Source organism: Cynocephalus volans, chromosome 7 (assembly GCF_027409185.1).
Source record: "Cynocephalus volans isolate mCynVol1 chromosome 7, mCynVol1.pri, whole genome shotgun sequence".
NCBI classification, from domain to species: domain Eukaryota; kingdom Metazoa; phylum Chordata; class Mammalia; order Dermoptera; family Cynocephalidae; genus Cynocephalus; species Cynocephalus volans.
In genome coordinates, this window is record NC_084466.1 from 63836722 (window position 1) to 63888594 (window position 51873).

The 51873-nt window shown below is 39.5% G+C and overlaps 1 protein-coding gene across 1 annotated transcript; it reads right to left on the minus strand.

Moving 5' to 3' along the window:
* Positions 1–14186: 14186 nt before the first annotated feature.
* On the minus strand, positions 14187–42491 carry LCP1 (lymphocyte cytosolic protein 1). Its single transcript, XM_063102903.1, has 15 exons — positions 42428–42491; positions 41658–41821; positions 41354–41483; positions 39881–40013; positions 37810–37891; positions 36098–36263; positions 34311–34453; positions 31751–31846; positions 30307–30502; positions 28087–28165; positions 27392–27506; positions 26339–26472; positions 19541–19664; positions 16717–16841; positions 14187–14319 (listed from the first exon to the last, which is right to left on the minus strand). Exons 1-15 carry the CDS (start codon positions 42489–42491, stop codon positions 14187–14189), a joined length of 1884 nt encoding a protein of 627 aa, XP_062958973.1.
* Positions 42492–51873: the final 9382 nt, after the last annotated feature.

A 51873-nucleotide genomic window follows, 5' to 3' on the forward strand; every position in this document is an offset into this window, starting at 1 on the left:
TTACTGATCCTTCAGGGACAATGTTAGGAGAATAAAAATCCTGACCTCACTTTTTTCCCTTCTTTTGTTCTCTTGCTGTAGCTTCCCATGAATGAACCCAAAGAACTCAGGAAGCAAAGGAGCCCATTGATACTGTCCATATAGATCAGCTCTGTGGGGTTGTGGGGCGCAGAGCAGGCTAGAGGAGGGTGGCATAGATCTGGGGGCGTGGGGGCGAAGGGAAGATGCCCAGCACAGAGAAACTGAATGACATTATTAACAAATTTAAATTAATAAACATTCATTGAACTTTATTTCTCTAAAAAAAGCAAATATAAGTTTTTTTTTTCAATTATCTGTGAGATGATTGCAAAATTTGATCACAAACTATAAGGCCCTAATTTGAAAAGATAATCAATTCTTAACTGTAGAAATTTTATAGGTTAATTTTTTTTTTTTTTATCACAAAGCAAGGAAGAAATGATTGATGTATGAAATGAAGATACTGGTTCTATGAATGAGAAGACATAGATGAATGTGAGAGTAATTAAGGAGGAGTTAGCAGTGATGGGACTTGGTGATTGGATGATTGTAAGTGATAAAGAACTTGAGGAGGAAAAATGAGTCCCAGATTTCCGGCAAGGATAGCTGGGTAGATGAACCATGCCATGAACCAACAAAGGAGAGGATAAGAAGAGGTGGCCCAGGGAGAGTGTGGAGTTTGGGATGAGAAGAGGGCAAAAATGGAAATGGAGGAACATAGAAAATGAAGGCACAAGTGGAGAAAGATGAGCCTGCAGGGAAGACTGAGTCATGGCCAGTGGTGCAGGAGACAATCCAGGTTTTCTGTTTTGCTGAAATAAGAGAGAAGGATATATGGAAACACATAGAGGCAGGTAAATGTATAGAGGAGGAAGTCAGAAAACTGAGTAAGTTAGTGCCAATGCCTTCTAGTTTCTCTGTCGAGGAAGATATGAGGTCACCTATATAGAGCAAGGAGTAAGTGGTGTTGTTGTGGGGTTGTATCTATTGTTTTTGCTGCATAATACATTAACTTAAAACTTAGTGGCTTAAAATAACAATTATCATCTTTATTTTCTCACAGTTTCTCAAAGCCAGGATTTTTTTTTTTTTTTTTTTTTTTGGTGACTGGTCGGTATGGGGATCTGAATGGGCCAGGAAATATGAGGACAAGTTGATGAATGATTCCGGCTCAGGGTCTCTCATGGGGTTGTTATCAGTGATTGGAGCTGATCCATCTGGGGACTGGTCAGACATGTCTTTTCTTTTTATACGGCCTGGAGACCTCTCCATGTAAGCTAATTTGGGCTTCCTGATAGCATGGTAACTTCAAGACAGGTGAATTGCTTACATAGGATTTGAAGCTTTTCAAGAAAAAGTATTCCAGCAAGCAAGGCAGAACTGCTTCATCTTTTATGCCCTAGGCATGGAAATTACATACAGTCACTTGCACCCAAATGAGTAAGGGTATAGCACATTTGAACAACACCGTCAGCCAACATCACCCGGTTGGCATTTATAGAACGTCTCATCCAACAACAGTAGAATACAAATTTTTTCAATGCACATGAAACATTCACCAAGACAGATCATATTCTGTGCCATTAAAAAGAACTCAGAAATTAAGAAGCATTGAATTCATAGAGAGCATGCTTTCCAACCACAATGGAATTAAGCTAGAAATAGAAAACAAAAAATTATATAGAAAAGCTCCAAATATTTGTAAAGTAGATAATCCACTTTTTAAAAGATTATGAGGGGCTGGCCAGTTAGTGCAGTTGGTAAGAGCATGGTGCTGATAACAACACGGTCCAGGGTTCAATTCCTGTACCGACAAGATGCCAAAAAAAAAAAAAAAAAAAAAAAAAAGTCCATGGGACAAAAAAGAAATCATAAAAAAATTAGAATACCCTTTAAATTGAATGAAAATGAAAATACAATGTATCTAAATTAGTGAGATGCAGCTAAAGCAGTGTTTTCTGGGAAACTTATAACATTAAATACTTTAAAAATTAAAAGGGTATAAAACTAGTGTCCTGAGCGTCCACTTCAAGAAGCAGAGCAAGAAAAAAAAAAAAAAAAAGTAAGCAAGCAAAATAAATTCAAAGTAAGCACAAGAAAGGGAATAATAAAAATAAGATTAGAAATCAATGAAATAGAAAATAGAGAACTATAGATAAAAACAAAAGCTGGTTCTTTGAAAATAATACTCACAGGCCTCTAGCCAGACTGATCAAGAACAAAAGAAAGAATACACAAATTACCAATATCAGCAATGAAAAAGGAACATTCCTATAAATCCTACAGACATTAAAATAGAGTAAGGGAATATTATGAATAATTTATGCTCATAAATTTGATTACCTAGACAAATTGAACAAATTCTTTGAAAGACACAAACTGTCAAAATTTACTTGAGATGAAATAGGTAACCGGATTAGTCCTGTATCTATTCAAGTAATTTAATTCATAGTTAAAAATCTCTTCTCAAATAAATTCCAAGACTAGATGACTTCACTGGTAAATTTTACCAGACATTTAAGAAAGAAACAATACCAATTCTACTCAATCTCTTCTCAAAAAATAAAAGGAGAGAGAACATTTTTTAACTCACTTGATGAGGCCTACATTACCCTTATCAAAGCTTGATAAAGACATATTAAGAAGAAAACTACAAACCAATGTCCCTCATGTGCATAGATGCAAAAATCCTTAACAAAATTTTAGCAAATGTCATCTAACAATATATGAAAAGAATAATACATTATGGCCAAATAGGGTTTATTGAAAGAAGACGATGTTTGTTCAACATTCAAAAACCAATTATGGTATTCAGCATGTCAACAGACTAAATTAAGAAACCCATATGAAGAAAAAACATTTGACAAAATTCAGCAGTCATTTATGATATGATCTCTCAGCAAACCAGGAATAGTAGAGAAAGTCCTCGACCTAAAAGGGAGCCTCTATGAAAAACCTACAACTAACATCAAATTAAACGCTGGGATACCGAGTGCTTTTTCTTTGAGATTGCTAACAAATCAAGAATTCCCACTCTTGCCACTTTTATTTAACATTAAATTGGAGATCTTAGCCAGTGCACAACAGTAAGAAAAGAAATAAAAGGCATACAGACAGGAAATAAAGAAGTAAACTTGTCTTTTATTCACAAATGACATTATCACTTACACAGAGCATCCCAAGGAATGTACAAAATCATAACTAGGACTAAACAGGACACAAGGTCAGTATGCAAAAATTAGTTCTATTTCTATATTCTAACAATGATCAATTGAAAATAAAGATTTTAAATATCATCAAATATGTCAAATTTTTAGAAGTAAACTAAAAATTTGTGCAAGATAATAAACTTGCTGAGAGAAATTAAGAAGACCTACATTAAAGTAGAAATATACCATTTTCATGGATCAGAAGACTCAATTTTGTTAACTCTCCCCAGATTGATCTGTAGATTCAATAGAATCCCAATCAAAATTCCAGTAAGTTTATTTTAAATTTTTGCTGGGAAACATTCCTCCACGGTCTCTTGCACTCCTCTACATCTTTCTCGGAAGGCCAAAAGCAAGGCCCTAACCACCCCTCACTGAGGCCATTTCTCAGGCTTGTGTTTGCAGGGAGCAACCTTGACAAATGAGTGACTGTTTCACTCTGAGACAAAGAGCAGGCTTGCTTACAGCTTGGTATATCCAAAGTGTTCCTCTCCTGTAATGCAGCCAATTATATGTGTGGACATCCCTCTGGACCCAGGTTGCCTCACCCATGGGATGTGGTGCTGGGGGCAAGGGAAACTGAGGCAGATGATGGTGCTCATCATGCTGGCTGTGCAGTGAGTAATAACATCCTTTGTCACAACGTTAGGTGTTTTGAGTTTTCTGCCAGCATCCATGAAATAGTGATAAGCTAACTTGTTAGCTTCAAAGTAAGGTGAAATCAAATCCCTGACACAACAGTTTACATGAAGGTGCAAAGTTCCTAGAATAGCCAAAACGATTTTGGAAAAAAAAAAAAAAGAAGTTGGATCACTTAAATTTCCTGGTTCTAAAGCTATCATAATTATGACAGTATGGTATTGGCTTGAGAATAGAGAGTTCAGAAATAGAAATTAATGGAACAGAACAGAGAGTCTAGAAATAGATTCATACATAGAAGATTAACTCACTTCCAACAAAATTACCAAGATAATTCAATGGGGAAAAAGTCTTTTTAGCAAATGGTGCTAAAAAAATATGATATCTATATGCAAAAGAATTCTTCTAGAGCCATATTTTGCACCTTGCAAATAATTCAAGATGGAATTGAGACATAAACATAAGAGCTAAAAGTATAAAACTTCTAGAAGAAAACAAGGGAAAATTTTGTGACCCTAAGTTAGGCAAAGATTTTTTTAGGTAGGACACAAAAAACACAAATCACAAATGAAAACATTAAAAAAGTGGATGTCTTTACAACTTAAAGCATTTGGTCTTTGGAAGACATTGTTAAGAAAATGAAAATGTGAGCCATGGACTAGCAGAAAGTATTTGCAAAACACACATCAGGTGAGGGACTTGTACCCAAAACACAAGTGTACTTCCAAAAGTTTATGGAAAAAAAAAAAGAATTAAAAGATAATACGAATCTTTCCATGAACTTCTGGAAGTACCCTCATCTAAAAAATATATATATAAATCAAGAATAAGAAGACAAATAACCCAATTTAAAGTGGGAAGAAGATTATACAGACAAATAGACCAATGGTTAAATATAGCAGTGGCCTGTAAGCACATATACAACATCATTAGTTATTAGGGAAATGCAAATTAAAACCACAATTTGTCACTACACACCTCTGGAAGGTCTAAAATGAAAACGGTCGACAATACGAAGTAATCGTGAGGATTTGGAGCAACTTGAACTCTCCTGCATTGCTCGTGGAGATGCAAAATGGTATAGCCACTTTGAAAACAGTTTGGCAATTTCTTTTAATGTTAAACATATACTCACCATGTGTCCCAGAAATTCTATTCCTAGATGTTTACCCAAGTGAAATAAGAACATTCGTCTACAGAAAGACCTGAATGTCGTAGTAGCTGAATGTTTAAGAAGCTGAATGTTTAGAGCAGTTTTATTCATAATCATAAAAAATAATTTTTGGGGCCGAGCCCGTGGCGCACTCGGGAGAGTGCGGCGCTGGGAGCGCAGCGATGCTCCCGCCGCGGGTTCGGATCCTATATAGGAATGGCCAGTGCACTCACTGGCTGAGTGCCAGTCACGAAAAAGACAAAAAAAAAAAAATAATAATAATAATAATTTTTGAAAAAACACGGATGTGCATCAGCTGCGAGTGGATAAACAAGTCGTGGTGCCTCTGTACAATGAAATGCTACTCAACAGTGAGAAGAAACAGACCAGTGATAGATCAACAAGATGGATGAACTTCAAAAGCATTAATGCCAAGTAAAACTCGCCAGATAATGAAAGATTATATTGTGTGATTCCATCTGTAGGGCACGCTATAAAAAGCAAAACCAGAGAGACAGTAAACAGGTTGGTTGTTGCCAGGAGCTGGAGCTGAGGGAAAAGATTAACCTACAAAAAGGTACAGAAGAATTTTTTGGAGTGGTGGAAATAGTCTATTTTTGGTCGTGTTGTGGTGGTGGTTACACAATTGTACCCTGCCCAAATTCCTCAAACTTGACACTTAAAAGTTGAATTTTATTGCATGTAAAGAGAAAGAAAAGAAAGGCAGGCAGGCAGGCAGACAAGTCTCTTCCCTCGTTCCTCAGTCTCCTGAGCTGCCTCTCTGTTGATGCTGGCACGGGTGCTGGGGAGTGAGAACAGAGGAGGTGGATCCGAGGACTCCCCCTCTGGCTGGGCGATCACGGGCAAATCTCTCAGCCTCTCGGAAGTGCAGCTTCCTCTTCTGAAAAATGAGGCTGATATTAACCTACCTCAGAGGGCTATTGTGAGGATTAACTGGGTAACATTTGAAAGCAACTGGTAAATCAGGTACTCAATATGTCTCATTCATATTATAAAGATAAACCAGGAAGGGAGTTAGCTGGTGCTAGTGTGCTCTGCCTGGAGCCTTATCTGGCTCAGATGACCTTGGGAGTAGCTGGTCTTCTTCCTCGGCTCCTTTCTACTTAGATAAGTCAGCACCCCAAGAGGCAGTCTCATTCTGGCAGAGCTATCTGATTGAATCATGCCCCCGGGACCCAGTTAATTTGTACATTTGTTCTCTAGCCAATTTGGATCATTAGGTGGCAAAAATAACATGGCAAGTACATCTTGAAGAGCCCTGGCATTCTGTCTTTGTTAAGATGGTCCCTATGAAGATAACCTCCCCTGGGATGAGTGGTCTGCCTCGACTTTCTCTCAAATTGGAGCAGCCTGAGAATAAGGGCAAATGCTACTGTGACCTTGGCTAGCCTCAACTTGGATACGCAGTGCCAGCTTATGGTTAAGTAAGCGCTGAGAGAGTCAATTAATTTAATGCCTTTTTATTATGAGTTCAGGAGCAGCTCAATTTACAAGTTTTCCTTTCAGAAACATTCAGCCATTAAAGCTGCATAATGTTGGGAGGTTTTGAAGACCCATAATTGATGAATGTTTTTTCCCTTCACACAATATCTCTCATGTTTATTCATGGAAAGTGAACCAGTCTCATAATTTACACAAAGGCTTGGGGTATCTGCTGTGTTTCTAAGGCGGAGGAAAGATGATGCCATCTCAGAAGTCACGTAAAAGGGGGTTGTGAGGACTGAAGGCACAAAACTCGACCCCAAGTTCTGATGTCCTTGCTTTGGCTGGCGAGACTGAGCCTGAGTCCCGTCCTACCAAGAGGGTGACCTGCCATCCAGACAGGCAAATGCTTGTTGACTGGATGGTTAAATTATGCAGAAAGCAAGGCCTTCTGTTTTTGGAACATTTTTCCATCCCTCCATTCCCCCTTTCTGAATCCTCTTCCTTTTATTGTTCTGCCCACCCATTAAGGGACCCCACTCAAGCCTGCCCTTTGGAGAAGTGCCCCAGATTATTTGCCAGCAGTTCTCAAACTTGACTGCGTGTTAGAGTCATTTGGAAAACTTTTAAATATCCAGCTGCTCTGGCTGCACATCAGATCACTTATATCAGAATCCTGGGGAAAGGAGTGTAGACATCAGCATTTCTTAAAGCTCTTTGATGATTCCAGTGTGCAGCCAGGGTTGAGAAGAGCTGGTCTGGACCTGTCCTTCTCCAAGTGTGGTCTGTGAGTCCAGGCTGCAGAATCTCTCAAGGTGTTTGTGGAAAATGCAGACTTCTGGGCCCACCACCCCTGGAGGCACCTAGTCTCAAGGTGGGACCCAAGAAATTTGCTTTGACAAGCTCCGCAGGTGATTCTTAAGCATGCTAAAGTCTGGGAATCACTCCCAAGCCTGTTGCTAGTCCACGTTTCTCATAACATGGCAGTTATTCTCCCGCAGCCATCCTGGTCTAGTTCCTCAGGATATCAAGCTTCCTCCATCCTCAGGACCTTTGCGCATTATAGTCACACCACATGGAAGACACTGTCCTCTCTCTCTTTGCCATTAGGGATTTGGCAGAGATAACAAGGATGAAGTTATAACCCCAGAAAGTCATTGCAACATGCATGTTTGAGGGAGAAAAGAGTAGACACTGGAAGCCCTTGGGACATTTGGTGTATTAAGTTTTCTAGCTGTAACTGGAAGTCACAGAGAAATTGCTCCAGAAATGGTGGGAGAAAAGCTAGTGGGTTTGATGTTGGTGGTGAAGGGAAAGCAGGAAAGACCTGAGTGACATGGCACCGATTAGGTGAGGTCCATTAGAGGGACAGCTCTGGGCAGCCAGCAAGAGAAAGTTGCACCAAGAGACACTTTAAATATACTCGGCAGGACCAGAAGATGCATCTCTTCAGACCTGTGCCAAGGAGCAGGTACCACAAGGAAGAGAGAGATGTCGAGGGAGAGGGACACCAAAGGACAAAGCTGGGGGGAGGGGATGCACCCAGATGGAGGGAAGAGTCCCCTTCCTCAGTGAATACTCCCTCACGTGAAAACCAATGATGGGACAACGTTAGTGGGAAGTTATTTTAATCTCTCTAGTCCAGAGTAATTTAAATTAAAGCTGGCTAATTCAGACTTCTATTCTAGGACAGTGTTTCTCGAACTTTAATGTGCATGTGAATCAACTGGGGATCTTATTAAAATGCGGATTCTGATTCAGCAGGTCTGGGTTTGGGGCTGAGATTCTGCATTTCTAACCAGCTTCCAGGTGCCCCTGGTCACACTTAAAGCAAGGAGGTTTGAATATTTGGGACTTATATGGTGGGCCTGTGGTGTAGCCGAGTTCAGAAATGCCTACCAGGTCATTAATTTTAATGTTAGATTCCACCTAGCATTAGAATTAAATATTTGCTTCCATTCAAATTTTCTAAGTTTTCTATTCTAAAAATGATATAGGATAGCTCCGTATTAACCAAAATACTTATTTAAGTGGGATTCCCCAATTTTGACGTGCCAGATAACATAAAAATTACTGCCATTTTGCCAACCTGTCTCTGAGTTGTTAATGGGGAGATAGTGGGTATTGACTAGACTATTCATGGTTTTGTGCCTGGTATAAATATATGTAGACTTGAGACATGAGAGCACATTTACACGAATTTTTTTGTCATTCATCAGCAGACTCAGTTGGTAAACTATGTCTTTCAGAAATATGTAGGAAGGCCACTGAGTTAAGTGCCTCTTTGGTAGCTGAAGGTTTAATTACAGGAATTTTATTAGGAAACTGTCAAAGTGACGAGATTTCACAAGAGGATCAGTTAATGCTGCTAAGTTGTTCTGAGCATCAGCTCTGCTTTCTGTATCGTGATGCTGGCAGGGACCTGCTGGGCAAAACAATGTCCAGTTCACCAAGACAGCACTGCTGGCATTTACTCTGAGCCTACTGGTACACTGGGTTGGATGAAGAACCATGGCCAGTGACATCAGGTACAGTAACTGTAAGGAAAGTGGGCGCAGGAACCATCCCAGGGGCACTGGGAACACACGGAAATGTCTCTCATACATTAGGCATCAGCCTAAGGCGGTCTAAGAGTTTACACTCTTTACAATCAAGACCATAATTGTGCTCCCAGGGACAGACTAGGGTGTGTGTGTGTGTGTGTGTGTGTGTGTGTGTGTGAGAGAGAGAGTGCATGTCTGGGGTATGTGTGTGTGTGTGTGTGAGAGTGCATGTCTAGGGTGTGTGTGTGTGTGTGTGTGTGTGTGTGTGTGTGTGTGTGTGTGTGTGTGTGTGTGTGTGTGTGTGTGTGAGTGCATGTCTGGGGTGTGTGTGTGTGTGTGTGTCTGGGGTATGTGTGTGTGTATGTGTGTGTATGTGTGAGTGAGTGCATGTCTGGGGATAAAATTGCTAGGCTGGTTACAACTTTAAAAGGTCATCTAATCCAATGCATTGCATCAGACAGGCTCTAATGTCATAATTTCCAGACAGACAGGAAACCATTCTATTCTTAAAACTCTTAAGGTAAGTCTATTTCACAACTTTTCTCACAATTATTTCTCTCTGTTCAGCATCCCTCACAGTCAGGAAACATTTGTTTATGATCAATATAAATCAATTTTTTAAAAGTTACTGAGCTCTTATTAAAAATCTGGAATGTGCTGGGCTCTGTATGGGTTATCAATACGGCAAAGACATGGTTCCTGTCCGTGTCTACTAGTCAGAGCTGAGCTCTTCTGTGAACTTTTGTTGATCCTACACTCAGAATTAATTTCCCCCCGTTTTTTGGTGTGACTGGTAAGGGGATCGTAACCCTTGGCTTGGTGTCGGCCGCACCGCACTCAGCCTGTGAGTGCACCGGCCATCCCTATATAGGATCTGAACCCGTGGCCTCGGCGCTCCCAGCACCGCTGCGCTCCCAGCGCCGCACTCTCCCGAATGAGCCATGGGGTCGGCGGCCCTAATTTTCCCTTTGATCTCTCATAATAGTCCATTTACAAATTTGTTATAGCGTTTACCACATTCTGCTTTTTGTTACTGTTGTGTGTGTGTGCATGCATATACATTATCATCATGCTGGAAGACATAAAATGGAGAAGTTGAGATCGGCGCAAGCATCTGTCCCAGCTCAGGATTCTTTGTAAAAGAATTTAAGGAAACAAGAGGATCCATGCTTTCCTAGCCAATGTTCAATAAGCTTGCTAGAGCAGAAACTTGGTAAGTACCTGTTGAATTAAAATTTAACATTCTGTGCTCAAGAAATGGGTATAATATTATTCATTGTGGCTTTATTTGCTATGGCAAAAAATTGAAACAACCTAAATATCTATTTATAGCCCATTGGTTAAATACAGTTTGGCACACCTATTCAATGGAATACCACGTACCTGTTGAAAAGATTGAAGCAGATCTACATGTACCAAAATGGAACAATCTCCAAGACATGATGTTAAGTGAAAAAAGTCAGATACAGAATGAAGTGTATGGTATGCCAATATTTGTAATAAAAAAAGTGTGTGCGTGATATGTGCATGGAATATTTCTAGAAGGATACAGAAGAAATTGGTAGTGGTTGCTGACTAGGAGGGGAACTGGAGAATTGAGACCGAGGTAGTGGTAAGTTGATAAACTAGCTCTTTTGGGATAAAAAGCCCTATTTGTAGAGTTGTATAATTTCTGTGGTATAAATACCCACATTATAGTCAATTTCAACCTAACTGTAAATTTTGTACACAATAGGTGTACAAAAGTCGGTGCCTTTGAGCTGACATGAGCTAGTTTTGAAGCACGCCACAAGGCACAGGGTAGGAGGGTGGCCTCCTCTCTGCTGTAGGCCCTTTGGTGCCATTTTACTTCTTATGCCATATTTGGATTGATAATTTAAGGTGTAACAACACAATCTGAAATTTAGAGAAATTTCACACTTAGACTGGTGTATTCCTTCTGTCTTCTCTTCTCCAAGATAGTCTGTTTCCTTCCTTGATAATACTTACTCTGCTTTCCAGTACCTGCTCTGTCTTTCCATTCAAGAGACCTATCAGTGCAGTCTGGTACAAAAACACAATGTTTAATATTTGTAGCCTCTTGATTACATGTAGGGAAGACAGCAACCTCCTAAGTATAGAAGTTGCAGGCATGTTCAGGCCAGGAAAGAGCCACCTCCAAAAAGAAGCTGCTGGTGAAGCCAGGACACACAGCTTATGCACAAAAGCCCAACTTCCTAGCTACTGTGGGGGCATGCGGCTCCTCTGCGGGTCAGGGAGTGACCATGCCAAATTGATGGCTGGCTTGCTTCTCTGTCACAGCAGCCCTACCCAGAGGGAGGTGGCTGCAGCAGAATCCCTCGGCATTTCCCCTTACACATGCCCCCACTCCTGCCAATGTAAGACCCAGCGAAGCTGGAGAGACCCCAGACACTGCCAATCTCAAAGATTCCTTCTCAGCTCACTCTAGAAGTCATTTTGCACCAATTCCCATGTCTAACTTTTGCTTATGATTGGGTTTGTTGGGTTCAGAAAACGATACCCCAAAGTATGGTGCTTTGGCAAGCTGAGTACTTTGAACTAAAGGAGATTGGAAGGCCTCAGAAGCAAAGTCTCTCTGTGACTTTCTTCTGTCCTCCTGTCTCCCACCCGTCTTTCTCCCCAGAAGCAAGTCATAGAAACTAGAATTCCTCTTCCCCAAGGTGGGTCATAGAAACTAGAACCCCCTTTCCCAAAGCCAGCCATAAAAGCTAGAATGTCACTCTAACTTTCCTCCTGCCTTTCTGTGTAAGAGCTGGCCATAAAATTCTCCAATTTACCTTGTCTGATTGTAGGTCATAAGATCCTTGTTCTTGCCCCAGACCCAGGAGAAAGAAATGCTACACAGAGAGGCCAGGAAGAATCTGGACAGGCCTTGCTGGGTTTTCCCCTCGGCCTATTCCCAGTACTTTTGCCCAGTCACATTTCTGCATGGCTGTCTAGTCTTTATCCAACATAATCATAAACATAGACAATTTTCCCTGGGTCTTTGGGTCTTCATTTCTGAAGGTTCCAGTGTCAGGTAAAACCTTCATTAAGTACGTTTCCCTAGTTAACCTGTCTTCTGTTATAGGAGTGTTGGCTGTGGCCTTTACGCTGGGTGAGCAAAGCTATCACACCCTTCTCCCCCTGCAAGTTTAATGTGCTTCTCAAAGTTTGTGTCTCAACTTTAATTTTATTCCCCCTTGCCTAACTTGTAACTTTAGTTTTTAGCTAAAAGATGTCTCCTCAGACGGTTAGTTTCCTGTAATTAGCTCCCGTCTCACCGTGCCCTTCGTTGTCACTTATCACACCTGTCATTTCAATTGTTTAACATCTGTCTTCCCTGATCAGCTGAGCACAACACCTATCTCATTTACAGGTGTATTTTTAACACTCTGCACACATATTAGGCACTCAATGCATGTTGGATGAATGAATGAATTAATGAGTTATAGTACACTGTATTAAACTTCCAAAAGGAAATATCCAGAGACACACAATATAGGGAACATTTTATTTGGAAAGATCTTAAGCATTATTTTATCTTCATTTTTCATTAAGGCAGTAACATCCTTCCTGGAGGCAGATGGGGGAGGCTACATTAAGTTCAGATTAAAGGCAAAGCCAACCACTTTACATTCAGAAGCAGTGGAAACACTGGATGGGCTGGAAGAAGCCACATTTTGGCTTTCTGGTCCCACTGCCAAGAAACAGATCCAGGGTGATGCATTTCAATTGATTTGAAAAATGGCTATGTTCCATTACATACCACCCCTAAAGAATAAATCCTACTGATGAGCCCTTTCACCAAGATAGGGAGTCTAGTGTTGGTTCACATGCTTCGTTGCTTTTTAGCCTTTGGTTGATTTTCATGGAAAATTGCTTCATCTATTAGAGCTGCTCAAACTCATACTGTTCTTCTGGTTGTGTTTTGGAATTCTTTAAATATCTGGTAAATCAGCTCTTCATAAAGCAACTCAGCCAGTTCTTATCCAGCATGTATTTATTCTGCCCTTGACATCTGGTTAGGAATGGGTGTATGTGGAGTGGGGGCATTATTCCTTGGCACACGTTGCCCCCCTTGGGGTTTAGGGGTGGCAAAAAGCTTTTAAAGTACCAAAAAAGTAAACATTGATAATGCGGCTTGACAGTAATCAGGTATGCTAAGAGCTAAGAGCAAATGAAAGCAAAGCAGAATTGCTTCCAAATGTCACCAGATATTTAGCTTTACCACAATAACAAGATCTAACTGCAGGGGCTAAATACATGGAGAGGCAGCACCCTAGAGGAGAGATGCCCAGTTGTAGCTCTACGCTGCCCCCTAGTGGTTGGCTTCTCCATTACACCCTCTTTGGATCAAACCTCCTGCCAAGAGTTAAAGAATCCCAGACAGGGCACAGTATTCAGGATGTTAGATCTGGTCTGAGCTCAAATTCTAGAGTTAATAACAGAGGGATTTTTTTTTTTTTTTTTTTTTTTTTTTACTGGCTGAAAAAAAAAATCCAAAATATGATGACTAAGGCTCTGATAAGTCTTACTTCTGCAGGCTACCAGTGACTCTTGTGACCTCAACAGCCTGACTGATTTGTCAGATGCTCCAAGTGGCCCAGAGATAGAGATGGCCAGAGAGGTAGGCTTACCGAGAAAGCATGATGCTGAGAAGGTATGGAGCAAAGTCACAGGGAGACAGAGCAGGAGAACAGGGACAGAAACACAGGATTGTAACAGACCAAGTCAGCATCTAGTCACAGGCTTTAGGACAGGTGATGACTCCCCCTCCTGGTCCTCACCTTGAGAAAGAATAAGGCAGCTACACTAAACTGGTTTGAAAAATTATGTCAAAATTAATAACAGTGCAGCTTCTATCGTTGACTAATAGCAAAAGCAGGAAGGGTACTTGGAAAATAAATTCTTTTTTTCTGTAGATTTTCAAAGAAGCAATTAAATCAAGAATAAAAAATAATTGTAGGAGATTGGGTCTTCTGCAAAGAGTGAAGCCCTTTTTGTTAAATACAGGAGAGGCTACTTGGCTGAACAAATAAGTGCTCTTTGGAATCTTGTACAGTGTCACCAAGTTGAAACTTTGGAATGGCTGGAATCGTCCCGTGCTTCCTGGGAGCTTCCTGTGCAGGGCAGTCAGGACTCAGGGTGCTGCCTCCTACCCCGCCCCGCTGGGCCTCACACCCTCTTCATTCCTTTCCCCATCAGGCAAGCAAACACTGTCATGACCATTTTGGGGTTCACCTCCACCAGGTCTTCTGGAAGGGCATAAACTCTTGCTCCAATTTTTCGGGCCATAGAGATGGCATACCTAAAAGGGAGAAAAGGGGAAAAATGAGGAAAGCCTGAGCAACAAAGTATGAAGGGGACCCTCAGGATGGAACTCACTCCTGGAATAGCTGGAACCAGTCACCAGCATCCTCCCACTTTTGTGGACACATCTTGGCTTGATGAAGCTCAGACGTGCTGTCTAGCCTCACGATAATCATCAAATGTATTATTTGTCCTTGGAGATCTCCCCAGCTCCTGCCACTTTCGATACCCGCATCAGAAGTATTTTCAGTGTGGCAGTAAAAGTCATAGAACTGAACAAAAAATTGTGCTAGGAAAAGTTTGCAGACTATATTTCAACCACAGAAACATTTTTCTCAAGGAAGAAAAGAGGAAAAACTGCATCTCTAATATTCAGCCTTATACACCAATTCTTTTATCCCTTTTCCATTCCAATTCTTGCCCACGTATACGTGTATTTGCTTATGGTACCATAATATTAGAACAGCCAGAGTTTTACATTCCATATTTTTCACATAAAATGATCACTGCTACATCAGAACATTTTTGCTTGATCTGTAGTTATATGAAGATAATTTTTATTAGTTGTAATCTATTTTCAAATGAGCCCACACGACCACCTGGCACTTCTTTCATTGACCTCATTTATTAATCAGTGACCTCTTACTCCATCCAAGGTCCCACTACTGTCCTGCTCTCCTAAAGTAACTTTACTCTTACTTTATTGATCAAATTAAGAGCATCAGGCAGGAGTAGTCAAATTTTTCCTTGTCCATTCTTCAATAACTTCCTCTATATTAATTATAATGAAGTAAAATTTATTTTTCCATTATAAAATGTAGAGGGAAAATTGTTTAAAAAATCACACACAATCTTGCCACAATAAAATAACACTTCTTAGCCTTTTGTCTAATTCCTTTCACCCGCTGTTTTTTTTTTTTTTTTTTTAAGTCATTTTGTATCTTGCCCTTACAAGAGAGTGCTTAGCAGCCTGGGCTCTGAAGTCAGACTTCGAATCTCAGCTGCCTAACTTAAAATTGTACGACTGTGGCAAGTTCCTTGATTCTAACCACAACTCCCTTGAACATCTGCGCTGAAGGCCTTTTTTTTTTTTTTTTAAATCTGTAGGTCTTCATATGCGTTCTTCCTTCTGCCTGGAACATCATTCCTATCTCCTTCACCTGTCTACCTCCTTCTTTTAATTTAGCTGAGCTTAGATGTTATTTGCTTGAAAGAGCTTCAGTTCCTTTCCTGTCCCTCTGTAGCACTGTACTCTCCCTTCTACACAACTCATCACACTCCATTGTAATTGTAGCTTAATTACTTACCTTCTCTTGATGAGACTGTGCTAAACACCAGCATATGGGGAGCACATGTCCCCACCTTCCCAAATTGGGAACACAGAGAAGGGCACTATTGCGATTATAAAGCAGGGATGCTGGCCACTAGACATGCTAATTCTAGACCTGTATTATGAATTGAACTTTGTCCCTCCCAAATTCATATGTTGAAGTCCTAACCCCCACTACAACGGATTACAGGCTGTCACCCAAGGCTAGGAAAGAAGGCATGGGACAGATTCTCCTTCAGAGCCCTCAGAAGGAACCAACCCTGTCAACATCTTGATTTTGAACTTCTAGCTTCCACAACTGTGAGAGAATAAACATTTGTCGTTTTAAGCCGCTCAGTTCTGGTGGTACTTTGTTACGGCGGTCCTTGGAAACTAATACAACCAGCTCTGAGAAAGGCACTCTCTAGAGCAGGGTTTGGTAAACCTTTTCAGTCAAGGACCAGATACTAAATATCATAAGCTTTGCAGGCTTTGTTATACCTACTCAACCCTGCAGTTGTAGCAGGGAAGCGTTTATAGAAAATATGTAAATCAATGGGCTGTGTTCCAGTAAAACTTTATTTATAAAAGCAGACAACAAGCCAGATTTGGCTCAGAGACTGGAGTGTGCTAACCCTTGCTCAAGAGGAACCATCCGACCTGAATGGTAAAGCACACAGCAGCTGCTCTCAAGCCGGTTTCGACTCTGGTGGTGTTGAAATCACCCCTACACACTTCACATCCATGAATGTTCATGAGTGGGTGTTTGCATTTACAAACTTAATTTTGGAAGTCTCCTATAGATGATAATTAGAAATTTGTTTTATGAAACCATAGGCTTGCTTATTAATTGCAAGAAAATTCTTACTGTTTTTTTGTCTTGCTCCCATTCTAATAATAGTAGGAGCCTTAAAATGCTCTTGCACCATAACTATAATAATGAGGATGAGACTACAAGAAGTCATGAGAAATAAAAGCATGAATGATGAAAATAAAGTGTTTGCACTAAGGCATGAGCATTAGACTGTGCAACTGTCTAGTTGCCGGTTGGGTCCCTCCCACCTGATCTCAGGTCTCTTTACATACTTTGCATTGTTGAGTTTCTCTTCATCGTCCAGGTTTTCTGTCTTCAGAAGGTCGTAGTTAATAGAACCTGGTTGAATGGCATCAATGAGATCCAGAACGGGCAGACTTGTGCTAATCCTTGGGTCCTGCACACAGAAACAGAGGGTTTTCCAACACGGCTCAAAGTTACTTCCATTAAGCTCAAGGGAAGTGGGTGATTCTTTCCTCTTAAACAAGAAATATGTACAGCCTGGTCTGGGAAATGCCACAGTATTCCACACAGTGTCTCAAATCAGCTGTAGTTTCTGTAGGGGCACCAATAACTTCCTAGAAAGCCCACTGTCTGTCAACAGCAGGGAGTCATTCTCAAACAATGAATGGAAGGAAGTTAGCACAACTAGAGAAAAACATGAAGGTCAAGATATAATATGTCTTTTAGCTACCAGTAATACAGTATAGTAGAGGGTGGAATAATTTTAAAAAGAAACCATTAGAAAGGAGAGACTAAAGATATTAGGAGAAACCCTGCTTCCTGTATAGGGGACATCCTAGAAGTGAATGACAGGAATAGTGAAGAGGGCACAGTAGGACAAAAGCTTCAGTAGCTGCCCCTTTCTTGGAGATTGAAGGGGAAGAGAACCGTCATTGCCCAGGGAAACCATAACATCAATCATGTGACTCAAAGCAATGATGATAACTAATATTTGTTAGTGCCTCACGTTTGACCAGCATTGTCCCAGGTAGTCTCACTTAATTGTTACCATAAGCCTTAGGTGTAGGATCTAATTTTAATTTACAGATGAGTGCAGGGAGTTCCTGATGGTAACTGACTTGCTGGAAAGCGGTGGAGCTGAGACTGAAATTTCAAATTCCAACTTAAAATCCTGGGCTCCTTCTTTGATGTTTGTAAACATTTTGATGTTCACACCTAGAGCCATGAATGTTCCTAAGGTGTGAACGTGCAAAAGTCTGTTCTCCTAGCTCCTGCCCCACTAGGAGATCTCAGTCCTGGGGACCTGTGAGCACAACTGTGTGTCACAATCCAAGCACAGTGATGTCCAAGCACCTCAAACTTTTTGGATCCAAATCAGAATAAATTCTAAGCAAGGAACAGGACACAGGACCCCTGCCAGGTACTGGTTTCTCTAGCACTGGTCTTCCTGAACAGGTAGAATAGTATTTTTCAAAAATATAATGGGTTCATTTTTATTTACTTCTGGGTAATAAAAGAACTACCCCCAAATTAATATAGAATCACAACCTAATTTCTACCAATAGCCTTGGCCTCTATCTCCACGGAACTTTTTGGTGAAGAAGCACAAGGAAACAAGATGGAAAGATATGCATGTCACCTTCGTTCCTGCATCCTGCCCACAGTCCTGTGGAGGTGCCGACAGGCATGGACATGACCAGCAAATGGTGGCAGATGGAGATGAGGAAGGGACTGTGGTTATTTCCAAAATGGTTAATCAGGAATGTGGAGCTCATCTGATATTTCCTTTTGGTTCACTGTGTGGCTCTATTCACTTAATTTGGTAATGACTTAGTGAGAAGACAGGAGGAGACAGGAGCCCAGAGTGTCAGAAGGAGCAAAAGAATTGTCAAACATTCCTAAGAGTGAGCTCCACCATGGCTTGCCAAACCTGGCCCCCATAAGAACACCCCAGAAGATGCAGCAGAATCTCACAGGCTGCAGTGGCAGCTGTTTTACAAAGAGAAGCACACCTGGCCTGTGTGTAACTGGTCAGCTCATCTACTGGCTAAGTGACCTATAGATATATTCTGTTCTGCAACCTCACCCCACAAGTAAAAGGCACCCCCTCACTTATGCGCCATCCCCTGCAGTTAGAGCCGTGATCTCAGGAAGTTACCTGAGCTTTGATGTCTTCACCTATAGCATGAGGAAGCAGTAAAGCTGGCTCCACAGTGTCCCAGAGTGTGAACTGAGCCATTATGATCAAGAAGCCCCTGGTGCTCAGAGCTCCTTTTGACTTTGCTTTTCCTCACTGCCTTTCCAAATCTCTTTCTCAAGGAATCTGCTCAATTTAGTTACCAGCGTCCACTCCTAACTCTGCTCGGCTCTCCAGACTGCACGGTAAGCTGGAGGTGGGCAGAGGTGACCGCCACCTGTGATGAGCTCACGGCGGGTGAGCACGCCTGGCACAGCCCTACCCACCCTTATCTCCTGCTCTTCCTGCTGGGAGGAGATTTTAATTCTCTCTTGATTTTGGAGCAGAGGATTGATATTATGACAAATGGCCTCATTGACCCTGAAGGGGTCTTCCCCCCCAGTTCTGACCTTTATACTAGAAAAATATAGTTAAGACAGCACAGACATTATGGTAATATGATCAAATGCACAGGTCCCTTGAGGAAGAATCCAGCTAATATGAAACACGAGTTAAGAAATTTAATAAAGTATACTGTGGTTATTAATAAAAATGGGATTTGGATACAAGTATACAACTGTTTTTTTTTTTTTTGGAAAAACATGGGAGATCTTTTAGAATTTTATATCTCACCATTACAATGTTAAAAATCTGAACCATGGATGTGTGCACATTTAAAAAATATTATTATACTTTGTTACTTTGAAAGAATAATGCCTAAAATGATGTGTAAAAAATGATGTTTTTAAAATGAACTATTATGGAAGAAAGTGATAAGAAATTTGTCAGTAAAATGGCCAATGAACATCAATGTAATAATAGGTCATTTACTTAAAATCAAAATGGAAGGAGAAGCATTAAATACCTAACATCAAAGGTCTCTTTAAAACATAATGAAAACAATAAAGATAAGCATACAGCTCAGGTGGCCTCCAGCAGGAGAGGAGGAAGCTTACCTTGAAACTAGAGATGGATGAACTTTTCCCTGCTTCCTTCAATGTTTCATTCACCCAGTTGACAATAATGTCATCATTGACCTTCTGCCCACCACCAATTTCTTCGAGGATATTTAGTGTGTACCTGAACAAAATCAAGAATGAATTCTGGAAAAAAGTGGCTAAAGAATTCAACTGAACAAAAAGTAGCCAAAGGTAGGAATTTTCTTTTCTTTCTAGATATATCACACAAGATAGTCTGGACATCATTACATTGGAGGGAAAAAAAGAACATATAATAACACTAGTTCCTTGTAGAATAACTTAAAATGTAACTTTATGGTTGTTGAAATGAGTGCAAAGCAAATCCTTCCTTCTAAGCACTGTCTTTCTCTGGGCAGGAAGAGAAAGCAGGAGAGAAGAAACACAAGGAAAAGAGAATGAAGCACAGGATTCCAACCAGTGACATTTCTCTTACAGGAACCATCAAAATCAAGGAAGAACTTCATATTAGAAAAGTCCGAGTAGCCAACATGCAAAAGAAAGACAGAAAAGAGTTTCTTTCTTATGTCATATGAGTAGAAACGTTAGGACTATTCCAACAAAGGTAATCTAGTCTGAGGGTTAGAACTACCTTGGATACATACTGTTATGAGAATTGGCTTTTTGGAAGAAAATATTTATTAAGAAGATGCTTCAAACTCTTACAGTGCCATGGAGCAGAGAAGAATCACCATGCCCTAAAGCTACCGGGAGGAAGGGAAAGCAGCTGAGCAACAGGCAAGTTTGGTGACCTCATGGCTCAGGTTTGCAGGAGTGGGTCAGATGACACATGAAAGACCTCCAGGGCTAGGATTCCAGTGTGGCTTCTCAGACCGAAACTCAAGACTCCTGCCACTGGATCTCTTCCGGAAGGGCTGACCTCAATGAGGTCACCCTCCATCTGGGTGCCCCAGAATCTTGCTCACGTCATCCACTAGGAAAGTTTCTTCAGTTAGTGCTTCTACAGAAAGCACAATTCTCCCACGATTTTCCTCATGGTTTTCAAGTTTAATGCCTGAAACAAGAGCCATGTCCTGCCTCTTCTAGGTAAAAACACCTTCCCATCATTATAGATGGGGAGGAAAACTGTTCTGTAACTTTTCTTTACCAAAAAAATCACATTTACCAAACTGGTAGTGACATCCTCTCAATGACACCTCCCAAATCTCCCTCAGATCAACTGGTGCCTCTTCATTCTGTTTTTCCTCCTCACAAAATTTCCTTTTCAAAGTACAGTTCTGGTGATGTCATTTAAAGTGACTCTCTATGGCCTGAAGAATACAGGCTATAAACTCTTAAGTGTGGCACGTGAGGCTCTTCACGATTTGGCTCTAGTGTGCTTTGTCAATGCATCTCCAATTTCCTCCATCCCTTCTGTCTTCCTTGTCCATCTCCAGCACACATCCACACGTGCACACGTGCACACACACACACACACACACACACACACACTCTTCAACTGCACAGAACCATCAGCAGCTCCCTATCCATACCATGCATCATCCTGCATCCTTCTCCCAGGACTCAGTCGTGCTCTGCCTGGGATGCCCTTCCTTCAAGTGAACTTCCAATCCTTTCAACAATTCTCAGCTCAAGCATCACTTTTTGGACCCATGAAGTGTATTCACCATTACTGCTACACTTGCTTCAAACCTGTTACCCAGAACTTTTGATGGAGTTGATGTCCACCATGTCCCTTTGGGCAGGGTCTGTGCACCCTGCTCATCAGGGTATTTTCAGAGGTTAGCACAGTGCCTGGTACTGCTGGGAAACTAGTAAATGAAACTGTAGAGTTGGGGGTGAAATCAACAGAGTGATTTTCTCCCAGGGAAAGCAAGAAGACAGTAAAGATGAGAAATGTTTAGTTTGAGCCCAGAAATGAAGCCAAAATGCTAACGAATAATGAGTACACATGGGATAAGTCCCAGGTAGATTTTCAAAATATTCCTAGTTTGTAAAAGATCCTACTTTTGATCTATTCATAAAGATTAAATTTTATGGCATAACTGGCTTCTTGTTTCCTGGTAGTTAGCATGTATATAAAGTTATTAGCATTTACCATAACATTTAAGAATTTCCACCTAATGAATTTCTTCATAAGAAATGGTGAGTTAGAACTGGCTTCATTAGGTCCTGTCTGTACATAAAGTGATGGAACAAACTAAATATAATCTTCCAGCAGCTTGCCTTGTCTCAGGACTCAATCTCCCTTCCCTTCGTCAAGAGTTCCAGCCCAGCTTTGTTGACATGCTCCAGTAAACAGAAGTAGTGTTTTCCACCTACCTCTTGAGCTAGAGAACTAAATGGCACAGATGGGAAGCCCACCTTTATATAAGAGTCTGTCTGCAAACGTAAGAAAAGCCACCAAGGAGCAGGAAAACTTATAAAGGGGTAGAAAATTGTGGAGGCAGCTTATTGCATCCTGGGATTTAAGAACAGCCTCTCATGGTGGCACAGAGTTCTGGTGAACACAAAGCAGTCTTTCTGCCACTTCAAGCGAGATGTACAGGTCTGAAATGGAATCAAATACCCACTTCTAAACACAAAAAAAACAAAGGGAAGAAAGGATAGAATTAGGTGGAGCCTCAACTCTAGAGAGTCCACTAAGCAATTACTCATCTATTTGCAGATTCAAAATTTAAAACAAGGGCCGAGCCCGTGGTGCACTCGGGAGAGTGCGGCGCTGGGAGCGCAGCGACGCTCCCGCCGCGGGTTCGGATCCTATATAGGAATGACCGGTGCACTCACTGGCTGAGTGCCGGTCACGAAAAAGACAAAAAACAAACAAACAAACTAACAAAAAAAAGCAAAATTTAAAACAACAGCTCATCTGGCTTGTCTACCTAGATTTTCCCTTGTGAGATAATCACTCTGTATCATCAGCGTGTTTAATGGAACACTCAGACAAGATCTTGATACTAACGGTGTTTGCAGAATGTGCTGCGCTGAAAAGCTCTTTGTCTAAATGAAACAGCAGATAAGCCCAGCTTTAGCCAGTTCCTCACCCAACAAAGGAGGACTGATGAGGGCACTGGAGGGGGTGTGATTATTACTTGCTTGATTTCTGGTCTTCTGACACCTTATTTATTTAACATTTGGCACAGAGGGACAAATCTCAGTGTTTTGTTTTTCAAGGACCCATCCAAACTTCACCCTCTATAGCCTGTTTGATTTGAGGGGAGATTGCTCATTCACCTGCTTCTGACTCTTTGTTCATTTGCTTGAATGTAACTATCATTGCCAGGCGGCCTGCCTGTTTCAGGCTTTTGTACTGAAATTTATACACACTCTGGTTGCCAGCTTTCCAATCTGAGACTGACTTCCAGGCTACGAAGGGGAAAGAAGATTTTAACACATACCTCTCATTTGTTCTTAGGGGGAAAAATGACACGCCATTTATTGTCCAGATAAATGACCAAATTAGCACATTTGTGCAATCCAATGAAATAAATTCCAGCTAGAACTGGCTGTAAATTTAATAGATCTGTTATGTGTGGCTCTCAGAGCAAAAAAATAAAAAAAATCCCTTCTGGTACCATTTACATAATCATCAGTCATTTCTTCTCCTTCAACAGTAATGTATTTCTCTGTCCACTTTCTTGTATGTACAATGCTTGGGTGGTAAACACTCATTAGAAGTATGGCTGATTGACCGGGTGGAGGCAGCAGCAGCACAGGAGACCTTATCATATATTTTACCAGCCAAAAAGTAGGGCTTTTGGTCACATTTTTACAAAACTTCCAGAGCAAAGACCATATAACAAGGTGATTTTAAGATATTACAAAATTCAACACAGAACAGAGTTGGCCTGAGTTTTTTTATTATTAACTTAGAATATATCAAAGATTGTTTCATATTGAAACCCATGAGTCAATTTAACTGTTGCAGCTAAGGTGATTTTTGCTTTGGTTTTTAAAGCAATCAGTACTAAAAGCCAATCTTTTAAGAATTAAAAACACATGTGAAAGACAATGAAGATAGTTTAGAAATAGTTTCTGGAAATATACTGGTGAGACTGGCCCTTGGGAACTTTCAGTGATGTTCTAGATACATGCAATAAAATAAAAGATGGAGTTAAAGATTCTTTAGCTCTGGAGTTTTCTGTGCCAGGGGAGCCTTTTGACATCTGCCTTCCATCATTAAAGAGACTCCAGTTTAGAAATGGGTAGTGGAGTTCTAAGTAAAGCAAATGTGAGTCAAGTAGTAAAATCTATTATGGTCACTTCCGATTATCCTACCTCAACTGTAAACACTGACATAATTACATTGCGAACCAGTCATGAATATTAGGATCTGCAGACAGTGGCTTGGGACTAAAGCTGAAGTGTCTAGGGACACTACAAACCTTGTCTTCGCCATTACCTTGTTAAATGTAGTGTAATGTGACATGTGGCTTCTGGGGCTTCCTTCCAGGTAGAAAATGAATGAAGTCACACTAACATAGATTCTAATTGAGGAGTGTAAGATTTCTGCCTGGTCAAGCAATCGGTATAGGAGACAAGAGTGGAGCACTTAAAAGTAAACTATTTTGTACTTATAGATTTGTTATCTAAAATTCTTCTCAGATTTGTGCTATTGTACTAAAAGTTGTCTATTTTTTTTACAATGTATTTTCTATTTGTATGTCATTATATTCTATTATTGTTTAACTAATATCACCCTGGAGTTCTCACACTAATCAAGTTTATATTAAGCTCCAAAAAGTATCTGAAGTTCTCTTTTTAAGTTTTCTATTAAAATGTCTTCTGCTCCTAGCCATGATGGAGTAACAGGGACCAGATTTAAACACCTAAAACACAATGAAAAACATTAAGACAATGTTGTTCAGACACTGTCAACAGAAAGCATGGGACAGTGATCCCTGATGAAAGTAAAACAAACAAGGTGAGCCCTGAGATTGTCCCAGCATGGAGAGAAAACCCAAACAGAGCATGGTCATAGCCCTGAGTTGAAGGGACAGGGTTGAAAACTCAAGAAAGCCAAGGTGCCTAGAATACTCAGAAGAGTATTATCTCAGTAGTAAGAGGCAAAATGAGATCCAGACTAAGCTTAAAAGGAAGCCTCAAGGCTGACTGGTTAGCTTGGCTGATTATAAAGCACAGCTTTATAACCCCAAGGTCGCTGGCTTCGATCCCATACCAGCCAGCTGCCAAAAAAAAAAAAAAAAAAAATCTATTCAACAAACCAACAGAGAAACAGTTAATATATCAGATGGAGAGAACAAATCTATGGTTATTAAAGGGGGGAGGGGTGGGGAAGGGTGCAGTGGAGAGATTTGATAAGGGGCATAAAGAATAAGTATGATTTGTAACAATGCAAATGCTAATAAAAATTAATTTAAAAAAATTAAAAATTAAAAAATTAAAAATTAAAAAAAGTAAGCCTTAAACAGATCAAATTGTATTTAAGTAACTTAACTCCATCCCAGGACAAAATTCAAGAATATTTAAAGGAATCCAGAAATACCAGTACCCAGCAAAATAAAATTCACAACATCTGGCATACAATAAAAAATTAGCAGCATGCAAAAAAGCCAGAAAATATGACTCGTAATGAAGATATAAATAAATTAGTAAAAACAGACCTAGAAATAACAGTTATTATAATTACATTCTACATGTTCAAGAAGGTAGAGGAAAGGAGAGATACGGGAGATGCAAAAGACTCAAAATTTCTAGTCATGGAGACTATAACGATGAGATAAAAAATAATATAGACCGTATGGGGCTAATGGAACATTAGACATCATGAAAAAAGAGAGATTAGTGAACTTGAAGACAAGGCAATATATTGCCTTATCTAAAATGATAATTATCTAAACAATAATTATCTAAAATAAAACATAGAGAGAAAAAAATGAAACTTAAAGAAAATAAGTGAATAGAGGATCAGTGAGCTCAGGGACAACTTGAAATGACCAAATATACATGCACTTACAGTCCCCCCAAAATAGGGCTGGGGGAGTACAGAAGACATATTTGAAGAAACAAAAGCTAAAAGTTTTCCAAATTTGATGGAAAGTATAAACGCACAGGTCCAAGAAGTTCAACAAAACTTAAGCACACTAAACAATGTACATCATAATCAAATTGCTTAAAACCAGTGATAAAGAGAATCTTAAAAGCAGCAAGAGAAAAAAAGAGATATTAGATACAGAGGATAAAAGATAAGAAAGACAACAGATTTATTGTTGGGAACAATAACAGGCGAGAAAACAGTGAAAGTTATATATAAGGTGCTGAAAGAAAAACTGTCAACCCAGAATTCTACACTAAGAAAAAATATCTTTCAAAAATGAAAATACAACAGATTTGTTCAGACATGCAGTAGCTGGAGTAATTTATCACCAGCAGACATGCACAATTAGAAATATTTCAGATAGAAGGAAAGTGATACCAGATGGAAATCTGTATACAATGGAAGGAAGAGCACCAGAAATGGTAAAAATGTTGGTAAATATAGCATTATTTCCCCCATATTTTAAAAATCTTTTAAAAAGGTAATTGACTGTTATTTACACAAATCAGTTAAAAGTAAAAGCATAAAAAAAGACATGCCGTGCTAACCACTAATCAAGAGGAAGATGTAGTAGTTACATTAATGTCAGAAAAGTAGATTTCCGAGAAAGGAACGTTACTTTGGAAGTGCTTCTTTGGTTATGAAGTTTAGCTTAAAACACATTTTTACTGGATTAAATCACACTGTTAAAAATTTGCTAATTTTATTCTTGGTAAATAATCCATTCAATAAAAAGTCATTCCCATGAGTCATACTACCTTCTCATTAGCTGCCAAATCAAGGCCAATGTCAGAGTTCGGTTTCCTTCATTGAGATCTTGTCCACCAATGCCAACCAGGGAAAACTTAGCTTGATTCTTCCCCAATTCCACTGCATAGTTACAATTCTCAAGCTATTAATGAGCAGGATGAAAAACAATTTAATGTCATCATCTTGATTATAAAAAAAACACCAGGTAAGAAAAATAAAGATACAAAATGAAATAAACAAGGTCAGATTGAATTGAATGATCTCTCAAGTCTCAACTGGTTCTGCAATTGTAGGATTCTAAACTAGTTCAAGCATTTTCTATCTTTTCTTAAATAGAACCCTCACTTTTATCAAAAATATTCATAGTGTACTCAGTGCAAAACCAAAATGAATTTATTATTTAATGAATTTATTATATAATGAATTTATTATTATAAATATTTTCATGGCTGTATCACATTACATAAATAGAGCGCCATCCTTAGTTAGCTCTCCATTATATTTCTAAAATAGCTGAATTCGTGGAGATTGACATGGAAAATTTAGATTCTCCATTCTATGCACACATAGTGGATGGACATGTGGGACAAATATTCCTGTGGCTGTGCATGGGTCATTAAGAGTCACAGAGACAAGAAATGGTGAGAGATAGCTGTGCCAACCCTGTTGTTACAAAACAATGTTCCCCCTGTGTTGACAGTAGACAAACTATTTGTACAAGTCAAACTGTCAGTACAAAGCTCCAATTCTTTAGAAAATTAGAATAAGGATCCTGCTGGGGAAAAAATCCCTGTGGCTCTGCTTGCTCTAATTATCTTAATTAGAATTTTTACATGATAATGTTTAAAGACATCCAACATGGAATTATAAATAAGTAATCAACTGAAATAATGAACTCACTTTAATAAAACTATTCAGGTTTCTGATTGCTGTGCTATAATTTAATCCCTGGATCAACATTACTTATCTAAGTCTGGCTGCCTGTCAGAGTGTTCACAGCGTGCTCTTGCAGGCTTATGACTTCACCTGCCTATTGGAACATCAGAATAGTCACTGTTTACCTTCTTCATATTGCCTCCCAGTTTGGGGTACGGTGGTTTGTTTACTCTGTTCCAGTCAACAGGGACTTTAATCTTTTCATAGAGCTGGAAGATGACCAGGGCATCTGATAAGTCACTAAACAAAACAAACACAAAAGATTTCTCAGATAGCTGACATTTATTCGGGGCCTATGGTGAGCCAGGCTCTTCTGTACATATTAGTTCATGGAAGATTCACAACCACCCTGTAAAATTGGTAGTAGTAGCTCCATTTCCAGAGGTAAAGAAACTGCAACTCAGAGAAACTGGGAACTTACTCTCTCCAGGTGTAACTAGCTAGAGCCCTTCAGCTAACAAATGCTGCCTCCAGGAAAGGAAATATGGCTTTAACAAATGATATAGGAGATGCTTAATCACAAACTTAACATTCAGTCTTTCGCCTTCTTGTGAACGGATCATAGGCTTACGACATACAGTAAATTTGTCATTTTGCTGAGGTATGACTTTTGTATTAAACACACAGCGAGGCTGGTGTATGGAGGTGGGTGTCTCAGCTGAACATACAACATGTGAAGCTCAACTTGGCATTTTTTTTCCTTCTCATGAAGGTAAACACATTTTGTGAAAAAAATGCACACCAGAGCGATATTTGAAATCCCATGACTCCTTTGAGGTTGCTATGTCTCACATGAAGGATGAGTTCCCAATATTCTTACCTGTACAAATGATTGACTCGAGGGTTTACACCCAAGGAGTTCATCCAGTTTCTAAATGTCCGCTCTTCCCTGGTCTCACCTAGATTAATAAAGACCAATCATCTTTTAGGTCCTAGAAAACATGCCTTTTTAAAGATCTAACTTAACTAACGAGGCTGCAATAAAAACTGAAAGTAGAATGAGAAAAGAAACAAATAAAATAATCCCTATTGAATTTGGATGAGGGCTGCTATTCTGTGTTAATTTTTTTCCCATTTCAATTCAACAAGTTTTTCTTTCTGTAGCATCTATTAGTAGTGTGCAAGATCCTATATGGGGTAATTGTTCAAAGTTGTCCCTCAAGAACTTACATTCTTGCTGGAAAAAAATGAGACTTTTAGGCATCAAACAGAGATCATGCAAGCTGGAGGATGCACACATGAGGCAGGTATATTTGCTATTTGAACTGAAATGTGGAAAGAATAATGTGAGCTAAGTTTGGAGGGGGTAGACTTTGAGCTTCACCTCGTAGGGTTAGTAAAATCTGGGTAGTAAAGAAGAAAGAATAGAGGATTTAAGGAGATGGTAAGGAAGGGAATAGGAGATGATATAAATACCCTATGAACGCAAAGAGAGTATAGGCAAGGTCTCTATAAAGAACAGCAGGAACTGGTTTGTCAGGAATCTGTGTTGTACAGTAACAGAGATAAGGCTGTCTAGAGGCTGGAGCCAGAATCAGGGATCTCTGAATGCTAGGTAGCAGATTTTGGTTGATATATTAGACAATGGCAGTCAGTATTGGGTCTTTATATATATATATATATAGAGAGAGAGAGAGAGTCTTTTTATACATAGATATATATGTATTACTATAATTAATTCTTGAGCAAGGCTGAGATCTAATGAAAGCAGTACTGGGATATGCCTGGCAGCAGTGTTCAGAATTACTAAAAGGCGATATGCATTTAAATTAAACACTCAGAAGGGATAGTGTTGGTGCTAGTATGTGGGGCACAATCAAGTGTTTAATGAGTGGAGGAATAGGCCCCTAAGACCTATTAAAATAATTGGTGTATGAGATAACAAAAGTCCAGGAGAGCAGAAAGGAAAAATAACAATGTAGGACACATTCCAAGGGAAGAATTATTATCATTTACTGATTTAATAGATTTAGGGGTGAAGAAGAGGAAGCTGTAGTAGAAGTCAAGGTATTCAGTTTTGGTGACTAAAGAACAAGTGGTATAATTAATGGAAATGGAGAATTTCTAAAGGAGAGCAAATGGGATGGGAGGTGGATGGACAGGCAATGGAGAGGGGAGGAGAAATGATCAATTCTGTTTTGTATATGCTGCATTTCAAATGACAGTAAAGGACCCAAACAGGGATGTTCTAGAGGCAGCTGTAAATGGGTGATTAGTGGGCTTGATATATAGATTTGGGAACAAAATAGATTTTGAACAAAATATACACATCCTTGACCATGATTTATCAAATGATACAAATGCAGCAGTTTTAGAACATGAATTGATAATTGCATTTTCAGCTACAGTAAAGCATTGTGGAAAAGCATCAAACAATACTTTCAATCTGGATTTCCCAGCTTTGGTGACACATATTAATTTTGACTTTATTTTTTGTCTCAATATTGGGACTAGTTTATGATGAAAAAAATGAAAGAAAAGACAAGTAAAGTAAACATCTCTGGCACTTTTACCTAGTAAAACCTGACTAAAGCCACATACTTTTTGCCCAATCTTAGGGCACCAACCTGCAAAATACAACTATCTGGGATTCCACCTTAAAATACTTTTCTGTGCTCCTTATAATGCAAACCAAAGAAACAATAAAAAACTCAGCAAGCACATCGTATTATAAGTTAAATATCATTTTCAGATGGTATGGTGGCAATTTCTTGCCTCTAGGAATTAACACAGTCCATTAACTACATAAATTATCTTTTTAGAACTCAGGATTTATTTCATCCAATAATTAAATGCACTGTCTTCTCTAAAAGATTTAATTCGGATAATGGATGAAGTCTACATCTAATGGACGTGATATAATGGTATTTGATTATTCCTCCTTGGCTGTAATTGGCTTGATTAATGTATTTATTCTCTTTGTTGTACACCAAAGAATTGATAGCCTGTTTACATATGTATTTGCTTAGGAGGTGATTTTGAATTGCCATTGAATTTTGAGTATTTTTCCAAATACCTTAAGCAACTGGTTTACAGTTACCTTCAAGTGCTCCCCAGTCAATGTCCTGGTTCTCTGGTTTGTGCAGGGCAGGGTATCTGTTAAAGAGGTTGGCAATGAAAGCCAAGTTCAACTTGGGATTCCCTCGGACAACATCTGTGGCTGTGACAAATTGCCGGCAGCCCAGCCTCTCTGCCTGCTGCAACATGCATTCTGCCCTCTGGATGTCATCCTTCTCCTGCAATGAAAGAGGATTTTTCAAGGCTGTGTTAAGGCTTTTTATGCACAAACTAGATATGTACAACGTGAAAAAGAAATGGGAATCTCAGTGAAACCCTTTGTGTTTATCTGAGTAGACAACAACAGCACATATTTCTTATATGCACCTGCACCAAAATCAGAAAGTCCAGGTAAAAGGAATCTCAGAAGTTAAGTAACTGAGATCTCTCATCTGTATATAGAACTATTTCAGATAAGTGATTTGTTGCCCTGTTTTTAAAGAGATTCAGTAGATTTCATAGTCTTATCATTTAAATTGATCTTAATTATTTTCAACTATTAAGCTTCCTTTTTATTATTTTCTTGCATAGACTTTATGGGATTTTGTCTATCAAAAATACTTATTTATTAAGTAATAATTTATATTTCCAACTCATAGAAGATATTTACACCTGCCAAGAAAAACATCTGGTTAGTATAAACACTTTTCCCAGACTGAGTTGGCCTACTTGCAGCCCAAACAAAGTTAATTTTATCAGTTAGTTAACCTTGTATGGTCATTGATAAATACATAATACCAATTTGGCTTTTAGAGACTTCAAACTGAAAACCACTCATTTCATATACTCAATAACTTTAGAGAATCTCCAGTCATTTGTAAACAAACTCTTATAACAAGACCAAGGTTTTCTTGAAATATGTCCACTGTCCTTAGAATCTATGAAACCACCAATTTTCAGAAAACAGAATTTCAGACTAGAATTATTTCTTAATGTGATGCTTTATCAGATAACGTTATAATAATACATTTCATACGCTTTACTTCTCATTTATTTCTACTTTGCTTCTCATTCAGGAATAAGCTGACTTCAGTATTAACTTACTGTATTTAACTCCAGTGATATTAAATGAGGCACAAAAACGGGCAAGGCAACACTCAAGGTCAGTATAAATGTGGTGGAGAAATTGAAGTTTCAGAATTCAGACCCATGTTGGTGTTTAGAGCCTATTAAGTGATGGACATCCACAGAGATGCCTAGCATGGTACATGGCATTTAATTAGCACTAGTTTCTTTCTTTCTTTAATATTTTACCTCCAAGTTCAGTTTTCCACAATTATTATCTAAAACTACATAACAGTTTTAACAGGGCTTTAAGTAGAAATGCCCAGTCATGGGATTCCAAAGTGAGGGTCACACTGAGCAATGGAATTGCCAACGTGAAGGTAGCATCGTGTTCTCTGAACAAACTGCGGACATGGCCTTACCCTCAGTCCTGACATGTCAATAACAACAGCAGGAATGCCTTCTTCATCTCCTTTTGGAGCCACCTGCTCAAGCAGGTGGTAATAAGCTTTTGAGTCCTGTGAGAAATTAAGAAATTACAATTTCAAAACAGCATATCTAATTACATACTTAGCCTGACATTAATTTCCCAAAAGCAAACATTTTCTTTCTTATTCAACTATCATTCAAGAATGTAACTTAATTAACAAAGCTAGATACATTTACTAATTTGTTCTATTTGTTTGCATATTATATTTGCTTTTCTTTTTAAAGGAATTATAACAATTAAAAATACAGGACATACATAAAAGGCAACCCAAAAAAGCAGATACTATTCTGTTGTTTTTAGGAGAGAAAAACAATTCACTTACATGTATTAGATTGTATACAGGAAAATATATATACCTTTATATTGCTGTAGAAGTCAGTCAGCTAAGGTTTAATTTAAAAAAAAGTGACAGAAAAAGGAAGCAGAAGTTTAAAGCAGAGTTTAAAAATACATTTAAATGGACAATAGCAAAAGAAAAAGATTTCAAAAACAGAAGGTTGAAGCACTAACAAGCAGTCTTTATGTAAAAGGAGAAATATTAAGATGACAAGTGCACTTAATGTTTATCTAGAAGCCGAAAAAATGGTTAAATTTAGTTATACAAGACTGGATATAGGCACTGAATTCTCAAGTTTTCTTAGATTCTGGAAGTAAGCTTACTGACAAAAAGAATTCTCAGAATCATAGTCTTAAAAATATAAATTTATTCCCAGTCAATGAAAGTATACAAATTTTCAGATAATTTATTGAAATCATTTAAAAGCATCTTAATTTTTCTTAAAGACTGAAATCAGCTATTACTTTGTTTTAAAACTGGGTAGGGTCTGGGCAAAGCAGAGATATGCTCACACTTTTGACTTTAGAAAGACGAGAACGGGAGAAATGTGAGCCATTGATGTCACAGCTGGGGAAACCAATTGTCGTCTCCTTTCTTTCTCCCCTCCCTCCTCTTTTCACTGTAGCTATTTTGAAGTCAGTGGAAGTTTCATGCAGGTGTTAGGCACCAATAAAATCTGCCTACCATGTGTTAACATCTTAGCTTTGCTACGAGTCATCTAATTTCACCTGATCCTAATAAACCTTTTAGTCTAGTACAGGTGTTTTCCCCACCTTTGCTGACTTAAGGGGATTTAATGGCATCTCCCAAAGTTGCTGGCTACTTAGACATACCCATTGCGGGACCGACCTCAGTCTGAATGCAGCTGCTCCCTGAGAACAGGCACAACCACTGTATAAGTGCTCAGCTTGCCAGTTTCTATCTCATACAGGTACTTCCCAGAGTCCAAAATGGTTATCATTCTAAAATACACAGCCTTTCAGTGATCAGGTCAATTTATGGCTGAAATCAAGCAGCCACATTTTGGCTGAAAAGTTTTGCAACAATCACAGAGCTTAACTGTTGAGCAGAAAGGGAGATAATGACATCCAGCTCCTGTTAAACCCCAGTTTGGTGGGTGCTGCTAGAAGAATGTTAATTACCAATAAATGTTGTGTAGTTATAAAAATGGATTTGGCATGATTATCTTAGGTCCTAAGGAAGGAGGAATTTTCCCCCTAGAAGCTTTACTCCACTTGGCATGTGTCTGGCAGAACCTGAGTTCCAAATATCATTGAGTCCACACTGTGCCACAGCAGGAAGCTGTTACTCAAAGAATTATAAGCCTGGTGGACTCTTGGGAAGTCATGTGACCTTTCCTCTGACTCTGCTTCCTGGAGGAAATTTCTTTAACTTTTGAGAAAGTGGAGACAAGTGTTTTCTTTGTGTTGCGTCCCAGCACCTCACCCCATTCTCTACTAGGAACTGTGTTCTGATGTCCTTACTGCTCTGAAAGCTCTTTCTATCTTGGTCCATCTGTCAGCAATGCCACAGCTGCTTCCCTTCACCTTGACATGGGATTTTTCATAAACTTGAAAACCACAGTGTATGGCTCCCATAGACTTTACCCTTGTAGATCTTTGTCTCAGTTTCCTTATTTGTAAAATGAGAGAATAATCCTTACTCATGGGGTTGTTATAAGGATTACATGAGTCAATGTATATATAAAGCAGTGAGAACAGTGTCTGACATGCAGCAGACATCATGTTTGCTATTATTAATTAGAAGACTCATCCTCATTTAAATTTTTTAATTTAAAAAGTTAAATTAAATTTAATGCTCTCGTTTACAAAACCAGAGATGTTATACTCCGCATGACTCTCTTTACTGGAAAAGCAGTCTTATCTCTTGCCCTTCCTCTATCTCACCCTTGTCCCTCTGCTTCCTAATACTGAAACTCCGAGTGAGACCCATCTCCCTTTGATTCTGCACTAGAACTGTGGACAGATCTATGTGTGTTCCAGTACTAGAGCTGCAGATGGACTCCGAAACAGCACTCAACTAGACCCTAGAGCTTCCGAAGAGCTGAGGCCCAGTATCTTTGTCTTTTCTCCATTAATACCCAAATTCACCTTCACTGCTGCAGTTAGTCATGTTGAAATGGCATTTCTCCTACCTTGATGTCAGTGCTGAAGTTGCTGATTTTGTTGCAGCCTGCATTTTCCAGGTGGTAATTAGCCCACCTCAGCAGGAGCTCCTCAGGGGAGAGTTTCATCAAATCCTCCAGGCTCTCCCCTTCTCTCAAAAGAGCAATCAGGGCTGAAGAAGCACAAAAACCGAAGAAAAGTAAATACAGGGGATGTTTGTGGGGATTAGTTATAACTTTCACTGAGCTCTGCTGGAAAAGCTAAACATAGCTCTCTGGATAGAGATACCTCTCTGGAGTAAAGGTACTTGTAGCCTCTCCTGTGGAATAAACAGTTTATTATTATTCCCTAAAAAGAGGGTAAGCTATTGTGAGCTTATGTCATCCCCATTTTTCAGATGGAGAAGACAAGGCACCAACGAATCTTGGTGCTAAGCTGAACACTGGGCAGAGACATGAAAGTAAACAAGACTGTTGGCTCAGAATGCTCTGCTGGGTCTGTCAGGTCACATTTTATGATATGACAACACTTTTGCTTTTAAGAAATCAATTTTGTAATAATGACAATGTTCTTTAGTCTATTCCCTTGGGCGTTTTATATTTCAAATGCTTACCTGCATAATTACAGCAACTCAACAAAGTAATCAACTCTCTTGCATGTTTCACCAGATGAATTTTTTGTTCGGTTAGAAGGTTTAAATTTAGCAGAGGTCATTATGTACAAATCAATACTCTTTCTTGTGAGTTCTAAGATCCCTATCTGCCTTTTTTCCCCTTCTTTATATTATGTTTAATACATTGGTTGAAAAATACTTCTGAATTCTTCATTGGTTATTGTGATTTGGACATACACAAAAAAAGTATGTATAACTAAAGATTAGAATTTGGCCGGGTTTCATATTTGTAGGATTTGTACCTGAAAACTAACAGGTAACATTGTACTCTGTATGATACTTATCGAGGTCTACTACCTGTGTGGAAGCAACTGGGTGGTCACCATTTAAATGCACATGGGATGGTAAGAGAAGACAGAATAAGATTGGCAGCCACATATTTAGTTGAGAACTTTGAAACCATAAATGTAATTTTCTACAGTCTTTTTAAAATTTTTATTTTTTATTATATATATTTAAGGTGGTATACAACATGATGTTTGGATATACTTTCCTTGCTATACATATGCATAATGAGGTAATTACTATGGCCAAGCAAATTAATATATTCATCTCATATAGCTACCCTTCTTTTTTTCTTTGGTGGTAAGAGTATCTAAAAATCTATTCTCTTGGCAAATGAGCAGTATACAACAGTATCAACTACAGTCCTCATGCTGTACATTACATCTCTAGACTTACTTATGCCACATAACAGCAACTTTGAACACTCTGACCTACACATTCCTCTATAGCCTTCATAAGAAATAGAACAAGTGTCTCCTAATCTGGTTGCTATCACTGCAGTAGATGAATGTGAATCTCTTCACAAAATACAAGTTAAAAGTAGTCTTATTTGTTATGAGGTATCTAAAGGCAAAGTGAGCTCTGAAAAAAGCTCTTGAGGATGGAGTCCCAGACAAACTGGGCTATATGCTTTAGAGAAGCATTATTGTTAGTCTGTGGTCTTAACAAGTTTTGTTCTGTCATTTAAAATAGTCTGGTCAGTATTGATAGAATCTGTTACCTTAATACCGTGGATTCAATATAACTGTATATCATTTTCAAAACTTGAGTAATTCCTGACATCTTCCTCCTACAGTCCCCAACACACGCATTAATAGAAAGCCGTGCCATTGATAACACTTGAGACTTGGCTCTTACCTTCATTTCTGCTGAGCTCAATGTCGGCAAACAACCCAATCTTGATGACTTGCCACAAAAGTCCCAGGACCAGATAAGGCTTCCCCTCCTTTAAGTCCTCAGCTCCTATGTTAACCACATGGCAGCCAATGGCTGAGGCAGAGTTCAGAGCCAAGTTCAAGTTTTCCTGAGGGAGAAAAAGGATGCAAGTTGTGTTTCTTTGACTTTGCAGATGCCAAATGATGGTTTCTGGTTGGCAATAGCAATGATGTCCTCCTTCTGGAAAGTTCACAGGTCTAGAGGCATGGTCTTCACCGGTTTTTACATTTAGAAAAGCAGTGAACAACAACCAGAAGAGAAAATCCAGTGACCCAGACACTGAGCTTATATAGTTGGTCTACTCACTCACACCTGGCCACCCTGAGTTGAAGGCCATCCTGGTCAGCTTGAAATGAATGTGTCTTGTATTTTTCCATCTTTCTCTCTGAGGAAGCCTACACACTCAACATCTCCATAGCCAAAATCAAGGGGCACTTTTGAGGGAAGTCATTGTCCTGTCACTGGCTATCACCAATAAGACAACTGTTGATGTAAATCAAGGTCATAAAACAGAGTAACAGAATAGCTTTCTGACTTGCAGATTGAGTATTAAGGGTATTAAAAAGACACAAATCAAATTTCTCGAAAAGATGGAGCGGCTTTTACTACAACAATTTATTGAGTATCCATAATAACTACGGAACACACACTCACACATGGATTCGATGTTCTTATGACTAACAACAGTTCATGTAATGTAACTCACATGCAGGTGGAATAAAGTCAATGAAGTTCTCAGTCTACAGTCCATGTACTATTCTTGAGTCCATAAAGGAGGAGATATCAGTGTCAGAGATGTAGAGAAGTTGTTTTTATGACAAACTCAAAACAAAACAAAGGCCCCCAGAGAACTGGGAACGGAACTATCTGAAGAAAAGTGGTTTCTTGCCCAAGCACTCAAATGAGGAGTAAAAAATATTGTTTTACTTATGGCCATGATTACTAGTGAGTGTAACATTAAGTGCATTCATGTATGTTTACTCATTGCTCCCAATGTGGTTACCACTTCCATTTTAACAGTACACAATGTTGTTTAAATTTAAACAGGGGATAATATATTATTGATGATTTAAGAAGTGAGACATGGTTTCTGAGCAAGAGAATTACAATAACGTTAACACATTGGAATGTAACATAGAAATACATCTTACTGCTGGTTACCATTCCAGTTAATCGACACACTAAAGGAATAAAAGCAAATCACATTTATTACATTAATGGCTATGGCCAATACCACTGTGAAGCCTGCCAGAGTTCTCATTTTTCACCTCCTCACTTATTACTAAGGCATATCTTTTCAGCTAAAATGCTATGCATTTGGCATCAGCTCAAAGACAAATTGCTAGAGTAAGGTGAAGTTAAAACTTTAGCTTAGATGAATTTTATTTTTAAGGAGCCAAAACAAATACACAACCCAACTACTAACACCCTACACCAATCTCCTCTCTCCTCTGCTGTATTAATAAACGACCCAACAGCAATGTGTCCCTCTATCCACTACTCATGACAAATCACCAGCCCAAAGCCTGGGTTTTGGCAATTTTATCGGAGTCCCTTCAAAAGTCTGACTCAGCAGTTACGTGCTCATTCATTCCAAGCAAATGCTACATTACAGTGATGGTGGGAAGACATACCTGAATGGTGAAAGGGGTAAGTTTCTTTTTGTTGATTGTTCTTTCATCAATTGTGTCTGGCACTGACAGGTTGATCATTTTACTGAAAGAGAAAAAATTAAATTAAAGAAACAGGCTTCTCAGTAACAGAGCCCAGTAACATTGAATTTAAATTCTAGCAATACCGTACTGGAACAAGACAGCAACATAATCTGTGCTACTGAGTGTTTAGATACAAAATCGGTTATGTCATTCTGACTATTCAAACTGTCTATGGGAAAGGTTAATGTTCCTGAAGTTATCCTAATATATTAAGGCAGGAAGTAAGGACCCCATTTCATTCACCACCTAAAAAGCTGCAAAATTATCTTGGTTTCCTTAGCACAAATTAGGAAATTCTGGGTAGATAACCACAGAAAATCCCCATAAGTACTTCATTTTCTTAACCATGAAAACTGTCCTCACTATGTGAAAGACAATCTACATACTCATTCTTCTGAGCTTACATAATGTCTACAAACTTTATACCTTTAACTAATCATATGATAACTTTTTTATATCCTTCTGTAGTCTTATTTAATCAGTAGTTTATAAATTTCCCCCACTTACAATTTAATTTTACCCAGTTTAGTATTGGTTTAACCTTCAATGGGACATAAAAATAAATTTCCTTTGGTCACCTCTAACTTATTTACAGAAACGAAGTTGGAAAAAAAATCCAAAAGAAATAACAACAAAATCAAAGAATGGTAAACGTGACTGATTATTTCCTTTTTAATAAGATTTAGGCAAAACAAACTACTAAATCATCATTTGAAAAATATAAAACTAGTAGTAATCTAGCGAAGTCCTGGGATGGTGAAGGGGAAGGAGTGACAAAAAAGCATAAGATATCCCTGCCCTTGAACAGCGTAATAGTTCAACTACAGAGACAAAATATATGGATATGAAAAGTTACATAGCCATCCAAAGCAGAGCATTATAATGGTTCCCAAAGTATTACAAGTAACATGTCCTCGACAAATTCAGTGGGGGCTGGGATGGGCCAGAAAACGTCATGGGATATAGATTTGCACAGAAGGAGCAGATGGGGAAGAGCATTCTTAAAAAGGAAAATAAAAGGCAAAGCCCCAGTCACAGGTTACAGGCAGGTGTGCACGGGGGAGTGAGTATGTCTGCTGGTGCCCTCAGTCATTCATGCAGTTGTCCACTCAGTACCCTGGGCTGGGGACCAATGAGTCATGGGGGTCTCAGGAGGTAAAACTAGAAGGAGATCGAGGGAAGACCACAGCACCAGGTGCCTTGGGTGCCAACCTAAGGAGTCAAGCCTTGATACTGTAGGCCAAGATCTTGATTTTTTTTTTTTAAGCAGTGAAACCTTTTAAAAATAAAATCTCAGGATAAATTCTAATAAATAAAAGGTCAAAAGCAGAGTTTTGCTAGTCGAAGCAGAGGAGGGAAGCTCAAAGTCTTGCCCACCAATCCTTCCCTTCAACTCCTTGGCCCACTGCATACTGAGCATCTCAAGCTACCTCACTAACACAATGACCTGCGTGAACCTGCTAAAGAGAACCTGCTGAAACTAGACTGCAGAGGTAGTTTCAAAGACATCATCTTGAATTGACCAGCACTGTGCTGGAGGCCTCCCCTGGAGAGAATACATTCTCCTTTTCCAGGTGCCCTTATTATTTGAGTTGTGTATTTATGTGCCCACCCAAAAGTTCCTTTGCTTAAGGACTACAGCTTAAGGACAAGTCTATCTGATCTCATGGTAGGTCATACTCAGATGAAGTAAAGTGGCATATATTCCAAAAATAATTGCCTTTGGCCTTGTATTACTATATCTCCATGTTTATGTTAATCTCCATACTCTGCATCCTCCTCTCCATCCAAGCAATAGCAGTTTTATATTTCTCATTATAAGTTGCTTTTGAGATTCCTTTGCTCTTTTGGACCTGCCGAGAGAAAAGTCCAGAAAAGCATTCCACATGCAACTGAGCACCAAAGGAAAGGTCTAGAATAAACACAATTAGTTGCTGATACTCCAGAAAAGGGGCAATTCGTTGGAAACCGAGAAGGAAGCGTTATTTACCAAAGGACGATGCCATCTCCAACAGCATTAAAGAGATCATTTGTGTTTGGATTCATGGGGATGACATGCCGACAGTCGGGATCATTTTCCAGGGCTTTGTTTATCCAGTTGACAAAGGCATACTTTTCTTCCTCTGCAAGTAAATGATTAAAATAACTGATTTGCAAAGTGAAAATACGATGTAAACAAAATTACCCACATGGATCTCGGATTCTCATGCCCAGGAGAGACATTAGAAAGTTATCTGGTTCATTATCTTATCATCTCATATTTACAGGCATTTAAAAATCTCAGATCACTTGGGAAATATGCAGAGAAACTATGTTCACTCCAAGTCATAAAACATACAGCAAGCAGATTTAGACAAAACAAAACAATGAAAATATATATGTAGATATATTTAGAAGCAAGTATATATATTTATATTTATAAATGTAAATATAGAAATAATGAAAATATTTTATCTAGATATGAAACATTAATGTGGTCTAATTCTTACAGCATAAAAACTCAGGGTTCTGCCTGTAGCCCTGATGATTTAAATGTTGAATGACCATGGACCATCCTTGCAGCATCTCTGAGCTTCTTTATACAATTATAATGAAATTGCTATGAAATGAAATCATTTGTGATAGAATCTTCCTTTCCTTTCTGTAAAGATGCCGTGAATTGATTTTAGAAGTTTTAATAAAATCTCAAGTTATGCGTTATAGTCTAGCACTGTTTGCTAAACTGTGTGTCATTAAAAAACAAGTGTCCCTCAGAGGAATCCTGAGTCACAAAAGTTTGGGAAACACTGCAAAGCGTGTCACCGTCTTGCAGATTCATAATGCACATTTGACAGAGCAAAGACTCTGCAAATTTCCATATTTAGAAATAAAAGTCTAAACTTCGACTTAGCAACTATACATGGTATTTACCATGAATTTATCTTTAACATCAATTAATGTTTTAAAGAACTCCGTGTGGGAAATGTTGGGTTACTGTACTTATTGTGCTATTAGAAGTTTCCATTAAGGCTGTTGGATGACAGCCTTCAGAATAAATACATAACTTTCTTCCAAATCAATGAAAATATAAATTTTTTTTGACAACTAAGCAGGAGTTAAGAATAATCATGAAGTTTGAAGACAGGAGCTCCAATTTTGTCTGTAAGATTTACAAAGGAATTTTGGCAGCCTTTAATGTAGTTTTTAAATGCTGATGAAATGATCTGGTATTAGACCCTGCCTGGAGCTAGGACTGTTTCTATGTTATGCACCTGGAACTGGCCCCACTTACACACAGGACAATAGGTAGTAGTCCCTAAAGCTGTGCCTGCTTATACCTCTTAGGTTTGAACACCAAGTTTAGAATCTGTAACTCCAGAAGGCCTAGATCCTTTCTACATGTTTCCCTCTCCCCCAGCCCTCAGATCTCTCACCATCCCATCACCCTCTGCTCCTCTGCTCGCCCCCTGTTAGTATAGCCTACCTGAATAGGAGTGTTGGGTGCCAACACTAGACTGCTCTGAAGTACCACCAATCGCACAAATCCCTTCCTTCTTATTGATCGCTTTTCTAAAGGTCTTGGCAACATCTGTGCTTTTTAGACCATGAAAAACCTGCAAAAGTATAATGTATCTTTAGAAACCCATGAAGTGATCAAGAAAGTCACAAAGGAAAAAATACATCATGTTGAAGCAAGGAGGGTAGAAATGTCTTTCTGAATATTTTCGGAAACTGAATTAAAGTTACAAGTTTCAAATGCATCTGCTTGTATTCTGCACGGTACTCACCTTGATAAACTCATCAAAGCTGATCCTCCCATCTTGGTCCAGATCACCTGTAGCCATCATGTTTTCTGCAATTTCTCTTACTCTATAACCAGGCAGAGGCAAGCAAGCAGCCTTGAATAAGTCATTCAACTCATTGCAGCTGATGTATCCGTTGCCATCAGTATCTGTAATACAAAAGACGTACTGAAGCTTCACGGCAATCCAGGTGACAGCTTTCAGAGAGGTGAGGGAAGACTAGATGGGAGGTGAAAGGACAGGGGAGGTGGTCATTCAGGGGTTGAGGCCTGACCCCACAAAACAATCAGAATCTCATAAGAGGCCTGTTGCTATGGTTAGGGGCACTAGCATCCCTTCCAACGTCCAAAGTAAAAGAGTCATAATTTCAAAGCAGAGGTTCTGGCAAGAGGATCTGAAGGGATTTTTACAGAAACTCTTAAGTAAATCACAGGCGTGATAAAGAGTAAGTAGGTAACAGTATTAAAATGAAGGAAATCAAAGAAAGCAGACAAGATAGACAGGAAGAGACTTAGGGACCATTTCCAGGAAAAAGCTACATGTGGGAAAGAATCCATATTCCATGTTTTGATAGAGAAAAAGTAATTTTCTTAAAGCATATTTTTCAAAACTCAGTTCCCCCAGCTCTTCTAACCACAGTCACTGGCTTGCTGTGACCTCTGCTATTTTTCTCATGCTACCATCTCCCTGAATCTGTCCTGAAGCTACTCAGTAAGGTAGGGAGCTGTGCAACTTGAGGCACAGGGTCCACTCACCAATTTTGGCAAAAGCTTCTCTGAGCTCCATCATTTCCTCATCGGACACTGATCCTCTGGCCATTTTTTACCGCTTTAGAGAACAGACCTAGGGAGGAGAACATAAGAAATGACTTCCTTGCATCTTAATACTTAAAGTACCACATGAAGAAGCAATTCCCATGTATCAAATAAGGAAATATTCTCTTGCATCCTCCAAGATTTATATCTATCTTTCCAAAATGTAAGTCAGAAATAGGCTTTTTCTTCACCCTGTCTACAGTGGTCTCCAAGGATGGTCCTCACCAATTTCTCCCTTCACTGTAGACACAGACTGCTCCCCACATCAAGGGGTAGAGCTTATTTCCCTCCTCTTGAATCTGGGCTGATTTTGTGACTGTTTGACCATTAGAAGGTGGTAGAAGCAATGTCGGGGACTGGAAACTTCTGCATAATTTCTTTTGGAATGCTCATTCTTGGTATACTCCCTCTTGGTACCCAACGACTGTGCTATGAATTGTTCCAGCCACATAAAGAAGGAGAACTGGGTGCTCTGGTGAGCAGCCCCTGCTGAGCTCCCAGCTGACAGCCAGCAGTAACTGTCAACCTCCTGAGTGGGCCATTTTGAACTTTCTGGCCCATCTGAGCTCCCAGATGACCACAGTCCCCGCCAACATCACATCGAGCACAAGAACCACCCGGCTGTGCTCAGCCAACCAATAGGATAGACGGAGATGACAACATGATCGCTGTTTTAATCACTACATTTGGAAGTAGTTCGTTACACAGCAATATACAACTAAAACACGTAACTTTGACACATATATCTTTGTTAGAGATATTTTCACATTCATATTGAAAATTAATATGTTCAGCCAAGCCAACAGATACGTTTCATAATTTCGAAGGGAGTTAATCAAAGTTCTCTTTGCATTTAGGGATGGATAAAGCAAAGCTGACCTAGTAATTCACATATGAGAATCTGAGGCACTTTCTGAGAGTTTTCATCTCACAAAGGCTACAGTCTTGCTGAGAACAAGGCCAGTGCTTGAGTAATTTCCCCTTCCCTGTGCATTATTGCTGCCCTCTAGTGGGTAGAAAGAGAATGAAGCAGAAAATGGATTATTTCCTTCAAGCTCTAACTAATCCACACAAGCAAGCATGTTTCAAATAGGAGTTCCCCTGAAGCCTGCTGGGTTTCCTGGTGGGGAAGGGATAAGTAGAGCGGGAGTGAAGAGGATGAGGTATTTCTAATTATAATTATATTTTGGACATTTTAGTGAAATTACTGATTTTTAAAAATATTTTGAATATCTGACAGGATGTTTTAAATCGATTTCCTTTTTTATATTTTTGCATCATTCGACAGTGTTGTACTTGTTCTTCATGGCAACCACGACCACACAAAAAAGGAGACAGTTGTAGCACCGAAATTTTAGGCCAAAAATGCATTCCACTCAATTTTGCAAATTCACATCCATTATCTCCTAATTTACTATCCTGCCATGTACATATATCAGTGGTTTCAAACTTTTGTTTCCTTAAGCAACCCCTTTGTTAACAGAAACCTCATGTGTAAATAAAAGTGAACAAATTAAAAACAACTCTGAGAGTCTGGCTGAAAAAACCTAAATGTCCCTTGCCCCTGCTATCTTTTCTTTTTGTCACTTTATTCATTTGTGGGAACTTCAGGGAAAATGACTTGAAAATCACAGAATTGTATGTTATTATATTTCTATTTATTTAAAAATACATTTTTGTTATTATTGAAAAGTTTATTTTAGCATTATTTGCCTTATACATCTAAGAAGGTATTGGTCCATCGGGTTTTCGGAAGATAGAAAGTGTTAAGAGCTTAATTGTATAAACAAATGCAATCCCTCTTCCACATCACAATAACCCTAAGAGACAGGTGCTGGCTATCTGATTTTCTTGTCTTCACTTTTCTTTCTTTTTTCATTCCTTCCTTCCTTCTTTCTCTTTCTTTTTCTCTCTTTCTTTCTTTCTTCAATGCCTTTTTCCAAAAATAACTTGATCCAAGTCACAAAGATATATCCAAATCTAAGATGTAACTGGTGAGAAGGACAGTAAGCCTAGGCAAAATAAGACGATGGCGGGGAAGAACTTTAATACTTAAAATGTGTGCCTAAGACCCTGCATGTTCTTCCAGGAGTAGCTGAATATCTAGCTCCATGTTCCCTAGAAACTAATGCAAAAAGGGAAGTATCATCAGTTATGCGATTCACTCTATTTATATGAGAAAAACAAATCAATTTTCTTCAGGCAGCAGAACTGAGGTCTGATAGCAAAAATCTTCTCCCAGGCTTTAAGAGGACACTGGTGGGATGGAGTAAACACATGTTCTGTGTTTCTTACAGTGTTCTTCAGTGTAGGATGATGGTATAGGTATGTGTATGCCCATTTTACAGGGCAGGAAACAGAAGCTCAGAGAAGTAAAGACACATCTCAGATCACACACAGCCAGGAAGAGGAGCAACCAAGGCTCCTGTTCTCATCTTTTGTTTTCTCCTGTGCTGTTGTCTACTGAGGTTCCACACCTTCACATTTCACTTAGACACTCATTCCATCCATCCATTCACTCACTCAGCAATTATTCATTAAATATCTAAAACATATATAGCTCCATGGGAGATTTTAAAACAACATATTGGCCTATCTAGGCATGCTAGTTTAGGAAGCTTCTACTTTCATGTGTTAAGAAATCAAGGCTTCTGTTTTGAGAAATTAGTATATAACTTTGTATACTTTCCTAAATTCTTGTGACTAATTTGGCTTGGCTCTCCTTTATATACTCTACATATGCATTCATAGAAGGCTCTCGCCCATCATATTTTAGCAAGACCTGGTGGTAAAATCCAGTCTAAAGCCCTAGAGCTGGCTGGCCCGTCTTGTTTTTAAGTGTCTTAAGATCTCTTGGTTCATGGGATTATGAGATAACTTCACTAATTTAACACATATTTTATAAATGTCTACCATAAGTCAGGCACTGTTCTTAGTTTCAGGTGAGGCCTGTCTATATTGACCTAGTTACCTTAAAAACATGAAACAATGTTAAAGATAAAGAGGATCTGTGAATCTAAACCTGGTCCTATCCTTTGACATAAGAGTGTTAAATTTTAGAGCACATGAGACTGGTGAGAAATAGAAGTACAGTCACAGGGAATGAGACTGCATTTTAAGCATCAATAGCAGGGCCAAAAGAAGAAACAGAAGAAGTACAGTGTTGGGTTAAAAAGAAAATCTAAAAAAATCTAGAAATCATGATAGAGTGAAAAAGTAGAGAAAATATTTTAGCGTAAAAATTGCATGGCCCATTTAAATAAAAGACCTAGGAAGTAAGGGTTATTCAAAAACCATGTTATTTTAAAACTATGTTAGGCAGATCAAGGTGAAAAACCTTGCACATTTGTAACAATACATGTCTAAGAGGTTCATGAGTGGAAAGGATCAACTCAGAGAAGCCAAACAGTGAGAAAGCCTTTGAATTTTAAAAATCCAAAACCCTTCAGTGACTTAACAGCTAAAGCAAAAGAGAAGTGGATTGAATTAGTTGAAAAGGTGGATTTTGGAGAAGGACTAATCAACAGCAGAAGTTACTGCCATACTGTTTGTTGATACTGGGTCCAAATGGAGCAGATATCCAGGCAGGGTCTCTTGTACCATCACAATGAGGAGTAAGTCCTAGATACACAACCTATCCTTCACAGACAGAAAGAATCTCAGAAATAATTTACTCCAACTCCCTAATTTTATAGATAAGGAAACTGAAGGTCCAATGAGAAAAAAACGCTTTATCTATGTGCAAGTTCTCAAGGCAATGCCAGGCTGGAGTTTGTAAATGCAGTTGCTGGTGAGAACAGCAAAAGAATGAAGTTAAAAGGGCTATTAAGGTCCATAACTGAGAAGAGACCCCTTAAGTAATTGAACTGAATATGCAAATAGCAGCATTTTCACAGAGCAGAGCAGAAGGAAGAGGACGTAATTAATGTAAAAACATGCAGATCAGACCATTTCTAAGAAGGACATTGCTGGGGTTAGAATCAAATACTAGGTACTTTCATTCTGCATTAATGTGTTTGCCTGGAACAAAATGCACTCATTTTAATTCATGCATATTTGAAGGCATGGGTTATGATAATGTCAGTAGCAGTAATGAAGATAATTGGTGACGGTTTCACACTGCTACAGTAAAGGGGCATGCTGAGGCATTTGCAGCCTGAAGGAAGGGGCTGAAGGCAGCTTGTGTCTTCCAGGGCATGAATAAGTGTTATCTCCAGCTCTGCTCCACTGCTCCTGCCTTGAGTGTGGTGCTTTTAAACAACTGTATCATCTAACTATGCCCTTCCAGGAACCATTTTAAGGTCTCTTTCAAATCAGTGGTAAACTTTGGAACTCTGTTTCAGAATCATCGCTCAAATCGTAAATCTAAGAAGACAAATTTCAAATCACTGATCTAGGCCATGTCTGCCTGCTAGTTTTTCTGTGAGCACTTAAATTTATTGTCAATAGTTGTACAACCCCAAGACATCTGGCCAAAGAAAGTACAGGTTGTTTATTTCTTTTTTAAATTATAAGATTATTTTTAAAGTTTTAAGACAATAAAATAACCCCCCAAACTGCAAAAGCCACAAAGCCTGTTCATTCTTTTATGTCACTGAGCTTTGAGTCTCTGCTTAAAGGGGTCTGGTATTTCCCAACACAGTAGTGAAAGGGAATTTTTGCAAACGAGTTATCATGAAAGTACCTGAACTCAAGTTCCCAGAAGTCTAAATATAGAAACTATTTGTAGTTTACTATCGAACACACAGTACTGCAGACTTTACAGAAGAAGATGTGTCTTCTGAAGTAAATGTAAAAATGTAAATGGAATTTTCTCTGAGGCGTTTCATAATCGATAGGATGAAAAAGGTGGCCCCCTCAGAGGGAGATGCTCACAGGCTAGAATCGTTTCTGAAAGGTACTGTGCTATCAGTGTTTGGGTCCAATATACGAGCGCTGACGCCCAATTATATAACCTGCCAGCATTAGGGAGGCATCTGTGACCCAGCACCACATCACCAAGGGACTCCTGAATGTGCCCCACTTTTCCTACAACTTGACTGAGTGGTTAAAGTAAAACTGGACATTCAGGACTTAAATTCCTAGCTCTTCCTCACTAATTTCAGTACACACCCAGGGGGAAAGTATACAACTTCCAAACACCTCAATGAACAACAAGTAATCCAAAACAACATGTCATCTAGAACAACATTAATATTGCAATCTTTAGCATTAGACTATGATGACCAATGAACTAAAACATACAATACATAGGACTCCAAAGCAAAATAAAACACCAGACACTTTCTAAAAAGCCATCAAAGAGCGGGCTGGTTAGCTCAGTCAGTTGGAGTGCAGTGTTGGAATACCAAGGTCAAGTTTGGATCCCATACCAGCCAGCCACCACAACAAAAAAACAAAAGCCATCAAGATAAAGCTTAAGGAAAAAACTTGGTCTTCACTTAATCCTGCCCCCTTCATTTTACAAGGCAACCACTGTAGGGGAGATAACTTTGAGGATATATAGTAATTTACTGTGTATTTTTAGAATACCATTTCTTTATGGGTACAGATATGCATACCTTTTACAGAAAGAATGATTCTGAAATATATTTTTTAGAAGACTGTGTTTTAAGCAACCAAATAATTATAAGTGAACTCAAATACAGATGGTCACTTATTGGGACAGTATACTATGAATCCTTTTGTCAAGTCAAAATCTCCTCTAGATTGTCTTTTCTCTGCAGATACACTGCTTCTACCAAAAGCTGCTGCAGAGTACAGAATTCTTATCTCTGCAGTCTCTGATGTAAACGTGGCAGGGAGGAAGGCGGGGGAAGGCTACTCACAACAGACCCAGCACTCTCTTCTGACACCATCTCGGGCCATGTATATACTCCCGGGAAGCCAGCAAGCTGGGTTACTCCAAACCTGATCAACCTGATATTGCTCTGGAAGGCTCTGTGGTTTGGCAAGTCAACTGAGGGGCTTCTGAGGCTACAGAGCATATCACATAGAGACTGGCTCTGTCAACGGCTAAGGAGTTCGCATCCTTACCTCCTCTCCCCCAGCGCATTCCCGCACCCTCTGTTTTCTACTAAGTTGCCCAGCCCCATGAATGACGCAACACAGAGCAAACCTCCTGTAAGCAAAGGGACACTCCAGGCTGGGTTTCAGGAGGCCTCTCAGTGCCTTCACACCTGCCTCCTTCCTTAGGCTGTAGACAATGACAGTACTGGTACGAACGTCTTGACAATCCACAGCTACCCTTCATTTCACTTTCTATCACAAGCACTTTGAGATTCAGACCTTCCCCTACTGAAAGCTTAGTGTATTCCCAATACATCTTTTCAAAAAGCTGAATATTATTATGGGCTAGCTGGATATCCACTATTACATGATGGCCTCAATATCAAACATCATTCATCCTTCCAGTCCACACGTGTCAGTGTGCAAAGCACTGCTCTGGCTGCTTGGGGGTGAGGCGCTACAAGCACAGGGGACACAAAGACTGGGGCTTCATGAAGCCCACAGTTAAATGTCAGGTTTCAAATGCAACACACGGATTACAGCTAATTTATTCCGAAATGGTTAATACAATGAAAACAATTTTGAAGATCAAAAATGGGCAAGTGACAAGGTTAAACATAGGTCTGTAAAGGAAAAAAAAAACACTAGATAATTATAAAAAATCAGCACAGAGGCTTATCAAAAAATAAAAATATCAAATACCTAAATCAGTCCCTGCCATAAAGATATTGGGATAATTAACACACTTGAACGTCTGCAAAGGAATTAAAACTGAAATAATTGGCAGCAGGTGGGAGAAAGGGCTGAGCACGGTGGTCAGGAGACCCAGGCTACTACCTGCCTAACTGCAGGCTCCATCTTGCCTCTCTGTGCCTCGGTTTCCTCATCCATAAATCGACAGATGAAGGCCCTTCCATGTTAAAAGTTCCAAAATTCTGTTCAGTAGCTGACAAGTGTATATACAAATCAGAGCCAGATTAGGGAGCATTGTGAATGAGCCCAGAAGTAGGTGCTGGCACCGCCAGCAGCTGTGGCTGTGGTCTGGAGGTGCCTCCCGTGAAATGGAGCCAGCAGCAGAGAGGGCGCCTCCCAGCCCAGCCTGGCTCCCGGAGCTGGGGGCTCTACTTCTGCTCTTACCTCAGAAGCACGGAAAGCTCTGTCCAAGCGCATTCTCCTCACTGACCCCAGGCAGATGTCTGCTGCCTGTCTCCTCCGCTGCTCAGCTGCTCAGCACAGAGCAGGGAAATTACTGGAGCAGCACGTGGGACCTGTTTTACAGGACCTCACCACATACAGCTTGAAACACGCTGATCCAGTTCACTCTTAGTTTCTAGGCAAGGTGGTATACAAACTGTCCCAGAAAGAGAGCCACCTACTATTTTCTTAAAAATAGCCAAATAAGGAAACCCAACAATCTCCCTGGTGTCTCATATTCCTACCTTGTAACCTAAATCTCTTCTGATACGATTAAAGCTCCCTCTTTCTTGGGCTATTCTCAAAGGGAATTACAGGACCTATTCAATTCATAAAAATTCCATCACATGCCTTGGTGACTGCTATCGGGTCTCTTTTTTATTCTTTAACCTGCTTTTTTAGGGCTTATTTTCCAAATCTTTAGCAGTTTTCTTTGCTATCTGCTGGGTCCATGTCAACCTCCTTAAATAATGAATGTAAGAATAACAGAGTCATAGAATGCAGAGGCAGAGGGACCTCAGAGATGATCAATCTGGACACTCTCCTGTCACACAGGCGTGAAATGACACCCAAGTTAAAGGACGTGCACAATATCACAGAGCTAATTGGGGGTGTGGCTGGCACTAGAGTCTAGGCCCCTATTTTTCCTCTTTCCTCTATAAGTTTTAAAACCTAAGATGAAATTCTCCTCCTTAAGTCAGACTTTATCAACATATAGTAAGTATAATGCCCTGGTAATTTCAAATATCTTACGAATATAATTTTATGTATGTTTCTTGCACATAAAGGGGAACTTAATCTAGGGATTGTAAAGGTACTGTCCAAGTCCACACTACAAGCTACATGTGCCAACTACTGTATACAAATACCGTATACATCAGCACCTTTCAGGTCACAATGACCAAAGCAAAACAAACATCCCCTGCATTTGTCTGTACATTGATTCTTGACTTTGCACTAAGTCCCCCTGATTTTCCTTAGCAACCAAAAACCATACCAAATTAAAACAATTTACCATGGGATGAAATGTTCAAAAGTCAAGACGGCCAAATTAACAGATGAATACTAAAATGATGCCCTCAGACTTATAACAACAATCACCATGGCTTCAGGCATTCTGTTCTCCTGGTGGTTGGATGGGAATGGGCGAGCCCTCCTCCTCTGAGCCCTGGTTCAGACCTCTGCAGCCCAGTCCCTGTTTCCATGCCCAACTCCCCAGTAGAGTACGAGCTCCCAGCACTGCCTCAGGGTCCAGCACATACGCGGTACTCAGGAAATGAGCTGTACACACGAACAAGCCAGCCCATAAACTAAAGGTAGATGGGGTTTGAAAAGTCTCCTATCACCATCTTTGAGGAGTTTAACAATAACATCCACACTTACAATATCTCACCCACTGAAAGGTACAAACACCTAGAACAAAGGGAATGCTTTAAGTTTCCGTGAAACCACTCTGCTGGAAAAATTATTTTGGTGAGCTGATTTGTGGTCTAAAGAGCAGCAACTGTCCCTAGGCAGTCTGCAAACTGGCATGTGCTCATGCTCCCTGGCCCCACCCTGCCAGTCACAAGAGAGTTTCCACTGGAGGAAGCAGAGCCTGGGGCAGGGCTTCTTGGTGCTATTCCTGCAAAACCCACTGGCTGCAGACGGTGCTTGGCAGTGGGTCTCCATTCAAGGCTGTACTGTCTGACTCTTAGCTGAGTCCCACGTCTCAGAGGAAAGGGACTGTAGAGACAGAGCAGTGACTGAAAGGAAAGCAAAACCACCTGGGATGGATGAACTCAGTGTAGCAAGAGCACACTGGAAATCATTAGGAATGGGTGCTAGCATTTACCTGAATGTAATCTGCATATCATTATCTGGACTGTGAAACTCATCCTCTGGTAATTCTAAATGCCTGCCACCAAGCAAATTCACACGTTTGTATATTTCTTCCTTCACTAGACATCTGCCAAATGCCTATCAGATGCCGGGTCCTGTGTTAGATGCTGGGAACACAAAGATAAGATGTGGTGCTGGCCTGTTTAGCAGGGGAGAGAGACTCCAGTCACTAGAAAACAGGGGGACTTTTCAGATCTCTCTCCTGGAAAGCAAAAGATGGCCCCCCAGAGGAAGTGACATTTGACCTAGATTTCAAGAGATGAGTAGGAGATTGCCTGAAGGTCAGTCATTTTCCTCATTCA

What these genes read in the sequence shown, in the direction of transcription:
- LCP1 (XM_063102903.1), bottom strand. Translation starts at nt 42,491, where the DNA reads ATGGCCAGAGGATCAGTGTCCGATGAGGAAATGATGGAGCTCAGAGAA. An exon ending in GCTTTGATGAGTTTATCAAG is followed by an intron (nt 41,484 to 41,657) that starts GTGAGTACCGTG and finishes ATACTTTTGCAG; the next exon opens with GTTTTTCATGGTCTAAAAAG. An exon ending in GAGAAACTCAACAATGCAAA is followed by an intron (nt 14,320 to 16,716) that starts GTATGTAAAGAG and finishes TCTCCCTTTTAG; the next exon opens with GTATGCCATCTCTATGGCCC.